Source organism: Sinohyriopsis cumingii, chromosome 8 (assembly GCF_028554795.1).
Source record: "Sinohyriopsis cumingii isolate HCF-2022 chromosome 8, ASM2855479v2, whole genome shotgun sequence".
In the NCBI taxonomy this organism is placed as follows: Eukaryota; Metazoa; Mollusca; class Bivalvia; order Unionida; family Unionidae; genus Sinohyriopsis; species Sinohyriopsis cumingii.
Window position 1 is genome coordinate 123,537,249 of NC_142968.1, and position 72,089 is coordinate 123,609,337.

General features: G+C 35.5%; 1 protein-coding gene across 1 annotated transcript; it reads left to right on the forward strand.

Moving 5' to 3' along the window:
• The first annotated feature begins 4,713 nt into the window (after nucleotides 1-4,713).
• On the forward strand, nucleotides 4,714-56,018 carry LOC149794560 (sodium/potassium-transporting ATPase subunit alpha-like). Its single transcript, XM_089968834.1, has 19 exons — nucleotides 4,714-5,045; nucleotides 15,107-15,289; nucleotides 16,023-16,226; nucleotides 17,745-17,858; nucleotides 18,241-18,375; nucleotides 19,863-19,980; nucleotides 21,485-21,753; nucleotides 23,817-24,015; nucleotides 30,328-30,439; nucleotides 32,193-32,518; nucleotides 34,479-34,654; nucleotides 35,242-35,378; nucleotides 37,506-37,723; nucleotides 38,378-38,479; nucleotides 39,855-40,104; nucleotides 41,472-41,646; nucleotides 43,470-43,600; nucleotides 49,659-49,760; nucleotides 54,302-56,018. The coding sequence occupies exons 1-19, from the start codon at nucleotides 5,013-5,015 to the stop codon at nucleotides 54,423-54,425; spliced, it is 3,108 nt and encodes a 1,035-aa protein (XP_089824960.1). The 5' UTR covers nucleotides 4,714-5,012; the 3' UTR covers nucleotides 54,426-56,018.
• Nucleotides 56,019-72,089: the final 16,071 nt, after the last annotated feature.

Genomic DNA, 72,089 nt, shown 5'->3' on the forward strand with positions numbered 1-72,089 from the left:
GTCTCTAGAAAAAGATATGTTAATCATTCTTGCCAATAGTTTGTTTTAAGTTTGTGCATGCTTGGTTTCGCTTTTTTTGTCTCTATACAGTAGAAGAAACGAAAATATGAACACCTTTATTCTATACATAATAGAAAGGGTATAAATGCATAGCAGTATGTCGATAAACACTTCCGACACGTATGTTCCAATAGGATGAATGTGTATATACAATAATATGATACGTATATAACACTATTACCATTTGCTTTGGATTGGGGTTTGGGAGTTGGGGTTGGGTAGCAATCAAAAAGCGGATGCTTGATAGTATATGCTGTGTGCTGTATTATAATAAAAACAGTGCCTGATGGATAGTGTGTGGTGCGCTGGATGGCATATGGTGTGTGTTAGATTGATAATCTTAACAGTACCATTCCCGGTTCTCCCCATAAACACTTTTGTCCCCATAAAACTGCTCACGTGTTTAGCCTATGGAAAAGTTTAAAACAGCAGGTCCCGTTTGTCTTCCTGTAACAGGAAGAAGCCTGCTTGATATTGCATTTAGCGAAGACATTGAAAGCAATTTCATGAACAATGTATGACTCCATTACCAATGGTGATCACACTATAGGATTTATACACACATATAAACAATGTATGATTCTAGTACTAATAGTTATCACTGTACGGGACTCATACACAAACATAAACAATACATATCACCGAGTCTGATCAATGTACATTTTTGACAAATATATGAAAAATGTATGTTTAGTCCACAGTTAAGATTATATATTATTGATTTTCACTGGTATAGCGATAGTGAATTATTGTTTGCACTCGTATTGTGATATTGAATAAAATCGATTAAAAAAAAAACGCAACAAGCGTATCACGTGGCTTTTAGTTGATGATCACGATGCAGTTTTGGATCCGCATCTCTCATCGAATGATCAAGGAGCCAACCCGCATGGTCTGTCCTTCCTAGTCTGTTAAATGATCCCTCTACAGCCTCCTTATTCCCAACACACCGTTGGTCGCAAAGTTTTTGGTCCCTCAATGCAAGTCAACTGTCACAGTCTTCTGAACCAACGTCTGCGATTCTATCATCTTGGTTGCACGAAACTCCACTCAGTCATATGACTTGTACCCCGTAAACCCACCCACCACCGCTAAAATACAATGACCGATCTGTGTAGTATACTGTTAAGTACCAATACAATAAAATATATTACGATGCAGACACGTAAAATGGCTTCGTTGCAAATTAAATCATTTCAATAAAAATACTGTAGCAGATTATTATGATAACCACGCTCATACACAAAAAATCCCCGTTATAAGAATCTGAATATTACTCATCTTTCAGGTATGCAACGTATAATTGATTTTGATTTTTTCTGTTCAATAATAATAATAAAAAATTGTTAACTTAAAATGGACTATAGTCTTTCTCACCCATGCGGCAGAGAAATCTACCCGTTTTACAAACTTAACTTTTTATCTCGATCTGGTTATCTCAGACCCGTCATCTCAGCCTCGGTGTCCACGTGCTAGGAAGTATTTTTAAAAAGAAACCATTGGTGTCTTCTGTTATGTCTGACGTAGTTGTTTATAAAATCCAACAAAAACAACAACAACAGATATATAGCAAACATAAATTCACTCATAAAGCATGTTAAGGTCTCCACAACTTTGATAACACCATACAAAACATTTTGAGACACTCACATGCATATCGAGCTGTTTGATAAAGCTCCAGACACAGGCAATGCACATCACTGGGCACACAAAATCAAACTCTCTTAAGTGCAAAGCCGGCAAAACCCAGAAATGTTTTATATCAAACTGGTTTCTTCTAACCTTGTCGAACACCCATAATCCACCCCAGTTGAATCAAATATAATGCATGTGAAAACTGCACTTACCAACAAGAGTGGTTCATTCATCAATCCGCATGCTATCACACACACAGATTTCGATGTAGCTTATCACTGCACTAGTGATAGAAACAATTGCCATATTTCCAGGACAGAAAATAAAAATCTCCAAGAAAGTAATGAATTAAAAATTTCCTCAGGTCATTATACGCTTCGTTAGAACTGCACCCAATAGGCATATTGTACTGCATATTATCGTACCGTTGCCTATCACAGAACGTTTTCCAAATTAAAACTGATGAAAGTTAAAACTTAACCGTATAAAAGATATTATTTATTCATTGTCAATTTCATATGACACCTATCGATTCAATGTCATAATACAGTAATAATATCAACTGATTTTATCTTGCTATTTTCTCATGCTTATAACTTGTGTACTTAGGGGGGACAGGTCACCCCCACACCCTCATTAACACATTCGTCTTCATGCACAGTACACGTATTTGGAAAAACAAAAGCACGTGGCTCGAGGCGTTCATTGCGCAATACTTCCAACACATAAGAATTAGAACTTTTTTCTTTATTTTTTTTTCCCTTTTCTAAGATCGGCATATATAGATGGATTCTAGCTAGCTAACTATTCAGATTTTCATAAAAGAGTACAAAACCTGATGACCCATATATGGAGTGAGAAGCAACATTAATGTCGGATGACTACTGAGTTTTGAATCTGCTAACTAAACTGCATGGGAACAGGGTTATTTTAATTTAGTTGGAAACAACTGGGTGAGAAAAAATAAATCGATGCAAGATTATTTTAATTTAGTTGGAAACAGTTGGGTGAGAAAAATAATATATATCTGTGTTTGAACCAAGACAACTAAATCCCAGTCGCGGGGTTACATTATTTGCCTCCCCACTCGACATAGACTCGTGGGGAGACAAATAATATAACCCATTGACTGGGAGTTCATTGTCTCGTTTGAAACCCCAACAGAGATTCTATTAATCTCGTAGCTTGGCGTTATGTGACTTTGGCCTAATTCACTAAATATTTTAATAATTATAAAGAAACCCAATATATAAAACAGTTCTATGACGTAGCATGCACGAATGCAATTCTATAACTGATATGCCTCTACAGTTACAGATTGCTCCTATAAATGTTATTTACGTGTATTTGTCAAACACAATACCTGATTTGGTTGGATATGGCACGCTGCGAGATATTTGCCTCATATGTTTTTGTTCTGTTTTTGTTTCTTGATAAAAGCGTCCGAAAAATTATTGGTATGTCTTTTTTAACACGAAATCGGTACCTGGTTTGGTTGGGCAGAGCAAGCTGTAAGACAGTTTTGCCGCACTATCTTTTTTGTTTATTCAGGAGGCCATCCTATAAGTGGACAGCCTCTATAAAACTTGTATTGTGATAAGACAACGAAAATTTACTATGCAAGTACCCTGGTTGTGGTGAAAAGCAACGACCAGAGAACTCAGGAAACCAGGTTTCTCACTACATGTACTTAGCGCGTGCAGTAATCAGTAAACCAAACTCGGTTATAGAAATAACTAAGCCTAAAGTTAAGCCACTCACAGGCAACAGTACGCGGCAAATAAGCACGTCAATTTTTGTTCATATATAATGAATAAACATTTTACTTCACACAGTTTTGAGATAACACAAGAGTCCCACCCATGTAAACCTACGGCGTTAATTCCTGTACGTCCCACTATCACCCCTTATTATTAATCACATTATTTCTAGCTGAGAAACAAAATTATAACAACAATGCACCCGCAATTTACATTTGAAAATAATACTAGTCTTCGTCACAGCACAAAATTACATCTGCGTAATAACATAGCAGTAAGCACAATGAGTACAAATTTAAAAAAAAAAAAAAAACATCCCGCGCGCACGTGCACATGAACGGGTCAAAGTTCAGGGATTTCACACTTTTTTCGGTTAAAACAAGACAATCAATTTAAACTTATACGAAATGGTTAGTTTATGAACAATTTTGTGCAGATTATTTACTGGGGTTTAGTAGGAATAATTTAAACGCGAAAGCATACAATTGCTCAATGGAACTATTACGCGTACACTCTGGGACTGGCCACTTCAGAGGAATGCTTCGAAAAGAAAATATACCAGCCCTCAGAAAAGAGAAGCTCTGATTGACTGAGAAAGAACAAATTATATCCACTATATTGGTTCCCCCCCTCAAAAAAATTATAAGGAGGTGCATAAGAAAAAGAAAAAATCCCAGCTCGAAAAGAAACAACTAGTCACCTTTCCCCGCCTGATGATTAAATGACCTGTCCCTTATGAACGAAAATATGATTTCTCCTCAGTAGTTCAATACCAAATCCGATTTTTTTAAAAAAAAAGTTGTTTCATTATCTCCACACATATGCAAAATAATACCAACCATGTCACAAGAAATTTCCAATAAATAGTGCTTTCATAAAGAAACAATGCCATGTTGTGTAACCTAATTTTATTTGACGGTAAGGTTTCATACCTCTGTAAAAACTTCTCAGTGTTAATAAAACCTGAACACTTCTGAAATCTACAACACAGCTTATCTAAAAGTAAAGGAAACATGATTCAAATGTGTTCTAGACGAGTACCTTTTGAAGCATTACACTCAACTATGAAAGCCTTTTCCCCGCGGCGCCTCTCACCTAAAGCACTTTATTGCGAAATGCTACAGAGAGCTGAGTTGTCGTTTGTTATTACGAAATAAACAACGTTCATCTGCTGCTTTAGGTATACCTATACACAGGTATATTGCGAAATGATTACAACAACGTCACTTCCTCCCAAAAGTAATTTAACCTTGCCTCGAGAGAAAACATTTCCTTTTAACACAAGGCCGGTGTATTGTGTAGACTGGCAACGAACAGATCGGTACTTATCCGCATGTTAGTCTTTACACAAGGATCATTGCAGTCGATTGGAAATATCCACGACGGGAGAAACCTTGATTATTGATTTGGGATTGCACAAGTTTGGATATTGAACCGTATTTGGAATTTGCCTTCATATTTAGGATAGTTCAAAAATAGTCCAGTGACGTCATTTAACAGGCCAGCCCTTGGTTTGATAAACATCAAAACCTTTCCAGTAATTACTGGAGTGTAACGATGGCGTCAACCAAGGTGAAGTCGCAACAACAGGTGAGAGAAAATACTAATAATTTTAAATACTTTAAAGGATGTTGAAGTTATTATTCATGAAATATATTACAAGTGGTGCAACATGCACCTACATATTGAGTCTTTGTATTTGAATTTACGATATATATTCTTCTGTATTGGCACGGAAATATAATATTCAAATCAAAATGGCCGCTGTGTTGTTCAGTGCAAGCGTACATTCGTCATTTATCAAAATTTAAAAGAACTGTTGTCAAGTAGATACTATATGCATTCAGAACTTAGACCGAAGTGATTTTTTATAATAAAAAATGTAATTATGAGAATTCATCATTTGCAGTTGGCCTTTTAGAACAGAATTTTGGGATAAGCCATCTCATGAATATTCACAACTCGGTCGACATTGAAAGGTCGAATGCAACAAAGGAGACCTGCAAAAGATATTATTAATATAATGTTCATGTACGAATAATTTTGCATAAGACAGTTTTTAAAATCGTATCTGTCGTCTTGAACGCAGCAGTCGATTTCCACGGAAGAATCTTGAATAATTATTTTCTCAACCATTATTGCTACAAATCTCTCGTCTAAATACATTTTTAACATGTTTGGCATAAAGGATACATTGTAATGGGTATGCTTTTTCAGTACAATGAGAACCCGTTTTGAATAAAGGGGCTTTTTTCGACCAAGGGACATGTTACTTTTTGGTATTTTAATGCATAGCAAGACTTGAAAGGTTACATTACAGAAATGGTAGTTGGTGCGAGGGAGAACTAACAGACATCAAAGCCTGTTAGAAAACAATGACCAGGTTGTTGGTGGCCACAAATTAAGTGCATAACCATCACTCTTCTCATTGCCTCAGGAACTTGTCAAAGTCCAGTATGTTGGAATTTCACCTGACGATAGGTTTTGGTGACCCTTTACTTGTAGATGACATGAAAGTTTTAATAGATATGAAACTTCTGAGACTGGTACAATTGTTGATCAGTAGCCAGGAGGATTTGAATTGAAGGATTATTATTGTACATTTTCTATCAAACTTGCACATTTTTGTTTTTGTTTGTTGCTTTCTTTGCAAACTGCATATGGAGATTTTATTTCAGAAACTGTTTTGGATTGCTGCACTCTGGTGTTTTTGTTTTAAACCATCACATCTGCATCAGTGGGGGTATTAAATTTATTGTTTTTGTATTCATTCTCATAGTTTTAAAATGGTCTTTCCTAATGGACCCGTAAACTTGAACTTGTGGAATTTTCTGTACAAGTTGATAGTTTTGTGCATTTACTGTGTTGCACATCCTTTATGCATTTACTGTGTTGCACATCCTTTAAGTCAAACTATTGGCGACTTGATTGAATTATAAATTTGTTGCTTCCATTGACAAATGATTGCATTTCAAACCCATGCCAGTTTAAGATGCTGTTTGCAGTAACTGCAAAGCATCTTTTCTTCATTATCAAAATCAAGCATGGTATAAAGGGGCGAGTAAATTTTGCTGAACAGTAACTGGTTGGAAAAAAGGCTCAAGTTCATTGATATCAAATCATGGGGGCTGTCATTTAAAAAAGTTGTTGCCCCAAAAATAACCAATCTCATCAATTTGATGCCAATTTTTAAAGAGTCACAGTTTTCATAATACAGTACCAGGGCTGAGCAAATCCCATATCCCGACGTCCAGGGCTAGTCATTTTTGAAGTTGGACAAGTAAAATTTTCCAAGTCGCTAGTCCGGGACAAGTGCTTTTTAAAAGTTGGGCTAGTCCTTATTTTCGTGCTTTAATCACTATATCTACCTTTATTTGGCCAATCATGCCCTCCGGGTATACTGAATACTTGATTCTACCCCTCTTCGTGTATACATTTACATCATGTTACCGCTTGGCTGCATATTGGGCTAAGCGACCAAATTATTGGCAAATCAAAACATGTCAAACAGAAGAAAGCCATTATGATCAGTTAGCAGTGTTGTAAGCGGTTTTGTTGCAATGAGTTTACTCAATCTAGATCATAACGAGTGGCTCTCTATGATTTTAATCCAGCGAGTCTGTGTAATTAAATTAATGAAAGGTACTTTACCGACATCAGTGTTGGTTTCCTTTATGAACTGATTAAATGACAGTAATGATTCTTTAATTAATTACTGATTATACAGATTATTAACTTCCACGTGCGATATTGTGTTTGAAGCGAAACAATTACGCTAATAAATGAGCTGTTTCGATACATATTTAAAAGAGAAAATTGATGTTATGATCACTTTAGAAGTAGTTGTCAAGCAAGCTGATAGTTAACTCTGTGGATAAAATGAGTTTGCTAAATTATTTTTGCAAGGAAGGTACTAACGGCGATTCGGAGAAGGTAAATTTGTTTGAAAATGGAGGGATAAAATGTAAGACGGATACTGAGTGTGCGGTAGCTATTTCGGAGTGTGAACGAGGATTTAGTTCAGTGAACTTAATCAAGAGTTCGTTAAGGAATTCCTTAAACCAAAAAGTTTACAAACGCTAATGAACATATCTGCAAATGGACCAGAGCTTGTGGACTTTAACCCAGACACAGCTATCAGCTGCTGGCTTAGTGCTGGTGCAGGTGGCAGACATGGACATATTTTCAAATCCATCAGCTAAAACATATATACATGAACCTGAAGAAGCCAAATGTATAACAACCAATGTTTTTCAAAAATTAACTTCTTTTATGAAATATTTATTTTGTATATTATTTTGTTTGTTTTTGTCTATGGATTAAGTAGTACATGCATCTCCTCAAATCTCAGCAAGTGATTACCTTTTTGGGACCAGTGAAAAGTAAGGTGGGACTACTGAAGAGTAGGTGGGACTAGTGAAGAGAAAGGTGGGACTAGTGAATTTTCTGAAGTCGCTTGTCCTGGACTAGTGGTTAAAAAAAAATTTGCTCAGCTCTGAGTACTATCCATTTATCTCAACATTTTTGGGACCAAAGTAATATTGTTGACAAAAGTTAGTGATTAGATGGTGGCAGGGGGACTAAAGATAGATTTTGCATACAAGTGAAATTTCAGAGATGGCCTGTAGTCAGTGACTGGGATTTACACAGAAAATTTATTTTGGTTAAATGAAGACAACTGGATTGAAATACACTTGTACATTGACAAATGACAATTGTGTATTACACTCCACATGTTAACACACTAACCCCTGGAGATTTTTGTCATTTTTGCCAGAAAAGAGTAGGAAACACATTTGAAAGCTATTTCTGAATAGATCTGAAAGCACCAGATCCCAGGTGATCTTTCAATAACATACTGCCTAGTTGTGTTAAAACATCATTTTTCATTGACTATTTGACTTGCATGTAAGCAGAAGGGTAAAAGTTGTTTGGTTTTGTATTTTTTTTTGCGCTAAACTAAGCCATTATTTTTGTATCGTGACCACTCTTTATTCCAAATGCCCATCTTATCCTACCTTTTGCTTTGATGAAGGTACGTGTGTTATTGAAGGCACCACAGGGAGAAGTGGACATTAAGCAAGAATGCATGTGTGTTCTCTTGTTTGAATTATGCCCTATATTTCCCAGTATTCATATTAGCATCTAACATTGGTTTTATGTTATACGTTATTTTAAGTAGAAAATGTTAGTTATTTTGGTGACGACTTTTAAAGAGATAAATAGAAGCTACATTGTAATGTTTTGAGTAACATAGGGTCATGCTAACAGGCGAAGTGGACAACTAAGTCACCTAAAAGACTATAAATTTCGCTTTAGTCTATTAGGAAAGCAAAATCTACTTCGCCCTGTAATTTTTTTTGTTTCTCCAAGATACATTGACTGACCTTACTTTAGAGATGCCCCCAGGCCTTAGCCAGGTTAGTTCTAGTGTTGTAGCAAAATTCATCAAGCCATCAGTAGCTGTGCCTAGTTTTGATGTCAGTTGTGCAAACTCGTGCACATTCACAGGCATAGCTGATTGATCCCCCCATTAACCCTTCTCCTAAGTTAGCAACTATCACCGTCCGATTTCGGCACATTATTCATTGCTGATAACAAAACATTCAGACTTGTTTTGAAACTTTAACACTATACAAGAAGCAGTTTGTTTTAAGAATAGAATCGGTGGGTCACAGGAATCAGACTATTAGATTTTATTAGCACTTGTGTTTGCCACACAGAGAATTTTATTGTTTAAAAGTTTGCTGTTCAAAATCGTGTAATTCTTAAGGGATAAAAAAAATTATTTTGAGACATAAATGCTGCATATATAAATATATATATATATATATATATATATATATATATATATATATATATATCAATATTTGGCTACGACGACTGGTAATTTAAAACATATTTTGACCAGTTTTTAATTGCTATAGTATTTTAGTGTTACAAATGTATTATGGTTAAATATTCTGAATTTTATGGGAAGTTGAGATGCAGAAAACCACTGGAGCAGGAGCAGATTTTGTGGTTTCTCATCCAGGAGTACATATTGTAATCGGTATTTTTGTAGTTTTCAAATCAGTTGACCATGAAGGTTATTGTCATGCTATTCCACGGAGGTGTAACATTTCTAGCTGAATTGACTAGTGCCTACTAAAATTCAGATATTTTGTGATAATGGGGTCATGGTTAGACAGGTAAGATATAATGTTCACTGATGCAGGATAATAGATTAGTTTACCCTCAAATATTTTTGCCATGCATTTTCCATTTTCTTAGTTGCAGCTAATCATGCAGGTACAAATAATGGTCAATTGAGAATGAATGTCAGTATTTCAAATTTACAAATTTATTTGCATGTTTGTTACGTCTCATTGACATGGTTTTTATCATAAAAGCGTTACATTGCTCAGTAGCTTAGTACTTCACAAACTAGGAAGACAAGAATGGTATTTACACAAGACAGATTGGTCATAGTAATTTACAGAATTTTTTAAATTCTAGCATTGCATGTTGTGATTCAGTCATGGTTGGCGATGATGCTAAATATTTGATGACATCACAACGAATATTCAAATACAAGTTAAATACGGGTTATCGCTGTTTGAATAGGAAACTCTATTTTAGTATTGACATTAACCATTCAGCTCACTACCATTATTACTTGGTTATTTCAGATTAGTAAACTTTAGTCATGTTAGTGTTAGTGTTTATAACTTTTAGTAAGGCTGGTAATTGGTTCCATAATGGAAGTGATTGGGATGGAGTATATGGTAGGATGGTTCGACCAGAAATAACACTAAGCTACTTATACCATTCACCAGTGTCTTCCTTCATGGTCCAGACATCTGAAAAGGGATTTTTTGTTTTACAAAGCAATTGAACAATTTTTAAACAGAAAAGCTACTTTTTGAGGCCTTGGAAAATACAGTTGGTGCGTATGAACTTGTAAGAAATGCTGTATCATAGCACAAGAGTCCTTGATGCAATTCAGTCTAAGCTAAATTTCTGCTTACATTATAAAACTGAAATGGCTTGCTTTTGTGAATGAGGTTTTGAGCACCAGATAGGTCATCAGTGAAGAAGTGAATCTGATGACATGGTATCAGGCACAAAATATTGAAACACGATACTTGGGTTTTGTGAAAAAGTTTTAAACATTAGTGAGGTTTTGAGAAGCATGGAAACAGATTTTGGGTTTTCAGTGCTGAGTATTCGTACTTGGCTTCTAGGATTGTTTTCTTAATTTGTATGCATGAGCAGAGCATGAGCCGTTGCAGGTACACAAGTATGATTGGAATTCTTGGCAAAGAATGTACACAACATAAGGTCATGGGGCAGCTGCATGGATGTGTAATTGGATCCGTTTTGAACAGCACATCATGGATGCAGTTTTTCTTGATGAGTTAGTACATTTGTTCCAAGTTTTATGGCATTGTCACGGTATTCATGGTGGATCTAAACAGGTGGTATTAGAGCAGAAAGATTTAGCCTTGCAGTGTTGGTTAGGATTGTAAACATTATCCTTGTGTTGAGAAATGCAGTATCTAAAACAATTCTTTTTTCTACTCCCAAAATGCCTGTTCTGGAAACTAGACAAATGGTTTTCGTTTTAAAGACTTTCAAAAATTAAATCAAGACTGGTCCAGATGGTGCATAAATGTATGAACCGTTGCAAAATGTAGGATGCATTGGCGATTTTAGCGATGAAACGGGTCTGGAGAAAAACTTGTATTATTTACACATCTAAGCATTTGTCTGTATGGAAGGCTGTCCGAATGAAGTAGAAAGCATGGAGTACTTCAATCGAAGTAACAGGATCCCCTCCCCCCCATATGAAGTAAAATGAAAATTTCCGATGTACAAGAGTTTCTCAAGGATGACACTTGGTGTGGATTTCCTGTGCATTTGTCAGGCATGGGCATGACTTTTTGTAACTATTCACAAGTTTTAGTGAAGGATCAAACAGATATCCAAATGTTATTTGTGTAAAAGTAAACTTAAAAAGATGCAACCAGAATCTGGTTGCCCAGTGGGATGATGGCTTTGAGGAACCTGGTTGCCCCAAACTGAAATTATGTTTCAGGTTGTTGAACTCCATATGTCTCTCTGAAACATAGCTCTCAGATAAAGTTTATGTAAAAGCTGAAATGTTTTCGATATTCTATTCAAACCAGTTGTTGTTCATGCTTGTACTTTGTTCCTAATTGGAGATTCCATTTGTACTTCACAGGTGACTGATTGCTCTATCATTTTCCCAGTAAGTGTTGACCTTGAATACATGTAGCAGTGTCTTGTTTCAAGCCATTAGAAAGAGGGAATTTTGTTAAGTTGTAAATTTTGTGTAATATAGATTGTTCATTTAAGGAATGTTCTACTTAGTGTAAGATAGCATTAAATGCCCAAAGACCATGTGAGTTCTTATGTTTAAGGCCCAGTATTGTCCATTTGTCAGGAGATATTGAGTTGCTAGTTACCCTGTTTTATATCCTTATTTTTGATCTGGTTCAAGCCAGTTTTGATTATGTTTATATCCGAAAACCGGGTTGTCATAATTCCCCCCCCCCCCCCCGCGAAAAAAGTAACATTTCCCATAAAATTCTGGGGGCAAAATAGGGAAAAAAGAATTGTGCACATTTTTTGTGAAGAATGTGCTATTTTGATATGTTGTCTTTTAATGTAAATATCCCATTTGTCACTTTCAGCGGATATGTTGTCCTTGTGTAGTTGTGAAATATGTCACTTACCTACTGTGTCATGTGATCAATTCTGATTGGTTACTAAAAAAAGTCAGTAGAGCACATGTTTGCAATAGGAACATCCTTTTCTATCATTTCGAGCAAGACGTACTTCACAACATGACAGAAATGGTTTATAGACATTTGATGCTGAGGTTAGCTTGGCAGGACAATGATAAATAGCAAAACCAGTTCAAGCAGGCTTTTTCATTATTTTTTCAGTAATACTTGTAATAATAGAGTGCAGATTTTTGTCAGTAGGCATAGCAGCAGTGAACAAAGAAATCCTCGTCTCAGATGATGCTAAGATGGCGGTGCTGAAACTGGAGTGTCCTTCCAACATCAATTTTTGTAATTTAAATTCACACTGGACAAAAAATTTGACCGGACTGGAAACAAATGAAATAAATGCGTTTGTAATTGGTGTAAAAACTGTCAAAGAAAATTCCTTCATACTTGGAATTGCTAATTTCAGTACATCAGCCCCTGACACAAATGGGTGATTCCAGATTTGAAATGAAGTGAAAATCTACATGCATGATATTTATCAAGTGACACAGTAAATGTGAGGTTTTTTTTTAGAAATAAGAATGGATAGAGGAGTGACATGATATGCAGTGTATGGTTTGATGTAATGGTCATTGTGTAGATAAAATGCTGTTCTTATTAAAGATTTTTGGTTACAGAAACAATATGCATTTAGTGTTATACTGTAATATACAGAGTACATGTATTTAACGTTATACTGTAATATTCATAACATGTATGCAATTGATACTTTTATGCGTGCTATTACTCTGTTTGACAGTGTTTTGTGTTGTTTTTTTAACATCATCATGGTAGGTCTCCCCCTTATCATTAAGTTGGCCCCCTTTTTCTCGGATTCAGTAGGGACAAGTGCCCACACTTATCAAATCCTAGATGCAACCCTGCCAAAATCTTGGGAGTCCTGCGAGGCATTCTTTTGATCAAACTTAGAATACAGCTTATATCATTAAGATCTCCAGGTTCAGCACACCTACTAAAGAGGTGATCTTGACAGTTTGTTACCACTCGGTGGTGGGGCGAGGACTGTAATTCTTACCTGATTTTGATCAAACTGACATCCAGATATTTTCTCAAGATCTTCAGTGGATTCGATAATATGCGAGATCCTTGCATCTAATTGGCTGATTAGTCTGATCAAACTTGGAATATATTCTTATAAATGTAGAGATCTTGTAATGTACAGTTTCACTCGCTATATCCTGATCAAAAAATTTCTTTTGATAGGTTATGGAATAATGTGCATATCCCCTTCTTCATAAAGGATTCATCGATTATTTTAATAAACCAAACGGGTCCAAAACAGGGCTGTAAGACTGGTAATAAACTATGCCAATCAGATGTAAAATTACCAAAAGAAGGGAAAAAGTTATTTTTGTTCCTTTTTAATCTGTCGCTGCAAAGTTTGAAGAATAAGCCAGATTAACCAAAGGAAAAATCTAGTCTGTTATTTCACAAGAAAATTTGGGTGAGCCAAAACATGATTGTCACATTACATGAACTATTATGGCTGGAGATAATGTTTGTTTGATCACATCAAATCACAATATTCGAAGTCTTTGCAATTGCCCATTTCATTACTTCTGCTACCAACTTCAATTAAAATTGCGTCTAAGGGAGCATTGTTTAAAGGTGCAAATGGGTTGTTTTTGTTTGCTGCCTGTAAGTGTTTAATAAATCAGTGACCATATAAATTGACATATATCTGGCCATCAGTGAAATGGCAGGTAACATTTACAATTTTCTACCTCTCCACTTATTAGGACTAGTTAGAATTTTTGTTTCTTTTGTTAAATTTATGGATGATTTTCACATAGCAATGTGGCATCTCCAGGAAATGCAAAAGTTAACAAGAATTGGATTTAACACTAATTATACATCACTTAAATGCACATTTTAATGAGTAGATTCAAACTATAGTGGTATGGAAATACAGATGGATCATGACCTTATCACTTTGAGAATGCTTGATTATAGTTCCATCATGTGGGCTGTCTGGATGTGGAAAAACCGGTACAGAGCTCATTCTTATTTCTTCTTAAATCAATAATTGTCTAGAATCACATAGCTGCCAGGATTGATCAATAATGTGCTGCCTACACATATGTAGATATAGTTGTCAGACTATTGAAGTACTTACTGTTCACCCGACAAAGTATATACAACCCAGTTGTCAACCTATGCATCTGTCATTAATATTCAATCATGATAGTATATATTACATTACATAAGCATTTGAGATCATTTATATACAAGACTGGTTATTTTAACACACACACACACACGCAATAAATACTGGTTGTAAAGTTAACTGAAGTAGCTCATATCCTCAACGTTTGAACCTGAATCTTGTTTCTTGTACAAAATTTATTTGTATATGATGCTGCATTTTTGCATTTTAAAAGATGCATCTATGTAATGGCTTGCTGTTAAATATCCTCTTATAGGTCTCCTTTTCTTTTTCCTTCAAGCAAATGTATTTAGTAAACTCTGCCATCTTGCAAGTTTTCCTTGCTGATGCATTCCAGCAAGTTCAGAATTAAAGATCATGTAAATTTCAAGATTTGTTTTGTGGGGTTTTGAAAGATCGTACACATTTTTCTGTAAGAATTCGCTGGCTTACACGAGAAGTGGCTTCAGAAGGGTTATGGGTGATGTTACTGCTGTTGCATTTGCTTGCAGATAGAAAATTATATATGGCCAGTTTATAAATTGGTCTGCAAAATTTGACTTTTAGTCTTATAAAGCCCATTTTAAACTGTCAACAGAAACCAGCCTGCTTTCATAAGAACTGCTTGCCTGTTGGAGGTGTATGACGAACATCTCTTTGTTTATATTATAGTTACTGTTATTTGAATTATTTTTATTTATCAGAAGGATAACCGGCAGGACAGTTATCGATATGCTGTCGCTCCAGGAGATGAGGGGGGTAAGAAGAAGTCAAAGAAGGCGGCAAAGAAGGAGCGGATGGATGAACTTAAACAAGAGTTGGAGATGGATGAACACAAAATTCCTGCCAATGAATTGTATGCAAGACTTGGAACAGATCCAAATATGGTGAGAACATGAAATTTGGAGATTTTATTCTTTAAAATACGAAGTACAAAATAAAATAACAATAGACTACAAATAGATTTTTCTTAGTGTGCACAATGGAACTTTCTGAAAAACCACGAAAACCAAAGTAAAAACAAGCACCACTAAATCAAGAATTTTTAAAAATAGAAGGGGCAGATGCCTGAAATTAGCTTAGTGAAGGAAGATACAGTATGGTTGCAGTGGAAGAATGATGGGACAGATTAATTCCTGTATCAAGGATGTTAAGAATAGCGATTTTACCCCATTGAAAATCAGATCTTAGTCGTAATTACTATGTGTAACAAGGAAAAGGTCAAGTTAGGGTCTGTGCATGTGGAAAGTCCTGTACTGTTGGTGGCCAGTAAATGTTTCAAAGTTTTAGGACAACTGCCAACTCCTTGAAATGGCATAGAACTTTAAAATTAAGTACAACTGTATACTAAACAGTAATTACTTATGATTTTGTTAAATTTAATTCATTTACTTCCAAGGCAGCATGAACATAAGCATCTTTTTGAGTGAATTTCCTTGAACATTAATAAGGTTTGAATTTCTGGTGAAATGCTTGCAAAGATCATATTATTGTAAATGAAAACTTAAATTGCCTGCAAGTAGACAAAAAATAATAACCTGAACATGATAAATTTAGAAATAATTAAATTGCCTGGTTTAACCAGAATAGATTTGACTTATCTTGTGTATTTTTTTTCAGGGTCTTAGTCCAGAGATGGCCAGAGACATTTTGCACAGAGATGGTCCAAATGAACTGACACCTCCAAAAACAACACCCGAATGGGTTAAATTTTGTAAACAGATGTTTGGAGGTTTTTCGTTACTCTTGTGGATAGGGGCCATCCTGTGTTATATTGCTTATTCAATTCAAGCAGGAGCTATGGAGAATCCACCAGGAGACAATGTAAGTTGATATACAAGTCTCTCTACATTACAGCAGGCTATTGAATGCCTTTGCTATGAACTTGATTTGGGGAGAAATCTTGACAAATAGTATAAATCTATCGAACTAGAAGGTAAGAACTACTATTGATGAATTCTCAGATAGAAATAAATTCTTAACAATTTACCAGTATGTATAGCAATTTGTAGAAATGGTCCAAACTTAAGAACTTTTTTGTATCCAATGTCAGACACGCATACAGAACTGTATCCTATGACTGAACTTCAGTGTCTACGGATTATTGAAAACAAGATGGACTGGGGTTAAGATATTGATGTTGTGGACGAATTCTGTTAATTTATTAGGAACTTCAGCTCTTCAAGGAAAGGAGTCAAGCATGTGATTAAGAGAGAAAGGAGGGGGTTGTGTGTAAATTCAGTTTGGTGTTCTTATAAGCTGTTGATAGAGTACAGTAATACCTCGTGCATTCACGTTTCTGGATTCACGGATTCGCGAAATTTTCATTGGCACCCTCTACGTACATGTTTTCTTTATTGTATTGAATTGTACCTTCATTATATGACTTCTGTGACATATGAAGTTTACCTAGTTTACCTTCCTGACAATGACAAAGAAAACGTCAGTCATTACATTTACAGTCCCATTCGTTACTTGGTTTTGCCTTACTGTGAGTGCAAAAGAAAACGGCAGCCAATGAAATAGTATGGGGTAATATTAGTACATGTATACATGTACCGTACTGTAAATGCGCTAGAGTGGCAAATACCCATTAGGCGATACTGTACTCTATTTTTACGTCAACCATTTATTTATCTTTTTAAGGGTAATGTATTAAGCTAACTTTTAAATGAAATTAAAGTGCTTTGGGAGCATGATTTGGGTCATATTTAGGGTTTAAACCCTAGAAATAAGCATTTATTAGCATTTTTAGTGACTCGTACCAAACATTTGTGATTCCTCCTGATCCGCGACTGGTTCTGGAACCAAACCTCGCGAATGTTCGAGGTATTACTGTAATGGGATTAATGATTACACACACCATATTTAACAAACGAAGTTGAATGTATACACAAAGAATTGATTCAGTGATAGCCTGAAATTCTTTTAGTTATCTTCAGTCAGTCTTAGAACTGCCCATTTTCATCCAGATGCATTTATCATTCATTTGAAATCATTCAGCATTTCATTTGCCTAATTGCATGTCATTTGCATTTATTTTGCTTTCAGTTTTAATTTATTTGGTAAAATAAACATGATCCATAATATACAGACAAAAATGTATTGATATGTAAATGGGAGGTATTAAACCTAGCCATTGAATGTATACTGGTGGTCTTCACATAAGGGTAGTAATTGTAGCATGTCATTCATTATTCTTGGCAAATTTGTTTTATTGATATACATGTACTGGGAAGAATTATACATTGGAAAGCTTCCTTATGAATGACTTTAAATGTTGAGAATTTCATCCAAATCTAGAATATTGATATGGGTGTTTTTATTCTTTCTTCATTTCAGTTGTATCTAGGTATTGTATTAACAGCAGTAGTGGTTGTTACTGGTTGTTTCTCCTATTATCAAGATGCCAAAAGCTCAAGGATTATGGACTCGTTCAAAAATTTGATTCCTCAGGTGAGTACATCAAACTTTTTTCATAAATATTATACAGGTTGTCCCTGTCATGCCCATTTAAAAGTAGGGATTAACATTTCTTTAACATGTCTTTCAAAGTTTTTGTTCAGATTAGGCGTGCATATGCATATAGGTTGTGACGTGCACAAAGTAAGTCCTATTTTGCTGGAAAGTTCCATACCTACTACACATATTGTTGCATTGAACTGAATCTTTGGAATGTTGTTACTAAATTCGTGAACTTTGTACCGTGATGTTCTAGTACATGTCTCACATTAGTAAGCATAAAGATATGTCATTTATAATACTGTTTATTTGTGATACATGTTCCACGATACTTTTATTCATCATGTGAAACTTTCAAATGTTATATCTATTTCAGTATGCACTTGCTGTACGAAATGGTGAAAAGCTGAATATAAGAGCTGAGGAATTAGTAGTAGGTGACATAGTTGAAGTCAAATTTGGAGATAGAGTGCCTGCCGATATCAGGGTTATAACTGCTCATGGATTTAAGGTAATCTTGTTTCACGTCTTAAATCAACATGCTACTTTAAAAACAAATTTAATATAGATTGATACATTACATAATTTTAATGATACTCCAGGGGTATACCACCATATAGTACTGCTCCAGTGGCCTAGTGGTTAGTGTCCACCTCGGATGCCAGAGGTCGTGGGTTCAATTCCTGCTGAGTCATACCAAAGACTTACAAAAATGGTACTAAGAGCTTCCTTGCTTGGCGCTCAGCATTATGAGGTTAGTGTTAGTACTGGTTGGCCTGGTGTCATGATAATGTGACTGGGTGGGACATCACGCTACATGTCTGCAGCATGATGACCCAGTGCTATACATCACTATAAACTGGCACATTGCAGACATCATAGTGATGACTGAAAATTTTTTAAAGCTACGTTAAAAATCCAAATCACACACACACACCACCATACAGTGAGAAGTCCTTGAAGGAAAGTTCATTATTTACTAATTAATTATTATAATATAAATGGAGGTCATCAAATACACAAATATATATCTTGTAGTCTTAAAATAAGCTTTTATAATGCTGTCCATGGAAGTGATGGAATATACCATGTAGTGAGACAGCCATCTAATGAAGCACACGATACAGTACTCCCTTTTTGTAGTTCTGTCCTCAAGAGTCCTGGAGTGTTTCACCATGTGGCGGGATAGCATGGTAGTGAAGTAAATGATACTGCACTCACTGGGATGCTGTCCATTGGAGTGTTGAGTGTATCACCTTGTAAGATAATATTGTAATGAAGTATCATGAAATTGCACTTGTGATACTTTTGCCTATAGGAGTCTTGGAGTATCGCACCTTATTGTGAGACAGCTGTATAATGAATCACATGGTACAGTACCAGTTGCATTTGGTTGTTGTTAAAGTATTTTGATAGGTTGTTCATTGCATTGATAGCCCAATATGGAGTTCATTGGTATCAGAGTGCATACACATCCAAGTTATCAGTGACCATTTATTAGTAGGCATGATATGCTGTGGAGTGTGATTGAATAAATGGAAAGATTCAAGCGTTTACATTTGCATGACACGACTGGATGTATAATTTAAATAAAGTATGAAAATTAGCATTTGCCTGAAGAGAAAAAAATGTCCTGGAAATCACCAGTAATGCATCTTGTACTTGTATAGCTTTACTCTCTAAACTATAGAAAACCCTTATCCATGAGAGATGTACCATCCTCATATTCTTAAACATTTCGGAATATGTACATGAACCTATACTTTTCCAGACAAAATCTTAATATGTGGAATATCGATAAAGCAAATATTTCTGTTATTGGTCTTCAGGACCTGATATTAAGTATTCCACTTAGTGACATTATCCCTCGGTACATATTTTAAATTTTTTTATAACAAGTTGGTCCTGATTGGGGACAGTTTTAAATTCATGAAAATGTATTGGTGCTGGTCAGTTAAAATATTCAGTATGTTCTACACCACCTTTTTATTTGCTTAGGTTGACAACTCCTCACTTACAGGAGAATCTGAGCCCCAATCCAGGACTGCTGAATTCACCAATGAAAACCCCCTAGAAACCAGAAACTTGGCTTTCTTTTCTACAAATGCTGTGGAAGGTGAGTCCAGATACATTATGCCAAGTTTTCATTTGTGTTTTATTTAGTTGACATGCTTGTCTACTGAAGTATATTTTATTACAGTGGTTGCAGTGTATTGAACTAGGATGGAAATAAGAGCTAACACATGGCACAAGTTCTTGAAGACTTGGAGGATATTATCTGGTTCTTTGTAACCAGAAGCTTGTGAGCTTTGTGCCGTGATGTCAAGTACTTGAGCCATATACATGTAGTTGGCAAGTGTAAAATAGTTTAATACCAGAATTTTAATAATACGTGTAACAGGATCAATATTATTCAAGTTCTAATTTGCTTTTACTTGTGCGCCTGTCTGTGATTTGGTTATTTAATGTAGCCTTTAAAAAAATTCAGTCATATTGCCACAATGTCTGCAGCTTGGCGGTTATAGTGATGTCTAGCACTGGTGCATCGTGCTGCAGACATGTAGCATCATGTCCCACCCAGACCTGACACCAGGCTGACCAGATCAGACATGACCTGAGCGCCAAGTGAGGCAGCTGCTGTTACAATTTTTATGCCTATGGTATGACAGCTGGGGTTCAAACCTGTGATCTGCCGCATCAGAGGTAGATGATGTAACCACTTAGACCACCCGAGTTTGCTGTTTAGTTTGCTCCAGAGCTTTTTCTTTTGGTCATTGTTAAGAGTGCACATTTTAGAAAACCTCATCAGGTGTCAAATTTTAGTTTTATAGTACTATTGATCCATTTGGAATTAAAACTATTGACTAATGATTCTACCCCATCACACCTACACCTCTTCCATATTGGCGAATAACCTTGTTTGGATGCCATTTTCCATGATTTATCAGTACAGTGGACATTAATTTGGTGGTGAGGTCTCTTTGTTTTTAACTGAGATCACAAAATGATTCAAAACAACCAATAGTATTCCATAGTTCTCAGCAATAGTGAGTTTGCTAAGAACAAAAATTAAAATTAAAAGACAAAAAGGAAGCTAAAAGTAAGAAATTTGTTAACAAAACTTATTAATAATTTTGACTCTGGGGGCATATTACCAGTGGTGGGGTGGGGGTGGCTGAGTGGTCTAAAGCACTGTTACAGATCACTGCCATCTCATCTGTCTGCGTGGGTTCGAGTCTTAGGTTCAATCTATGTGGGTATGAGAGAAAGCTTGCCAGTTGCTTCTCGTGGGTCACTGGTATTTTCCTGGGTACTTCCTCCACCATTAATACTGGCTGCCATGTATAGTCTATCTTGTGCTGAAAAATGGCATTAAACCCAACAACCAGTGGTATCATTATGTGCCAGGGTTTGCTAGTACCTGCCAATATTCAGTAAATCAATACATGTGCAGTCAGAAAGTAAAAAAAAAAAAAAAAAATGTAAAACCCTTCTATTTTTGTGGAAAACCTTGTACTTTGTAAAATTAATTAACATACTGATTAATGGTTATACATCTTCATAAAGCTTGGCAAACACATTCATTGATTAAAGTAATGCCATTGTTATATTTTCTGTAGGTACTTGCCGTGGTGTTGTCGTCAAGACGGGTGACCGAACTGTAATGGGTCGAATTGCCAACTTGGCCTCGGGTCTTGAAGTTGGAGAAACACCCATTGCTAAGGAAATTGCCCATTTCATTCATATAATTACTGGTGTGGCTGTTTTTCTGGGAGTCACCTTCTTCATCATTGCTTTCATCCTCGGATACTTCTGGCTCGATGCAGTCATCTTCTTGATTGGTATTATTGTTGCCAATGTGCCGGAGGGACTTTTGGCCACTGTAACTGTAAGTAGCACATTTACCTGTTGCATGGAATTTTCAAAATATTTGATATTATTGCATACTAGGATAATCAAATTAAAATTTACTTACAATAAATTCCTAGTAGATTTGATGGGAACCAATATATGGTTATGCTAAAGTTGCAGCATTCAAATTTTGTAAAGTGATAAGCATCACATGGAAGATATCATTGCTAACCATAGCTTGCCCCAGCACTGGTCGAACTTTTATCTTGTAGATTGATAAAAAAAATTAAATTGGACCATAGGATTCCCCCAGAGGTAACAAAAAACTTATAAAATGTCCAGAATTTATTTGTGCATGTAATTGTTCTAGTTTAGGCCAGTGCCTTAAGTGCTTAGTCAGGGTTCATATGGTCTTTGAAGGTCTTTGACAGTTTGGAAAAAATGCAGTAGCATTTTCAAGGCCTTGAGAGTTTGGGAATATCGAGCAGATTACACAGAGGTCTTTAAAAGTCTTTGAAAATTGAAATAAACCCAAACATTTTAATTTCTTTACATAATCACAAATAAAATTGTCCAAGGTTTAGATTCGTATGTAGTAGACTTTTCCTGGTTTCTTTCTTTTGATGATGCATTGTTTCATTTAATCATTAAACAGTATTGTAGTGTTTTGCATTTGTTTTCTCATAAAATACAACTTGTATAAAAAATGTTAGCGAAAATAGGTCTTGGAAATCTATTTGGTCTTGAAGTTTGCGAAAAGTCTTTGAATTTATCATTCAGAATTTTGTATGAACCCTGTTTGTGCATTATATATACCAATCATTGTTTGAAAATAAACGTAAAATTTCCCTAATTGACTTGTACATTTAATTGACCTGGCTTAGTCTAGTACCTGAAGTGTTTAGTACATTATATATATACTAGTCATTATATATGCTGGTCATTTTTTTATAAAAAAAGCCTCCAGAACTACCTGCCTGCCCTAATTTGAAATACAGCAGTGCAGTAGGAAACAAACGTGTGGATGGGGTGGGGGCAAAAATGGTTACATAAAGGAGAGCGAACAAATCGTTGCCAAGGCTGTCAAAAACACAAGATTAGTACATCAGTATGAACAGGATGTTTCCACTGAGGGAAAAGACAATTTTGTGAATATTTCTAAATAGTTCATGCATATTGTTGAAAACTTTTACCCTCAAGAAGAAAACAGATTTGTTATGAAAATGAGACAAGTGTGTTGTACATGTACTATGATGCAAAACTAAAGAGATTATTGTGCTTGAAAGATTGTGTGAATACATATGAAATAACCACTAAAAGTTTTGGAGAAAAAATTAATGTGACAATGAACATTGCAAAATTTGTTTTATAGATGGGTAAGTTATTTTTATATTTTTATTACAAGTATTTTATTTTTTTTACTTCATAACAACTTTGCAAAAATATGGTTATTTTAATGACTGCCAGGGGTAGTTTTGTGTGTTTCACGACTAAAATACTTGTCATGGGGGCTTCAACCCCACAGAATCCCCATTTCCCACCCATTACATGTTGCACCCCTTGAGCCCTGCATGGGTAGGGCCCCAAGACCACCTTTCATATTTTCAGTTTTTATTTTAAGAATCAAAATCATGTCTGCATACCAAGATAGGGTTTTCACCAATAGACTTCTTATGATACCTAGCTCACAGTATTTGAAAATCGTGCCAATAGTACATCCAGTTTAGCCACCAGTTTCTTATCTTGAAAATCTTGTCACTACTCCTTCTGAATGGATAGTCATGTTGACATTTGTTTTTCACCAAAAGACTACTTGGTCCTAAATGAAAATACCATTGAGATCTAATATGTCCACTACAGCAGCTAATTTGAAACTCTTAAGAATACCACAGATGGTACTTCACCACTTAAGAATACCACAGATGGTACTTCACCACTTAAGAATACCAGAGATGGTACTTTACCACCACTTAGCAGCTGAAAGGAAAAAATGGTCTGGTCTTGTCATTCCTGGAAATTATTTTTGGCCAGTAGAGCACTGGTTACTTTGAAGGATTCTTTTTTTAACCATCAAATGTACAGAATTGTTTCCCCTACTAGGTGTGCCTGACTCTGACTGCCAAACGTATGGCCAGCAAGAACTGTCTGGTGAAGAATCTAGAAGCAGTAGAGACACTTGGCTCCACTTCAACAATATGCTCTGACAAGACTGGCACCCTAACTCAGAACAGAATGACTGTCGCTCACATGTGGTTCGATGGAAGAATTGTAGAGGCAGACACTAGTGATGATCAGTCCAGTGAGTACCTTTTTATTAGCATTATGGTTAGTGTTATTAAAGCCTTTTCCTGTATATAAGCTGTGATGTGTGCAAAATACCTTTTGAGACAATGACGTTGTACAAAGATGTCATTGTAGAAATCTACAGTACTTTAGATTGCTGCATCAATCTGAATATTTATAATAACCTTTAAAAAAAATTGCATTATGTTAAGAAACGACATTTCCTTCCAAAATATAGTTTGTCAGATTATCACATTTCTGACCTTAAGGGATGTTTTTTTGTTTTTGCAATGTGTTGTATATCTTAGCATGTGTAATGACTTTCATTTAATGCCATTGATAGGAGAAATAAATAATTGAATTATTGATTTTAAAAACAATATGAATATCTTTATCCAGCAGAATAGTTGCTTTTGAGAGGCAGAGCTAGAGAAAAATACGCATCATTTTGAAAAGAATGGGATAGATAATCGTTAACAGCTTTTAACCCCATCATTATTAATAGATGCGCTATGCATTACAGCTCAGAATTGCATGTAGTGGGAGATACTAATTGCCAATAACTAGTTTTCATCATTCACAGCATTGTGACATGTACTTTGTAAACAGCTGCCATAAGGTAGAGTATATGGAATAGTTTGTAATCACTTTTTATGTCTGCCATAAAGTGGAACATTGTGTTGTCTGTCTGTTTCCTCACAGTAACTGCTTTAGTCTGCCATCTAGCTGCCAACTTTTGTGGATGGCTTACACTTGGAAGTAAGGAACAATGCTGTCAGTTTGGGTGATCAAGGGTCAAGATCACTTACAGAAAGAAGGAAAATGGTTTCTTCACAATAACTTGTTTCCTGCCATTTTCAGACATTCTTCTGGCTTGAACTTTGAATAATAAAGATATGAAGCTTTGGCATCAGAAGGTCAGGAGGTCCGTCATGGGACGTCGGATAAGAAAATAATGGTTTCTGTACTTTTAAAGTCTGCACATCTTAGCCAAATGTTGAGGTTTTTACAACCCATTGGTCAACAATCTCCAGATGACTCTATTAGTCCCTGCATGGAGGATGGATGTATAATGTACTATTCGTGGTACTAGTGTTAAATATGGGTACCTTAAGATGAGCACCTATTGCTTGATCCATTTAGCACAACACTTGATACTGACTCACAATTGGGCTGTCAGGTGCTTATTAAGCAATCACTCTTTGATATTGAAACAATAGCCCAGTCACCTTGCTCTTCTGACATTTTTCCTGGAATAACCACAGTTTAGCATTCTGGAGAAAATTCTTATTGTGTATTTTATATGCCGATTTACTTTCTGGTTTGATGGGGATTGAATTTTTACCCCTTGCAGTTAAAAGTTGTGAAAGTGGATACAGTTGTACTGATGGAATTCATTATATGTGAATGTATTCTCTCAATGTGTCATTTTGTTATGGTCTTATATGAATCAGTAAAATATAGTACAATTGGATATCATGTGCTAGCCATTATGTAGAATGTTTAAGAGGAAATATAAATGTTTGATTAGTTTGTGGGAATGAAGTGATTATGAATGATTAGTAATACAAGTTCTAGTTCATAAAGTTCTGTAGGCCCTACCACATCAGAACAATGGTAGTCGTATATTGTTACCCTGGCCCTTCTGTCTTCCTGTCACATCTTCATGTTTTTTGGTTTCGGTCATTTCAGCAATTTGGCAGTACATCCACATTCCCAGCTTTGAAATTTGTAATGGATATTGTGTACTGTTATGAAAATGTTATATATATTCTCTTTTATTCATTTTTACTAATGTCTTCTTTAAATGTTTAAAAATGACTGAAGGATTTGGTAAGACTTTAATTATGAACCTAATTTCAGTGACAGGTACTGAGTGGTATGCCTACATAGTCTTATTTAAAAGACAAGTAACTTGGCATGTTGTGTTGATCCTAAATGGAAACTATGCCATTCTGATATGGGCATTATGGCAGCCATCTTGAAAAACTTATCCTTATTTGTTCAAAATTGATACTTAATATAGGGACACTTGTTTAAAATTCTTTTGTTCGAACTTGTCTTAATTTTCATCTTTGTCTTAAATAAACATTTTCTTTAAACTGTAGGTTGAAATACAAAGATCGGGGTATACCATTCAGTACTTTTGCACTTGCATGAATATTAAGTAGGCACATGGCAGACCGATATGAAAAAGCACAGCTAGCAAAAAGCATATAGATATTGGGAAAACATCCCCAGCAGAAGTCCTGCAGGTTACCAATGCTAAAGCATTTTGTGAATTTTCCTGTTGAATGTAGCCTCTTTCTCAGTTGGAGATAAACAAGTGACATTGTAACGGTATTTCATGTTGTGAGGAAAAATGACAACTTTAGTACCGCCCTAGATGATGAAAATTTTAGTCACCAACATCAACCTCCAGGCAAGAAGCCGGAAGTGTTTTAAAAACAAATTTACCATAGACCATTTGAGGAAGTTAAAGTCCGCCACAGCATCATATAATGACAAATAGCATGAAGTTTGTGTATATCAGTAAATTTGGCTGCAGATAAATTTGTGCATGCAATCAGTGTAAATGTTTGTTTATTTTGAGGTTTTCATATAATGCAGTACTGACCATCAAAGTGGATGGAGCTAGTTTCACGGTATATTGTTTCACAAATTCTTCCAAATCCCTAATTTGTATCCCTCTTTTCACTAATTGAGTTGAGAGAGTTGGCAGCTGTGAATTAAATCCAACTTTACCAGACGGGGAAAATTTATACAAAAGATGCTGATCAACCAACATATATGGCTACTGTTACTAAAATTAGCAAAAATTGAATTCACTTGTCAGAAGCCAACAATTGTCAGATTTGATAAGCATGGTGACACAAGTACTTTTAAAGCTGGTGCTTGATGCTGATGCACCAACATATATGGAGACCATTATTGAAAATGGTAAAATCTTTAAATAGCTACACAAAAACAACTGATTCAGACATTAAATTTGGTACCAAATGCTTTCTTGCATGACATTCTCAATTTTGAAATTAAAATTTATGCCAGTCATGTCATCAGATATTGGCCACCATGACTAAAAGTAGAAAAAAAACTTCCAATGACTGAAAGCATCCTGGTACAAGGACTTTCAGGGTTGGAGATGAGATGCAAATTGGCCATCCGGAATGTCATGAAAACCATATTTCTCTGCCAATGGCCCATGCACTTCATTTTTAGGTAGACATCTGACGAGTCAAAGATTTGTAAACCCCCCCCCAAAAAAAAATAAGGCAATAATCTAATGGTATATATGAATTAATGTATGTAATTAAGTACAAATAAAAAATATAATTTCCATTTAAACGATGTCCACATCTGAAAATTGTAGTATTTTTTTATACTGATTTTCCATGAAAATGCCTTTTGAAAATTTGTATAGACCCTTTGTTCTAAAAATTGGTTCATTTTAATTTTGAAAAAGAACTCGTAATTATTTTAGATAATATTGGTTGAGAAATAAAGTGAACAATTTATTTTCGATGGGTTTGCATTACAAATTGAATATACTGTCTGAAATTGAACGAAAGATTTACAAGGCTTCCTCACTGAAGTTGTTTTCTTTGTTTTGCAAATTTAAGGGATAGAGTTCACAAAACCAAAAGAATGCACTATTATTACACGTCAGCAGTATCTTGGCATTTTGCACGGTTTGCACACACCATGAAAGTCTAAAATTTCAGCTGGCTATTTGATCATGAAAAGATTTTTGCTGAAAGGTTTGTGAAAGTTTGGAATATAATGGAAATGGGTGTGGGTAAGTTTTATTTCCAATACTAGTTTCTCAATTGGTATAATGGTGTCTACCATTTATAGAAGACTCAATCAATTCTGTAAAAGCCAAATGAACACGAGGATTTACTAAAACAGTTGCAGCCAGCAGTGCCACATTCAAGCTTCTTTTGTAAAATTTTTCCTTATTCAGACCTGGAGATTAGTACTTCATCTGTTAAGGCAATTTTTGTCAGAAAGTTAAGCAGTTCATACACAAAAGTGAAGTTAACAAACCAAAATCATATGGACTTTTTAACATTGAGGAATCATTAGTTGCAAGTCATGCATTGAAAATGATTTTTGTTGTTCCCTGGCAGTCACATAGCAACACAGTATTCCATTGGGGAATTGCACCACACTTTAATTGACAAATTATCAGTAACAGAGCAGTGCATATGTTTTTTTTATATCTTTGAATGAGGAAACTTCGAACAATGATTGTGACATTTTTTTTAATGACTCTGCTAAGCTACAATTATTTCCCCAAAGACTTAAATTTTGTTTGAGGGTATTTTTTTTACCTATGCTAATTTCCATACTTATTGTCTTGTAATGTACAGAAGTCACAAGTTTTGCATGTGGATAGGTTATCAAGTTTGTAAAAATGATCAGTGAAAATTCTTGAAAATTTCATGAATTTTATTTAGCAAAGTATGTATGAACTGTTTTAGTTAAATCAACTTGGCAGAGGCTTGAAATTACTTTGCCATCTGTGTCTCTGTATGCTTGTCCACACCCCAGGTTGAATTTAGTTTTAAATGTCTTGATTGAGCTCATTGTTATTTTTTTAAAACTTTTTTGCAAACTAAAAGGCATGCTAGTTAAAAAGCAACACACAATACATTAGAATTTTTACCTACAGTTTATTTGCATGATTTTATTTAATTGTGCATTTGATTTTATTTTTTTAATGCTATTTTTTGTGACATCATTTCATGAAACTATTGACATGTTTTGCTGAAAAATAGTGGAAACCTTCCAAGTTATATTTATTTTATTTGCAGTCTTTCCTGTATGGTTCAGTGTTAAAAGCAGCATTTTCGTTATTAAAGCCATGATAAAAAAAACTGCAGATCATCTGACTCATTTCAGGAAAGTTGAGACCAGAATAATTTGTCATTTATAAGCTTTACCCAAAAATGTTATAGATTTTATTATACGAGAAAACGTGCAAGATTACATTACATAATGAAAAAAGTACTGATTTAATTAATGACACTCGGTAAAATATAGTGAAATGAAATTGAATTGTGTTCAACGTTGGACAGTAGCCCTGACTTCCTTGATACCATTAAATCCTTTGTAATGTTATGAGGTTTGTTTAATGTGCTGTCAAAGAAATGTATGGGTTGATTATGCTTCCCTTTAGTCACATGATGAAAATAGAATGCAGGAGTCAAGCAGAATTTAATTTGTAGTGAGAAAGTGACTTCTTCTTTTGGACAGAACAGGGAGATGTGAGACCTGCACAGGAAGTAGTGGGAGCAAAGCGAGACGTGCAATATATATATATATATATATATATATATATATATATATATATATATATATATATATATATATATATATATATATATACACGTGTGTGTTGTTTTCATTCTTTTATGAATTATGCCATCTGCTTCCCAGTATGCATATTTGCATTTAACATTGGTTTTTAGCAAAGTAGAAATCTATATTATAAACACTTTTGGTGCTTGTTATTTATATTTAGTATATTTTGGCAATATGACTTAAACAAAACATATGCTATACATTGTAATTTAACTGATTGATTACATTATTGTAATTGCAAATTAGTATAAATGCTTAATCAACTACCCTTAATAAAGTTTTTTTTTCTTTTCCTTTCTGAAAGTTCATTAAAAATGGCAATTGAGAAGATTTCTAAACGTGTTTGAAACATGACAGAAATGCACACGTCTTTCAGATCGCTGTTCATCCTAATTTCTTGTTGCCAATAAAACATTACTGTAACTGTTCATAAACAACTCTAAATAATATGAATGAATGAACTAAACCCTCTTTCTTTTCAACCGAATCAACACAACCAACATGAAAGTACATCTGCTTTTGGAAAGAGGGGTTTTCTTAATGTAACCACTCACTTTATAGGTTCGTTAGAACCCAGCATCAACTCATTTTATCACTTTTTAGAGGAAGGTGATTATGGATTATTGATTTATAATTATTGATTTAAAAATATTCTCACTTGTAAAGGACAAATTCTATGTGTGCAGTTGTAATTGCCTCTGGAAATTCTACTAGACAATGGTCTTTTATTTCACATTATTTTTCAGTCATATTCATAAGCTGGGTGAGGTATGATAAAAATGTTGATAAAAATTGTTCTACAAAAACCCATTTGAATGTAAACCAATATGATTAAAAAATGTGTCAAAGTATTAGGGCATAAGTGTAAACAAGTCTGATTAAAATCAAATGTAGCACTACATATAAACATGCTGCTTTTATAATCCAACTTGTTGGCAGTGAACATTGTTTAATTTTTCAGATGCCTCATATAGCCGAAATGATCCCACTTGGATTGCCCTGGCTCGCATCTCTATGCTGTGTAACAGAGCTGAATTCAAAACTGGTCAGGAAGATGTACCTGTCCTTAAGAGGTAAACTGAGATATCTTTGTGGGGGGGTAATTAATTTTTATATGTGCAGAGTAGGCAGGGCTTAAGATCACTTTTCTGATGGCATTGTCATTTTTGGTGAAGGTGTCAGTTGAATTTTTATGTTTAGCTTGTATCGTCTGACGCTGTTAAATGTAATCATGAAACTTAGTTTTGTTCATCTTCAAGGTACTGCTGCTCATCACAAGCCAAAGGAGGTCACATTAACATACTTTTTCATGTTCTGCATGGGCTTTTTCATGCTCCATTGACTCTGAAGGGGATCGCTTCGACAGATTGCTGACATTTCACCTCAGTCTGCTTGTGTTCAAGTTCCAGCCTATGCCAATGTGAGCATATGAGAAAACTTGTCATTAGCTTCCTGTGGGTTAGTGGTTCTTCCGATGGTTTTCCTAGGTTCGTCCTCATAACTGGCCACCATGTATAGCCTCTCATGTGCTGAAAAATGGTGTTATTCTCATAACAATGAACCATTGACTCTGCTTTGTACTTGTAATATACAAGCGAGACATAGCATTCTGTTCTTATACATACCAGCCCTTGCGCAGAATTAGTTTTTTGCAATAATTACATTTTACACTATGGATTATGCATTTTTAGTACATTACAAAATAAAAAACAGTGCAATGAAAAGTCATTTTTGTTATCATCTCTTATACAAATTTGAGAATATTCTTGAAAAGGTGACTGCTGCATACAAATAGTGTACGACTACTTACTTATTTGAGATTTATAGCAACTGGATATGACCTGACCATCTCCAAGTAAACATAACGGGTGTCATCAATTGTGAATCAGTCTATTTTAAAGAAATTGGTGTTAAGTGAAACGCTTTATGATGCAAGATACAGACATTATTTGATGGAAAATGGTAGAGCAATTGGAGTGTTTCAAACTTATGATCTTGCCAGATCGTAAAAAAGGAATGTATCAACACTGCTTTACAAACTTTAAAAGAGAATATGAGGGTAATGTAATACAGGACTCTGAGTACCTGACCTTGATCATTGCAGAATTACTGTTCACGGTCATACAGTGAAAGTTAAAATGTAGGCTGTTTGATGTGAGTGTTGAATATAAATAATTTTTGTTTATATTCTGGTTCAAATCCATATTGATTTTGCCCTTTGTGACAAGAATTTTAAGCAGCTGCAATACCAGATTAGTAGCAAAAATCATTTTCATATGTGCTATAATTCTGGAAGGTAATATAAAGATTACACTTTTTATGTCCAAATTACCCTTTTTTGCCATTTAATAATTGTGCTTAAACCTGCATGGCCAGGTGGGGGCTTGGTATGTACGAAATTATTGTGGATGACTCCATATGCTAATTTGAGAAGGTTATGCTAGATGATTGTTCTGAACTTGTGTGAAACACAATATGTCATCATTCTCAAGGATTAGTATGTGTGCTATATTTCAAGGGCTAAAATAAATGAAAGCAGATTTCACTATTGTTAAAGATGGATAGCATTTATTGCTAATACTGTCCTATAAGAACACTTAAAAATCCGTTTTTTGGACTTGTAATTGCTATTAATTTGGAACATAATTTAGAATTAAGATATTTCATCCATGTGGTCAGAATTTATATTTTTAAATGAGGATGGAATCTCCTCAATTTTGGTGGGATGGATAAATAATTCTGACTGAGGGACAAGATTTTTAATGTTAATTGTAAAGAATATATGAAACTCTACAAGTTCCAATGCCATTGTCTAAACCATTTCAGAGAATGCAATGGAGATGCATCTGAGTCTGCTCTACTGAAGTGCGTAGAGTTGTCCATTGGAAACGTCACTAACTTCCGTCAAAGGAACAAGAAGATTGTAGAGATTCCCTTCAACTCCTCTAATAAGTATCAAGTATCCATTCATGAAACAGAGGATCCTAATGATCCCCGTTACCTCTTGGTGATGAAAGGTGCTCCTGAAAGAATCTTGGACAGGTGCTCCAGCTACCTGAGGGATGGGAAAGAATATGCAGTAGATGAACCTTTCAGAATGGCCTTCAATTCTGCTTACCTAGAGTTGGGAGGTCTAGGAGAGAGAGTACTGGGTGAGTAAAGTTATTCTTTAAAGGATCTTAATTGGAATGTTCATTAAATATTGTCATATTAACTCATTAACCCCCAAGCATACTTGCAAAGAGATCAACTAGAGCAGTGTTAGCCTTACTAGTGCCTGTATCCCTGAAACATGCTGACAGCACTTGGCTTGCATTTTTTTTTACAGAGGGGCTACTTGAAATAAATGTTACTTTAATTAAGCTGAAATTTGACCCAATGATGCTCAATACAATTACATTCATAATGGTGTAAATTTCATGCTACATGCAGAAATAAAACTCGTGCATAAAGATCAAAATAAATTTTCTTACCAATTTTTTTCTCTTCCATGATCAATCCATAAAATCCATTATGAATTCTGAATAATTAACACCATCAACACACATGAAATTCTATTTTATGTACACAGAAATTCCATTTGTCATCTCTTGCAAACTTAACCTTGTGTGAATAACTCCGTCTGTGAAGTAAAAGTAAACTCCCAGTGTATGATTTTCTTAATTTTCATCATTTTCAGTTATAAATATTTCCACTATTTTTTGCTGCTATTGAAATCAATTTGTTTTTCCTTTGTTCAGCAATGTTCTCTCTATGTAAGCTAAAAATGTTTAGGTTAAACTGACTGCATAATTAGGAAATCGACCATTGGTTTGTGCAGAATTAACTCTTATTGTGGGATACAGGCGTATACTAATAGTGCCAGACTCTGCGTTCTGGAAATAAGCAAGGTATACTGTGCCATGTTATTGTGGCACTCAGCAGAGGAGGAAGGTAAAGTGCAACGAGTTGTAGAGGCAGCAGGGGTTAATGAGTTGAGCTTACAAATTGATTGCAAGGTACTGCCGAGTAAGATGGTCATTAGGATGAGCACACATGTCATATGGTACTGCAGAGCCCAATTGTCAATTTTTAGCCCACAAATTTATAACAAGGTACTACAAAACAAAATGGGCCATGAGGGAATAGAAACTAACAACCAAGATGTTTGATTCAGTGATTGATGGTTCAGAGACCATAAATTTTGCACCAACATGAAAAATGATTTTAAGTTGAAAATGTAGACTGATTCTACTTGCTCAGCATTTAATGACCACTGAGGCAGAGCATACTATGTTATGTCTATTCAGCTTTGCCAGTTTTATTTGGGTACCGTTCTCCTGTACTAGAAATTCTTAGAACATGTACATCGATCCAGTCTGTCTTGCTTACTTCAGCCTATGTGCAGTAGTGCATCACTGTTCTATTTTGGATGACATTGCGATTGAAAAAATGCTCACTTGAAGGAAAAATACAATGATGCTTATGTCGTATTTTGATCTGATATTTCTTCAGTCCTTAATTAGCATAGTTTGTTTTGCAGTCCGGTAGATTTTTCAGTGCTTTATGCATGACGAATCATGCCTCCCTACACATCTTTGGTTGTTTGGAATATGTATAAATTTCTGCTGAGTTGTTAAAATTGATTCCACTTTTAGTGCTTTACAACTTGTAAGGTGGTTTATATTTTAATGCAGTGTTCATTATTAACATCTAATTAATCTATGGACTTTATAGATCGCAAGTCCTCCCTCACCCCAGGACCTAGATAGAGGACTATTAAATATAGTGTGGACAGATAATCAATCATTCATAGTAGTTTTAAAAAAAATTTGAGAACATGTTTGTTTAAATCTGGATTTCATTTTGAACTGTTGTTACCATAAACTTTTAGCTTTCATGTAGAAAATCAAAAATTTAATCTAAATTTCTTTGTTGCCAGAAGGACTAGTAGATAGTAGATTTAGTAATGCTAATCTTTGCTAGGCTTTCATTAGCTAACTGGTGACAACTGAAACTTTATTAGCCAATGGACTATCAAAATTTAATAAAACTACTCTGGGGAAAATTAGTATTTGCATACCTTAATAGGTGATAATTATTTGAGGTAATTGAGATAAACACCTTTTTCAGGATTCTGTGATTATTTCCTTCCCACGGATCAGTTCCCACCAGGCTATGAGTTTGACCCAGATGAGGAAAACTTCCCCCTGACTGGACTTAGATTTGTTGGCCTGATGTCCATGATTGACCCGCCAAGAGCAGCTGTACCTGATGCTGTTGGCAAATGCAGGAGTGCTGGTATCAAGGTATGGACATGAATTATTATCGTGCTTCATTACTATTCAAACAATCTATACGTATAATGATTTAGCAAGACTTTCTGCATGTTTGATGGTGTTAGCTGTAAACTTAAATTTTTCTGGTTAAGCTTCCTCAATTATCTTGATCAAAGAGAACTTAAATCCACATTTATATTTATCAGATAATCAAAAAATACAGATGCCAGATTAAATGTAGCTGGATTAACAAAGTTGGACATTTGCCATTAAGGCCCAAAGTACAGGTAGAGATAAACACTTAGAATTTTCTTTAATTTTCTTTAATATTACAAAGCCCTGTTCAGCCTTTAACATACCTTGAAAATGTCAAATTAGAAGTCTGAAATAGAAATGGAACCACTGGTACATGGTATTTCAGCAGAACAGCCTTAACTGCCACTGGTACATTGAGTCTTAACAGAACAGGCTTGAATTTTCATGCACATGCTGAAGAGTTAGATTCATGTTGAGCATTTCAAGGATACATGTTGCATTACTCGACACCAAATTGAAATCGTCTTTAAAATAATGACAATATCAGAACCTGACTATACCTTCCTTTTATGCACGAGTAGGTCATCATGGTAACTGGTGACCATCCTATTACGGCTAAGGCCATTGCTAAGGGAGTAGGAATCATCTCTGAGGGTAGCATGACTGTTGAGGACATCGCTGCTGAACGTGGTATTCCACCAGAGGAAGTAGACCCAAGGTAACTTAATCTAATGAATAATCTACAACTTAAAAGATTTCTTGTCCATAAACTCCAGGCTGTACATAATAAACATTTCATTTTGTATAGTCATGCTAGTGTTTTGAATGTGCTGTTGTCACTATACTTTAGTACCATTTATTTTCATAGCATATTAATTCTCTAGAGACCTAAAAGTATTTTGAAGACAATATAATATTTATTCTTAACCAAAATTTTATTATACCTCCATTAAAGTGGTTAAAGTATTTGTAAATTATCAAAATTGTTGCAATGAGACCAGCAACACATTTTTACTATTTTAGTTTGCATATTTTTTAACCCAAAAAGTCTATGCAATGCCCATTTGTCTGCCTGGTCCTTTAGCACAAATTTTTTATTGCTATCAACATGGGAGTTTTCACAGAAAAGAATAATCATGATATCAGTTGATTCTACATTTAAATGGTCCCAAAGACTTCCAATATGATCGCCACAGCAGCCATCTTGACGCTACATCTAAGCCATATCAACACTACATATTCACCAAAGTCTATGAAGTGTTTTGTTACTCCTGAATGAAGAAAACGATGCCAGTCTAACATCCAATAAAGCCATCATTATGGATGTCTTGCAAATCTTGTTTATGCTGTTCCTTTTGAATAGATGGTTATATCAGCATGGGTTTTAGACAGTAGACTTCATATAATCTAAATGAAAATGGTACCAATCTTGCACTCGGATAGTTTCACTGGTTGTCACTTTTCGGACGTGATTTTTCTCCATTTTAAAGTGGAAATCTGCTTTTCTCCTGACTTGAATCAGATTTTTTTATCATCTCCAATCCGGTTTTAAAAAATGGTTGGTCCGGTTTCATTCTGCAACAAGCCTTCTAAATTATTCGTTCCATATATTAAGCACACAGCTCTTGCAACAAGTATTTTCATTGGTTTACATTTATCCAGAGAATTTTCATGTAATGGAAACTGATGGCAATGGAAAGAACATGCTTGCAAAACATGGCATCCCGAATTTGAGAGAGACCATAACATAAAAAGTTGATAAAGGTTTAAAAAACGTATGGAAATGGGCATGGCTGGAGCGAAAAGTAGACAGAAATTTAGTTGGGCAGTTTTTAAGAAAACTGAATGCTAGAGGACCCGCATTTTGTGACCTCTGCAAGAAAGATCTGAATTAAGGTAATCGCAGTTGGACGAGTTTGGAACAGCACCTACAAAAGAAGCTGCATACGAAAAAATTGAAACTCATGGAAAAATTGCAATTAACATAAGAAAGATTTCTTGCATGAGAGAACAGATGTAGCCCTGTTGGAATGTGTACTGCATGTCACCAATACAAGCACCAGCTTGAAAGGAAAAAGGCTCTTATTGGGAAGGAAAAGAAATGATTGCACATTGAGCTAAACAAGTCAGTGGTTACAAAAAGGAAGATTAAAGAAATCTTTGCCAAAGCTGCAAAATGAGCTCTACTGGCATGTCAGCAGGTTGTCCAGTGGAGAAAAAGACCAGTGAATGTATGGGATTATTTGTAATGTACTAATGTTGATGTACTTTGGTTTTTTTTTTTTACAGATTTGTTATGAAAAGAGAGAAGTATAATAAATTTGCTGCAAAAATGGACAAATTATTGTGACTTAATTCTGATGTGAACTCAACATGCACATGAAATAACTTAAGCATCAATAGTATTGGAGAACAAATTTGTGACAATAAATATTGGGACATTATTGGACTCAAGTTGAATATTTTTAGTAAGTTTGTTAGTTTTCAGTGATTATTTTGGTTTACTTTGTGATCATAAGTTGCACCAGGAGCATTTTTTATGAGTGTAAAATGCCTTTTTGGTTGAGGGCATTTGGCCCCCTGCACCACTGAAAAAGGGTCAAGATGCCACTCAAGACCATTCAGGGAGGCCCCCCCCCCCTTTTTAAAAAATTTTCAGCTCTATTTATGGAAGACCAAAATCATGTATGAATTCTAAGAAAGAACTGGTCTTGTCTAATTTTTTTCTAACAGTGGATCATCACTACATTTGGGGACTCTGTACAGTTTACGTATGTTCATTTTGCGATTCATCATGGCTTATGATACCCAGCACTATTTGTAATAAATTAAATTGAAATTTCAGAGATGCTAAAGCTGCTGTACTCCATGGAAGTGACTTGAGAGACATGACCCCAGCTCAGATTGATGAATTCTTGAGAAACCACTCAGAAATTGTGTTTGCCAGAACTTCACCTCAGCAGAAATTGATCATTGTGGAGGGTTGCCAGCGACAGGGGGCAATTGTGGCTGTAACTGGAGATGGTGTTAATGACTCACCTGCCCTAAAGAAGGCTGATATTGGTGAGACATTTTCCAAGAAAGATAAAGATGCAATAGAATCCATTGATGTGTAACACTGATAGTTTTATTTCTTTTTATGCAGGAACAATTGTTTGTCATATCTAAGACACATACCAGAACCTTTTATTGTTTTTAATATATAAGAAAGGAATTGTTAAACAAACTTGCTTTTGAAGATTTGATTATTAAAATTATAACATTTTTGATTTATAAACTCCGTCTTTCACAAAGTTAAAATGTGGTCAGGTGGAATTTTGTATTTAATTTGTGCTTGATACAGTTTTAAGGTGTAGTTTATTCATCATTGAACATTTTCGGCATTGACGGATGTATATTTGATCAGATTACAAATAAAGAGCAATTAACTTTCCATCTCATTATCAACTAGCCCCTGACTAAAATACTATCCCTTTTTCTTGCCGAGCCATAAACTTTTTCAAAACATTCAAAACACTTTTACTTAACCTTGTACTTCTGTATTGGGCTGTCTACTTGAGAAGATAAGGAGTAAGACGAATGTTCTATATGGCAACACACTTTGTCATTAAAAGTGAACTCTTTAAATTTTTGATTTTGTAAAGCTACGAAGATGTAGATGCAGTGTCTAAATTCATGCAGTCATGATTATCTTGATTGTATTTCTCTAATTTATAGGTGTTGCTATGGGTATTGCTGGCAGTGATGTGAGCAAGCAGGCAGCTGATATGATTCTCTTGGATGACAACTTTGCTTCCATTGTGACTGGTGTTGAAGAAGGTGTGTACCAGACACAATTATCTGCTTTCATGCATTTACCATCAAAGACGGGATTTTTTTCTTATAGTAACAAGTCTGTTGCAAAAGTGATTGTATACTGTAAATGTACCATTTTTGTGCAGTTATTTCAGACTGAATTTCAAAATCAGTGAAATGAGCTCCCATTCCTAGATCATTTTTAACAGTGCAATGAAAAACCATCTGAATTATACCTAGGTAAACAAAACAAATCAATTACAATTTCAGAATTGCAGTGAACATACAATAGGAGTAAATGATTGTGGTTGGGAATTACCAATGTTTCAATTTTACTTGGTCCATCACAAAGTAAATTAAATTATTGCTGATTTTTGATAAACCTATATTTGAGGCTACAGTTGTTTTTTTTTAAAAAACCAGTAAGGCAGTACCAGAGGTGTTAATTTTTTTCAGAAACTGATATTTTATTTTAATCATTTGACATTAGCAAACTGGAAAAATGGCATTTTCAAGTGACTATTTTGAATTTGGTCCATCAATATCTCCGTTTTTGCAAACTTGGCCAAATTCTAGTTAGAGAGGGGTAATTTGGATGCTGACTTCTGATTAATACATTTAAAAAACAATCTTGAATGGAATGCGATGCAGGTTTTGGCAGGTGAGATTTACAAATATTTGATTGGGATATTCAAAATTGATGTAGCAAAATCATCACTGTACTTAGAAATGTACGGACTACAGGGACAATTTTCAACACAGAATCCCATGCCCTTATGTCCTTGACAGTGACCATCACATATAAAATCGGTAGTTTGGTCTCATTTAAAGTGGATGTTAGGGCACCAACTAGACACAAGTGAAATTAAGAAAAATAAAATTCTGTATCTTTTATTCCAGGTTCCATAATTTTTATGGGCTTTTTGTCCAAATTTGACTCTTTGCATAAAACTCTTTTTACTAACATAGCAGTTATACAGAGTTAAGTTTTTTTTTACCATTTTGTTATATGGTCACATGATTAAATATGGATGTTTTAGAAGTCCAAAGGAAAGAAACAGCATTTTATTTAAAAATGCACTTTTTCTAAACCAATCTTCATTAAGAATAATGTGTGATCCTTGAAAAAATATCTTGTTCCCCTTGTTTTAAAAAAAAATAACTATGGGAATCCTGTAAGGTCTGTTTTGCTTTGTTCTGTTGATGAAAATGAAATGAAAAGACCCAGATCTGCTGGCATATTATGCAGTTGTAGATCCGTGTCTATGCAGTTTGCAGTTGGACTTATCTTTTAAAGAAGTATGTTTCATATACAAACATATTTTTTTTAAGGCCATGCTTTTGTAAAGAAATTATACTTGGGATGATTTTTCATTGTTCAGATTTTATTTTTTCCCAGGCCGTTTGATCTTTGACAACTTGAAGAAATCTATTGCCTACACCCTGACTTCCAACATTCCTGAGATCAGTCCTTTCTTGGCTTTCATCCTCTTCGATATGCCACTGCCTTTGGGAACCATCACCATTTTGTGCATTGACTTGGGAACTGACATGGTACCTGCTATCTCCCTGGCTTATGAGAGTGCGGAGACTGACATCATGAAGAGAATGCCTCGTGATCCCATCAAGGACAAGCTTGTGAATGAGAGGTCATTGTGACTTGATACATTTCTATGTACATGTCTGATATCTGATATGCTTTTATTTCATTTGAGTTGATCAAATGTTCATACTTCACATGAGGAAATTTGTTCTTTTTTAAATTAATTCTGCATCTTTTAGTTCTTGTTTGTTATCACTTTATAAACTAGAGAATTTCCACCAATCTTTACAAATATATTTGTGCATAGATCTGGTTGGTCTCGAATGAAAATGGTGCCCAGTGGACATCCAATATAGCCAGCATGTTAGCCGTTTCGAAAATCTTGTTAATGCTAATAATTCTTAATGGATAATATATTGATTTGGGGTTTCGCCAACAGACTTCATAATCTAATGTGGTTTAAATGGAAAATATTTTCACTATTCATAAACAGATGGTTGTATTGATGTGGGGTTTTCAGTAAAAGACTTAAGTGTTTCAGGCAGGATGCCCAGTTGTAGGATTTGCACAGCATAGACACCCAGGTCCCACAAATGAGATTGAATATGCCATTGAACAGACTAGGTTTTACCTTTCATCTGAGAGATGTGTCATTGACTAAATACCAGAATTGTTCAATGAACTATAAAAATGAACTAAATCCATTAAGTGGTACTTTCCAGTTGTACAGTTTATTTATAGCCTGTATGGTGTTCCTCCATCCAGTCTTTCACCCAGATTATTTGGAAATAGTTTATATCCCATAATTACTTATTTTAGAGAATAAACTTTGCATGCTGCCTAATCATAAGTCAGTGAAAATGACAAATGTTAGTGATTGTAATTTCCATCCATGTTTTATTAATATTTTTTCTGAAAGATCATTTGCATTCCTGACAATTTTCACAGGTCGTCATGTCCTTCCAGTAGTAGATATGATCCTGATCTATCACCATTTACATTTCAAAGGCAGCAGAGTTTTGCTCTGAGATGGATATGAAAACAGTGGATAACTATTTGTTGAACATCATGCTTACATCTTGAAGGTAATAAAAACAACCGATTTAAAAATGAGCCACAACAGTCATATGCAGCTTGAAACTTTACATGTCCTACACAATGCCTTCAGGACAGAAACCAGTTTCCAATGGGAGAAATGCAACAGGTCAAAGAACATTCTTACAGTTGTGCTCCTCTGTCCTGGTCTTTTCTCGTGCAAGTGCTTAATGTTATTTCATAATACTTTTATCAGTTTGAATAGTGCTCAAAAGGTCCTTATATTTTGGTCTTCCAAAGAAGTAAGAACCATACATCTGTTTACTAATTTTGGTCTTGATACAAGTTTATACAAGTTTTGTTTTCCCGTCTCTTATTGTTGGGCTTAAGAATTTTATACATGTAAAACATTTCATTACCACTTTGGTTTATTTACAGGTTGATCAGTATGGCCTATGGACAGATTGGTATGATCCAGGCCTCAGCTGGCTTCTTTGTGTACTTTGTCATCCTCGGTGAAAGCGGTTTCTGGCTAAACCGTATTTTTGGTATCCGTGAACAGTGGGATTCCCTGGCGGTTCAGGATCTACAGGACTCCTATGGACAAGAATGGGTAACAATGCTTTACTTGTGCCAGATGAATTCAAGTGTTTTGTATATATAGTCACATCTACTAAAGCAGGGGAAAACCAGTTGGGACTTCAGATTGTTTTTGGAATTGTGGTGTGGGGTCTATGGACTGCACATGCATGGGAGGTCAACACCACATTGTATTTTTATTTTCTATTTTTAATATTTTCCCTCTTCCCCCAACCCTTCCCGCCACCTATTGAAAAAAAAGAATGGAAATGGGGGAAAATGTGCCCTCAGATTTGGAAACCAGCACGGTAAAGAAGTTTTATGAACTGAAAATTTACAATACAAAACTTGTCAAAATAGAATTGCCAATGTAAATATGGACACAATGTTACTTTAGAAACTTCTGATTGGAAAGATGTGAATATGACACTGTTAGGGATTCCCTGGTGAAACAATTCGGTTTGGAATTATAAGTGAATGAATATTACAAAGTTTTGTATCCTTCAGGCTTTTCATTTTTAAAATCATACAAAGGGTACAGACTGCCAGGGGGAAGTTGCCAAATACTACAGTATAGCACAAGTACAACTACACTGCAGCATTGTGGTATAAAGACCTGATTAGGACTTTTAATCCTGGCTTATCATTTATTTTTGATTTATAATTTCACTACAGTGTTTATTGCATTTAAAAAATTTAAGATGGATTTATAATTTTTCAAGATGTGTCCTTGCAGCCATGAGGCAGACACTTTAACTTGATTATTGGTCAGGTTTAAATTACAAATCTGTGCTAGGTGTTTATAAAAAAAGTTTTATGAATTACATAAAACATTTTATCCATCTACCACACATTAGATTTAAGTACCCCTGTAAAGGTGTCCCCATCTATCCAAGATGGCATCTCACAAATAACATGGCTCTGATTTTATTATTTCAAGATCTTGTACATTTCACTTCTGTGGCCTTGAATGTTGTTTTCACAATGAACACCAGTCCATTTGTCTGCAGGTCTTAATATTTAGACCAGGCATATCCTAGCATCAGTTCAACAGAATATAAATACTGTAAACTTGGATGCAGAAGGGTCACATTATGAATTTTAGTGTCACAAGAATGATTTGTTGCATACAACAGGAAATGTGAAATTTCTTTATGAATCTGCCATATTTGACAGGTAATTGTGTACAGTGTTCAAGACATTTTAAGATCAGTACTGTATTATATTTTAAGCTGTACACCTATGTAAATTCAAAATATTGCATATGAGAAAATATCCCTCTTACCCATGGTATCTTGTAGAAAATTGCCACAGGACTTTTAAAGATGGCTGCAACCTGTATTGGAATTTCTGTTGTATAGGCTGCTGCCTGCTGCAAAATCCTACTCTAGAAATTGAAATTCATTTACCTCCTCAGAAATATAAACTAATGTTTCAAGGTTTGCAATTGTCATTTTTAATTTGAAATCTTTTTTTCTCTGAAAACTGGGATGATATACCCAGTTGACCACAGCAACTTTAGTATCCTTTCATGGTGATGATTTTGGTGATGCTTTACAATGCCTTGTGGTATTTGTGCCTGTATTTCAAATCACCTGTTTCAATTTCAGACCATTTTGAAAGGCTCGGAAATTATCTTTCTCAAGTTTAATGCTTCTTAAACTCGGACCTTTGTGACAGGAAAGGCACAGTGGAAACATTGGTTTTGAGGAAACCTTCTGTCTTCACAGATTGTAAATTTTTATCGGACGTAGGTTTCTTTTTCCCTGTCTTTTGGTTAATTTGTGATTGCTATCTGCAAGAGTTTAAAAATGTTGCAATATATTGTTTTAAATAGATCATTTTGTCTTCATGTAGACTTTTGCCCAGAGGAAGAGGCTGGAATACACTTGCCATACAGCTTTCTTTGTTTCCATTGTGGTTGTGCAGTGGACTGATCTGCTCATCTGTAAAACCAGGAGATTGTCACTATTCCAACAAGGAATGAAGTAAGTATATATCACATCCATTTCCAGGACTTGAAAGGGTGCATATTTTGTGCTAAGACTTTGTGTTGACCAATTAGTGGAGTGTAAACTTAAATCAGATTTGAGCTCAGTTTTGTATTGCTCTATATTCCAGAAGATTGCTGTTCATCAATCTCGTTCTGTTCATTAATCTAGTACCTTGAAGGGGGAAAAAGAAACCCTTGTTTGCTCAGTGCTGCAAATTAGAGGGAACCTGTTGTACTATTCCAGCACTCATCACACACAAATAAACATAGATATTTACAAACTTACCGAATGTCCAATCTTAATTCTCAAGTAATAGGGAGCAGTTGGAATGGGTTTCATATCACCTGCATTCAGGGGAAGGGGTTTGAGGGGCTAAATTGACAGTAGTTGCTCATTCTTGGGCAGTGTTTTGTATTGAGCTGAGCTGTTCTTTTTGCATACTAGATAAATACTTTTTATACCTGTAATCATGATGAGATGCATATTCATGAGTATTACACCTCACATATGACATCACTGAACTGTATTTGATGCTTTACTGACTTGGCAAAATTTAGGGGTTAAAGTTTGTTTCTCAAGTTCTGTTGATAAAATCATCAGACTACATGATTGTATGTATCTCTGATAGTACCACACAAACTACATGATTGTATGTATCTGATAGTACCACACAAACTACATGATTGTATGTATCTAATAGTACCACACAAACTAACAAACTACATGATTGTATGTACCTCTAATAGTACCACACAAACTACATGATTGCACGTATCTCTCTAATAGTACCACACAAACTACATGATTGTATTATCTAATAGTACCACACAAACTACATGATTGTATGTATTTCTAATAGTACCACACAAACTACATGATTGCATGTATCTAATAGTACCACACAAACATGATTGTATGTATCTCTAATAGTACCACACAAACTACATGATTGTATGTATCTCTAATAGTACCACACAAACTACATGATTGTATGTATCTCTAATAGTACCACACAAACTACATGATTGCATGTATCTAATAGTACCATACAAACTACATGATTGTATGTATCTCTAATAGTACCACACAAACTACATGATTGTATGTATCTCTAATAGTACCACACAAACTACATGATTGCATGTATCTCTAATAGTACCACACAAACTACATGATTGCATGTATCTCTAATAGTACCATACAAACTACATGATTGTATGTATCTCTAATAGTACCATACAAACTACATGATTGTATGTATCTCTAATAGTACCACACAAACTACATGATTGCATGTATCTCTAATAGTACCACACAAACTACATGATTGTATCTCTAATAGTACTACACCTTTCATCACATTTTACTGGCTTCTCGAACTTTTGTGCTTTGTTCATGACCAACTAGATTTTTTTGTACCATGTGTGGAAATAAGTTTGTTACTATTACATCAGTAAAACCAAAGGTTATTCTGAGCTACATTTTATGCTTTACTAACATGGTTTAAGTGTATTTAAGTTTGTATTGATCCATCCATGCTAGGGCTCGGTTAGTGCACTGGACTCCTCACTGCAAGGGTGCCAGTTCAGATCCCACCATTAGATCAGCCTGGGTCAGCTGTGGTGTGTCCTTGCAATGCAGTTCACTTCAGTTGTCTTGGCACTTTGTGATGCTGTTCTGTAAAACATACAATCAAAATTGCCATGCTAGTCAATTCTAGTTTATTCATAAGGCCCTTTCTGACCAGTACAGTTGTAAATGGTAAACATTGCATATTAAAGATTATATATTGCATATCATGTTACCCTCTGCAGGTTAACTGTATTAGACAAGTGAACGAATATCGGAATTAAGCATGTGGAATTAATGTTGCACGCTTTTTAGGTGAGACCTTATGTATATGTTAATATAATTGACATAAACTATGTACTGTGAAACAAAGGGTACTCAGCTTGTGACCTTCACCCAGTAAAATCTGGCTTCTTGGGAAGGACAGTAATTTCTCCATCAGATTTTAAAATCTGAAGTAGAAAGTTTGATGTAAAGCAACCTGTACTTGTTTTGATCAACTTATTACTTCTGCTGCGATGTGATTGAAAATGTTCTTGTATATCATATTGTGGTAGGTGGTTTCACAATGTCAGCACAGTATTGATTTTGATAGTACCAATTATAAGATCAATATCCAAATTTTAAAGATAATAGATTGCAAAACAAATCTTACGTTACAAAGGGGTCAAATTCAGTAATCTGAACTTGTTTTCTGCATGATAATGTTTAGTGGCTGTAGGCAACTAGTGAACGTCTTGAGCTGTGTAATCATTTATTACACTCTGGTTATACAGGGAGTCACAGTGGCTCGATGGATAGTATTCAGGACTGATTAAAGGGTGCAGATTTGAATCCTGCCATTGAATCAGTCCATGTGGTGTATCCATTGTGCATTGCATTCTACTCCAGTTTCCTCTGCACTAAATAGCCTACTTGTGATGTGTCATGAAACACCAAACCAGACCAGATGTTTTATACTAAGTACAAGATTTACAAGTTTACTACATGTGACAATAAGTTTTGAGATCTCGAGAGGAAATTTTGTTATCTAAGGGATCATGAAGATAATATCTACAGCTTAGTAATGCAGGCTGTTTTTCCAACACTACAAAGTGCGTGAGATTCATGTTGGTCGTGGCATACCTCTGACATCAGTCACTTTTATCTCATTGCTTGGAAGTCTGGAACTTTCTCCAGTGGACACCTTTGGAGATTACTTCCAAAATCCGAATTACAGAAATAGGTGACTGCCTGTCCAGAGAGGAACATTAGTCCTCAGAATGTTCAATGCACCAATTGGTAGCAGCAAGTCTTTGACCTTTGTATGGGTGTGTGTGGTCTGGTTAAACTTTAAAAAATTGCAGAGAATGAATGTGCAGTTATATCATACAAGTATTTTAGATGGCAGTTTCACCTCAGCGACATAACAATTTCATATAAGCATTAAATCTTTGCAGACTATTGTCTTGCATGTTCGTTCATATGTTATAACTTTCACATTTTTATTTCTGTACTTAATTTACAACCGATCAGTTTGGTCAGCAAGTGAAACGGTCATTTATCTGATACTGTGTGCTGGCATGTGAACTGGAGCAGTATAAAACCCATTATAATCCTTAAAATATGTGTACCCTTTTAAGTCTCGATTTCTATACCGCCTTCCAGATGTAGATCAAATACGGCCTCTTTCAAACTGTCTTGAAGAATAAAAATTTGGTTCAGATTTGTAATTGTGTAAGTTGGGATTTTACAGCATGCTTAGGAAGATTTGGTAAATTAAGGTTTTGGTTAGAGGCAGGCTAGTAAAGATGTGCTCCTCGGAAAAGTTTTCCAACAAGAATATTAAGTACCCTCCCACTTCTGACTGTCCATGTCTCCTGCTAAAGTCTTAAAACCAGTTTTAAAATTTATATATGCCAGCCATTGCATTTTTGGCATAATCATTGCACTATTTACAATTACATTGTATGATCACCTGTACATGGATTACACTATTCTAGTACATGGTCTCAATAACCCCTGGAGATTTGTCATTTTTGCCTGAAATGCAAGTAGTAAACATTTTGAGTGCAACTTCTGAGTACATCCAAATAAATCGGCTTCCAAGAGATTTTCATTTAACCTGATGCATTGTTAGAAACTTGGTTTTTTATTGGCAGTTATGCTTGTAGAAGGGCAAAAGTTTTTCAGTTCCTTTACTTATTGTACCCACCATTTTCTTTTCCTGGCCACTTTTTACTCCAAGTCTCCAACTTGTCCTACTTTTTGCAAAGGTTGACCTGTATGTGTATAGTTAGAATGGTCTGCCTTATTTTTGAGATCACAAAGTCTAAAACCCGGACACAAAATCAAATTTCGACAATGGTTGAATTTTTGCTGTTAAAAAAAATATCTGGTCTCAAAAGGTTTTTCCCTCTGTTTTGTAATGCAAGTAGAAAGTCAAGATTATTTGGTATCATTGTAGAGATATATGTCTACTTTTCTGTAATACCACCCACTTGGGTGCATCTTAAATGACCTTGAGGCTACAGAGCTCAGAAGTAAGGCACTACTTCCAGAAGCATTAATGAGTTAAAAAGTAAGAAAAAATAATGCAATAAAAGTTTGTCATTTTTATTATCATCTCTTTAAACCTACCCATAATATAACTTTGAGAATATTCCAATAAGCAAGACTACTGCACAAGAATAGTGTACCAGTTAATTTTTCCATCATAGACCTACATGTACTTAATTAATTTGCTGTTTGTGGCAATTGTGTGTCACCCACTTCCTAGAAAACTGAAGGGTTTATACAAGTTTGATCCATGATATGCAAGTTTGTCCCATAGATTTACTTGATAGACAAGTTTGGTTAGGTAGCAAACCAGTCTGTACTTGTAAAGAAAATGGTGCCATATGTTAAGCAAAACGGGCTTTCATAGTGTGGCTTGTGGATGAAAGTTATTAGAGCAGATGGATCTTTATAAACTTAAAAACTTGTCTGATAAAAATAGGACAAATCAACATTGCTTTAAAAATTTGAAAAGAATACGAGGCTGATTAATACAGCACTCAGATTGAGTGTAAAAGAATTTGTGACTTGGTGATTATTCAGTGAATGTTAGACCAAAATAGTGATTAAAGTGAGTGTTGAATATAATTTGTCAGTATGTTTACATTCTGGTTCTGAGCCACATGGATTCTGCCCATTTTTGTCAAATTCTCAGGACAAGATCAAAATCAGTTCATGCAAGCTCAAATTTGCAAGGCACTTGCCCATGGGCAAGTCTGAAAAATTGAGGGATACCCGATGCAAGAAATTTTATTTAACATCAGTGGTCTGGGTAAAATTAAGTACCTCTGTGTGAGCAAATTTACAGCAAAGGGTCGCGTTCAGTTCCTAGTGGTTTATGTTCTGCAAGTATTAAACTCGGCGATCTTGCAACATTACATACAATCATTTGCATATTGCTCCTTTCTTCCCTCGGATTGGGGGAGGTCGTGGGTTCGATCCCTGGCCTAATCATACCAGAGACTTGCAAAAATGATTTTTACAGCTGCCTCGCTTGGCGCTCAGCATTAAGAGGTTATTGTTAGGACTGGTCGGCCAGGTGTAAGGATAATGTGACGGAGTGGGATATCACGTTATGTATCTGTTGATAATGTGAATATTTAATATCGACAAATGAGGAATAAATATTTATATTTGAACTTAATACCTCCATTGCAATCATATCTGTATGTGTCAGGGATTCATTGACTTTCCAGTTGTAAATTGGCCTCAGGCAGTTTGTTAGATTGCCAGCTGTGTACAGTGGCTTTCCAAAGATTGTGTCAGTGCATGTCTGCAGTTCTATAGCGAGTAGGTGTCACTTCCTAAAATAAAATTCAACCTGTGAAAGCTCTTTTAAAGGTATGTGATTGGAAATAAAAAGCACTTGTCTCCAAGAATTAACTAGCAGGAAGATTTTGTTCACAGCTTAATTTTAGGAAAATGTAGGACCCACAAGTGGCATTTATGATTAAAAATTTCATGATAATTACAGGTGACTATATATTCTGCTTGGCAAACAACGAAATGGACAAAAATAAGTGTTATCAGATCATTATTTAAAGTTGAATTCTCAAATATTTTTGATGCACATCCCCAATTTGAAGACTACATAACAATTAACTAAATGGATAAAGTAAGCATTCACAAATCTTTAGTATAATTAAATTAGAAATCTTTAATTCTTTTTTTCTCACTTAAAAATCCGACTATTCCAAAATGTTCTAAATATTGTTTATCAGGCTCTATATATATATACACACACACACACACACATATATACAGACACACACACACATATTATTTATCTGGCTATATATCTACACATGTATGTGTGTGTATATTTGGGATATTTCATTTGGAACAAGCTCAGATTTTCGAAGGGCAAGTTAATATTCCATTCAGCTTGCCCTGAATTTCCAAATCCCTGGTATGTTATTGTAAGAGCTCATTTTGTTTTTCTTCGCAGGAATCATCATTTGACATTTGGATTATTCTTCGAGACCGCACTGGCTGCATTCTTGACTTACTGCCCAGGTCTGGATCAGGGACTTAGAATGCAGAACCTTCGGTAAGGACAGATGGCTTGTGATCCTAAACTTTCTAACCAAAACCTTTATCATCACTTCACTGGAACTGTTCTAGCACGATAAAAAAAAGCTTGGTATGTGGAGCTCAGAAGGCACTGATTCTTATGGTTTTTGGGGTGCAGTTGGTAATAAAAGTAATATAATTGTACTTTGCTGACCAGTCTAGTTGAACTTTGCTGGGTGGTTGACTCCTTGTAAAGGTGCCTTCCTACTCCTCACTTCCCTGATGTATATTTATAAGTCATACTAACATGACTCGATAGTTGTCACTTTTTGAACGCTTGCTCAAAAAGTGCATTGTCAGTTCAGAAACATCTGGACCATAAACAAGTAATTGATTTCATTAAAATTGTGTTGTATTCATCAGGATTACACAATGTGTTCCATAAAATAGGCATGTCTCGTACATCAATTTCAAAGGTACTGCAAGGGAAAATATATTTCTGTGACTTGTGTTGTTGAGAGTACAACATCTGAACGACTGAAGATACTTTAATGAAATTTCAGGACTAGATTGTCATTTATCCTTGCAACCCCACTGAGTGGTCAAAGGAAAATGAATATTGATGACCTGTGTATAGGTACAGTTTTTGAATCACTATTTTAATGTAACTTAATCTGTTACATATCTCGACAGTTTCTTATATGCATACCGATGCTCTCAGGTTCAAGGTCACAAAACTGGATAATGCAAGTTAGTCTGTCTGTTTGAGGCCATTACTTTTTAACCCCTATGAATATGTGATGCAACTTCACCCAGGTCCATGCCGTATCATTCAGTAGTCCTGTCCGGAAAGATCAATTAGTAGGGAAAAGACTTGAAAAGGGGTGTGTGCAGTTTGGGGTACTCTTGTTTTATTAGCTTACCTGAACATAATCCCAAATGAGTTTATTGTATGACCTTTTATCTGTTGTGCATCCATCATCAGTTGCTATTATCATCTTCCATCCCCGTTCAGCTCATGAATGCAGCAGAGATGTTCCCAGGATGCATGATTGCATGATTTCCACAAATTATTTTTAAGTCTTAGTGTGATTCAACTTTAGATGAATTTGTTGGCAAATACTGGCTGATCATAGTAATGAAGGCAATTTTTTTTTAAAGTTAGGAAGTATATCAGATTAAAGGAGTTTGGAAAGTGTTAATCGAGATGCCGTTGACTGATTTTGAACCAAAAATGGCATTAAATACAAGTGTAATGTACATGTTGAATGGACGAACATGACGGTCATCCCCTCATATTAGAGGTAAAAAATGTAGAAATGCAATTTTAAAATTGATTGCACATTTCCTTTCTTTATTGCCACAATTTAGCCCTGCAGGGTGACATGCTACAAAACCATATAGCCCTAGCAGAAAGGTTATAATATATCTAATAACAATTTAAGAATAAAATTAAGTAAAGCTAGCTATTTGATCAAAGTACCCCTGTGTGAGCAAGTATACTATGGTATTAATGGTCTTAAAATACTAATGCAGCTATTTGTGTGAGCAAGTAGACTATGGCATTAATGGACGTAAAATGCTAATGCAGCATTATGGAAATGTAAATCTGGCATAGTTGTCACTAATTCAAGAAAGGTAAACTTTGGCTAAATTTATTTTAGTGAAAATTTTGGAGCAGAAACAGAAAAGACAATATCCTGTGGGTTGTGGAAAAATGTACCCAACAATCATAAAGTTTTCAAACTTGTTCCAGCTGGCTAAGCTTACTATGTACATGTCCCATAATACCACACACTGAGAGGGGGTTATCAGGTACAGAACAATATTCATACACATAAGGAACAGATGAACTCATTTGGCCCCGGAGGCTTGTCATTTTTGCCTGAAATAGGGATAGGAAATACATTTTAGAGGTTAATTCTGAACACATCCAAATGCATTTGCCTTTAATAGGTTTTCGCTTAGACTGATGCTTAGAAGTACTAGAAACATTGGCTATTTGGCTGGCACATGTGCATAAGGGTAAAAGTTGTTTTTTTTTTGCTCATAGGACCTGTCATTTTCAACTCCTGGCCACACAACACTCTTACTCCCAATTCCAAAGATATTCCACTTTTTGCAAAGGTTCACCTCTATGCATGCAGTACAGACTGGTCTGCATTAGATAACAGGCCGGAAAGTCTAAATCCGATTCTGACAATGGGTGGATAGATGGTGTTAAAAAATTTGTGAGTAGAAAGTCCATATTATTTGGTATGATTGTAGAGCTACATCTGTCTGCTTTATTGTAATACCACCCACTTTGTTGCATCTTAAATGACCTTGATGCTGCAGAGCTCAAGAGTAGGGTACAGCCTCATCACTCCTACAGGCAGGATTGGGGCTGAATGACTTAAGCTCAGAAACCATCGGCAAATTAATCCTTCTAAAACTAGAAGCAACATCTTTTAAAAGATTTTTATCTCAATAGGGGTCTTAAAGAGTGAAGCAAGAAGAAAAAGAGAAGGGTATTAAAGTGTAAAATTTTTGTTCTACCTCCTCTTTTTTTGACAAGGGAGGAAATCCCCCTGTTTGATAAAATCCTGGGAACATCTCAGAAGCAGAATAGGTTCAGTGTGCTCTTCTGCACATCATTAGGGGTAACAAATGGTGGCTCAGTGGCTAGCATGATTAAATTGTGACCATAAGGATTCAGGTTTGAATCCTGCCTTTTGATCAACCCAGGTCTGCTAACATCATGTCCCTGGGCAATGCACATGGCTAGTTGCCTCAGCACTATATAATAAACATTTTGCCATGCTGTGAAGTACAAAACCAGACCAGTCAACCAATCTTGGTGAGGTGAGGCTGATCCACCAAGAAATAAGGTCACCATATGTACTATTCAGAGTACACAGTATAGAACTGGATCTACTGGCACTTATGAAATGGCACATCTGGGTTAGAGGTGTTCCAGGATAAACAGCCTAGACCCAGATCTGCTGGCCAGGTATGCTACATACAAAAGAGCAGGGTCTATGCTGTTGACAGTAAACATGTATGGTACATAATATATGGGTCTGTGTACTGGCCCTGTATGCAACAATGTACAAGGGTTTGTAGTTCACAATAATGAACATAGACCCTGATCTGCTAGCCCAGAATGTGTACAGCAGAACTAGGTTTGTGCTGTTGACAATAAAGAGTATTGACCTTGATCAACTGACCTGGGATGCTGCAGCACATCTGGGTTGTACTATTCTCAGAAAATGGCATAAGCACTGATCTCCTGTGCTACAGAAAGCTGGGTTTGTGCTGTTCACATTAAACAGCATGACTCCGATTTAGAAGAGAAGAATATGACAGCATAGCTTGGTATGACTGCTCTTCAGAGTTAGGTATATACCAATAAATGTTATTCTAGTCATTCCTTGTTTAGTTCACAAAGATAATCTTATAAACAGATGTACCATTACCAGAGCATCGGTTGATTTAGCTGCCGGCCATGGGGTTTTGAGAATAGCCAGTAAATTCTGACAGCTGCAGGCTAGGTAAATTATCCAAAGTTTTTATTAAATTTGATTGGGAGGGCCAGTCAAGTTTTTGTATGGCTAGTTGATCTCCATGTGAGTTGACCCTTTAGACAGTGGAAAATTCTGCATTAAGTTTATATGTCTAGATCTTTAGGCATAGGTAGTTAATGGGCTAAATGTGTATTTCACGAGGAACTGATATGCAAACACCTGGTCAGTGTACCTGTTTAAAATCAAAAATGGGCTTGTTGGGTCTTTTTATGTACTTTACTTTACCTTTATTTGAGGGCACAACTGTGAACTCTAGTTTCATGTATTATTACTGGATTTTTCAGCAAGACGGTATTGAGCATAATGCTTTAATGCATTATGACTTGATTTGTAGGCTGGGCTATACTAAGCATAATACTTGTTTAATGCATCATGACTTGATTTGTAGACAGGACTATACTAAGCATAATGCATGTTTATTGCATCAGGACTTGATTTGTAGACAGGACTACACTAAGCATAATGCTTGTTTATTGCATCAGGACTTGATTTGTAGACAGGACTATACTAAGCATAATGCATGTTTATTGCATCATGACTTGATTTGCAGGCAGGACTATACTAAGCATAAGGCATGTCTATTGCATTATGACTTGATTTGTAGACAGGACTATACTAAGCATAATGCTTGTTAATTGCATCATGTTGATTTGTAGACAGGACTATACTAAGCATAATGCTTGTTTGCAATACCATTTTGTAGATTGCAAAAAAATAGGTTGCTGTTGTGGGGTTTAATGCCATTTTTCAGCACATGATAGGCTATATATGGCGGCCAGTATAAATGGTGGAGGATTAATCTGGGAAGAACCACCGACCCACGAGAAGCTACTGGCAAGCTTTCTTACATACCCACATTGGCCGAATCCTAGACTCGAACCCACGCAGACAGAGGTGAGATGGCAGCGATCCATAATGGTGAGCGCTTTAGACCACTCGGCCACTCAGGGGCCCCCAAGTAAACAGGTAAAAGAAAAGTCAAAGTTTAACATCATATTCATTTGTCTTTCAGGGCAACTTGGTGGTTCCCAGCTTTCCCCTTCAGTTTGCTGATCCTTGTCTATGACGAGGTGCGAAAACTTATCTTGCGTCACTCACCACCAGGAGGATTTGTAGAGAGAGAAACATACTATTAAAAGGAGCTATGCTTTTAGACTTGGCATGGTTTGATAGATTCCTTTATTCATACAGTAAAAATATTTGGACGTCTGGAAGATTTAAATTTATTTTATGAATATGTGATAGTTAGCAAAAAAGTGAAGTATTGATAATGTTAATCATTTTTAAAGTAAATTCCAAATGCTGGTAATATTGAAACAATTAAATGTTTTATGAAATTTTGAAATTTTAGTAAGGTTTGTGATGTTTTTATATCTAAAACGTTGTTATAATCTGCAATAGCTGAAATATATATTGAGGTAAGAGTTATTTACCATCGTTGATCACAAAACAAGGAAGCATGAAAGCAAATTCTTCAGAGAAACTATAATCTTAACATTTTGCACACACATGTAATAAAGTTTCCATGTAAATCGGGATATCATATTAACCTGAACCTTGAGCCAGCATTTTAAGCAATTTGGTCTTGACGACTTTGTGTAGCTTTTCACTGCAAGTTCTTGTATACTCAATTGTTTTTTTTAGACTTTTGAGAAGTGCCATCAGTAAATTTGATCTGCACAGAATATTGTCAGTGTCATTAGAGGAGACCCTGCCCTAAAGTCCAAAAGTAGGGACCAAGTTGACCAATAAGTTGGCTATATTGTTTCTTTGATATCCAATTTCTTTATGTCCAGGTTTTGTGTCATGTACAGATTGTTCACATTAGTACATAATACTTGAAGCATTCATCTATGATAAAATTTGTGTGGTTTATTGACCATCAGAATTGGAGCGATATCTTATCTCAGGAGAGCATGTTTGTCATTGCTTGATGGCAGTGTTCGGGATTCCAATGTATGACTGTTTTATCTTTATTTTCCTTTTAACCATATCATAAGTATCAGTATCAGTTTTCCTTCTCATGATTCAAGATTTTTAAGTTTCTACTTCATATATTCTTAGTGTATGTGTAAATAAGCAATGTAGATTGTATAGAGATCTGAAGGTAATAGGATCACATTAGTTTTCATTTTTCAGTGTATTAATCAAGACGTTTGTAAAATATCGAGGAAACCATGCATCTGAAGACACTGCGTGTAGGTGGAAACAAATATTTTGTAGTTAGGTCACCACTTTTTCTAAGCATGATGCCTTAAGAAGAATAGGGACATAAAGAAAAGAAACTGAGCATTTTTCCATAGGAAAGTTTGAAATGTTGGAACAAATTTTGACCTAACTTTTAAATGCAAATGAACGAAGCAAATCGTCATTACTTGTAGAGATCTAATGCTGGACAAGGCAGGGGGGTAAGAAAAAAGGTGGAGATGGGGAATATTGTCAGGCTGTATGATACAAGTAAATTGTATGCATGATGCAATACAACTGGTGTACATTTTTCTTGAGGATGTCATCATTATGCATCATGTGATTCAGCGTAGGTAGTGTGTGAATAAATCTTGGGTCATTGTGTGGCTGGTTGTTTGTCCACAATTCCTTTTCCCTATATTTACATTTCTTTTTTCAGCAATTTTTACATTTGAATGCATTTACTATCTACTATGTACAGATTGTAAAAGCTGATTTTAAAATGTCATAACTAGAAATAAAGTAATATTGATCACAAATTACATGAAGTTAGTGTTATTTATTTCTGTTAACTTATTGTCATACTGAAAAGGTTGGATACAATTCTGTACTTGACAACACATTTCAGAGAGGACTTGAGGTTATCTTGTGTTTAAAGCATGGCATTTTAGTATACAATTCTTTTGAATATCTTGATTTCTCTTGTAGGACATAGCTCTGGAGTAAAGTTCAGAATTTGGTATTTATTTGGATAAAATGAGGTAGACAATTAGTTTCATTTTTTGGAAAACGGGCATAGGATTAATCTTGGACATTGGCCCAGGATAGGAGACCATGTCTTAAATTCAGGTCTTAGTGTAAGTAAGATTACTGGAAACTAGACTTGTGTCCAGGATAATGTCAAAAAAATGTAAAACATTGAATAATTTCATCTCATTTGTAATGGGTAAGGAATACCAATCTTGAGGGTACTTTTTTGGGTGTCTGTGTGATCCTGTCTAGCACAGTTAGATAGTAGGTAGATTTTGCATTCAAATATGTTTGCTTTTAGTCTGGATGTTATGGTTGTCAAATTGTGTGCTCTTACGAGTCATATTTTTAATTTTTATTCATGTAAAGGGAAGCTGTTTTGCTATACTGGGCATCAATGCATTGTCAACATATAGGCATCAGACCACTAATTATTTTACAGGCAGGGAAGTGGTCTGATGGTTGGAATGAAAAAATAGAGCACAAAATCTTGAGATGCACCTATTGGCTTGTAAGTGGATTTAATTGTTTCAATTATACATTTCAAGAAACTTCAATCTATGCTCTATAATTTACAACAAAATATTTACTTTTATTTTGATATCCTGTATTTAATTTCCTACCAACAAGATAGCATATAGAATTTAGAGCAGGTTCAATCAATAGTGAATATAATTATGGAAAATGAACCACAAAGCTTCAGTTGAATGGTAGTTAGTCTTTTTTTTTATATTATTGATGCGAGATTGAAGTTTTTCTGTTGACCAGGATTTTTCATCAGCAATATCTGTTTGAACCACAGGCAAAGTTTGCAACTAATTGACATGGATGAAATTGATTGTAGGGTCCGTTTGGATTTGGTCAATACATTAATTGCCATATTTTTAGTTGTTTTGTTCTTAAATGCAACCAGACTGAGTTGCAGGGTGGAACATCATTTTCTCAACACCTAAATTCAGTGTTGTAGCAAATGTCACTAGCAAATTAAAATTACTAATTTATATATTGTCACAAATACTCGTGTTCATCTAGACCATTGCCACATATTTCCTGTGTGTTGTCACTCCACCCCATATGAAATCTGTGAATGTATTGCCTTTTGTTGCTTCAAATCTAACGTTCATATATTGATTGGTGCATTTTAAATGGTTTAATTTACTATTTAATTTGCAATTCACTAGGCCTTGGTAATAGGAGTTTATAGGTTATCTCCCCTCGACCATAAGTTTAAAATACAGCATGTTTTTTGCAATTTTTAGTTTACCATTAGGAACCATGTGAAGAGCCCTGGAAGCATGTGTGGTTTTATGCCAGTTTAATAAAGAAATTGTATATATAAATTACCATCAAGTTCCATGAAAAGTGAATTAGTGGTCTGATCCCTGTATGTTTGTCTGTACATGTTTACAGCCTCTCTTTGATCAAGGCCATTCTTTGTTACAAGTCCCAGGCAACTACTTGGTTGACTAAGGAGATAGTTTTGTACCCACACCTTGTCAAAAATCGTCGAGACAACAAAGGTGGTCAGTCCCCCTTGGTACACTGAGACCCTTAATATCATCTTTGAGCTGTAAAGCTCATTCATCTGAATGAACAGCAACCCCATTGCACTACAGACACCTTCGATGCTGCATCTTCACAGGTGGACATTAGAGCTGGTCCCTTTGTTGTCCTCTCGAGTTCTAGATTAGTTGAGTCCTTCAAATCAAATGCAGATGTAGATTTTTTATAAAAATTTTTTTTTAAGAACATAACAAATGTGAGCTGGGCCAACACCATGTACCATTATTCAGCTAAATGTTTTGTCAAATGCAGAAATAGGTTGCAGGTGAGCCTTAGGTATCCTGAAATTGGGTTTACGTGCCACTTGACATGGGTAACAAGATATGTACATAATTTTTAACATCACTTTTAATTTTAGCCAATAAAGTTGATTCAAGATCTTGTGACAAGTCTTGTTGAACCTTATATGACCAAAGGAATTTCATGGGCTAGGTAAGAATTTCCTGTCTATACGAATTAGTAAAAACAATTTGGTAGCTCGCTGACAACTCATCATTAGAGGGTGCAGGTACGTGTGACTTTTCGCTAATAGCCCAATGAAATGGAGGAAATCTCGGGATCTTGTTCCCGAGATTGTCTTGTCACATTGATTAAAGAGAATCAGTAGTAAAAATAGGATCACTGTGATCACTAATTTTCAATCCATTCTAAGAGTAAAAGTGACCTCATCAAAAGCCTAACTAATAAATGTGGCAGTTAAAGGAGTAGTTTCCTGATCAGCACCATTCTTGTGAGCTTTTTGTCTCGGTTCTAGTAACTTCAAACGCAGTGTAAGCAGGGATTTAGTTTACAATAGGATCGACTTTTCTGATCCAAACAAGGCTTGTCAGTTGCAAGTGGAATAACCACAACATTATCTCCAGATAGTTCATTCCCTAGTAATAAATGAATACCCTCGAGCGGTAAAGACGATGTTTTTCCGACTGTCACGGTACTAAGGCTAAGTATCGTGATAAATTTTACATAACGGAGAGGAGCATTAACGAAGCTGCATTATACTCTGAAGAAGAAAACTTTCATTAGAAGAACTATCAAACAAAAGCAGAGTACCTGTATCCCTTCAAATTTTAAGAGATAGACTTGGCAGAATCACCAATGAGTGATATAAAACTTTTCAACTTGAATGGTTCATAATTCTACATAATAAAATCAGACGGTGGTTTCTTTGACCCAACAAATGCATTGCAGCAATACATGACCGTGACCTGGACTTGTTAGAAATGCGCATTTGGTAAAGCTCTTCTCTTGATTCTGTTGCTTATTTGCAATCTGTAACAATCCAAATTAACGTGCCCGCCCATCTTGAAATAGCACTACTTAGGAAGAGATAAAATATTTGATTAGTCTTATATGAAACTTTATTCATAAATGTTATGCCAGCTTGAGATTCGGAAGTGCTGGTATGAAACAGACATTTTTTATATTTTTTTTGTTTTTAAATAAAAAATCTGCCGAGTGGTAGACTGAAATATGAAACTTTGTGACAGTCAAGGATAATCGTAAGCTTTACGAGCAGCATTTTTTTATATAAAGTTTTGACCTTTTGGTCATCAATGCATGTTTTGCCGTCATTGTACGCAATTCTTGAACTCTAAAATAATTTCGGGTTACCCTAGGTTATCGTAGTCCTGACCTACCTTTTGGCTGAGCACCACCCTATCAAACAGTTCGTATTCTCTTGCAAATTCAAAACGAGTTATTCCAGTTTCTTGTTACAGTTCCTAAACATTTGTCGACATGCCTCAGTTACCAAATCGCAACTGTTGACAATACATTACTTAACCTCGTCGTAATCGGCGTTTTGTTGTCCTGATAGTGAAGTGCAGGCTTAACGTGGTTTGCCATTAAGTACACTTAGTAATAATAGGGTCCAATGCTCTCTTCGCCATTTCTACTTTTTCTTTAGAAGGGGGTACTTACCTAATATTTCAGGTTATCAAAATCTGAACTTGTATATAAGGTGGGAGGGGTCCTTTTAATTGCCATTTCTAATAATAATTATAAATTGCATTTCTTTCTTTTTCGCTTTCTCTGCATCTGTATTTCCATCACTTCCATCATTTGCCTTCTGAACTCGGTCTGCTGTTTTGATTTGAATTATATTACATTAATTTTATGGCCAGATATAAACCTACTAAGCAAGCCCCAAACACTTTTGACCAAAGAATTTTTTTCCACCAAATATTGGACCAAAGTATTTATTTCTTGTTTCGTTAAAAAAAAACTTTCGCCTCAGAAAGATCATATTGTCTAGGAAGCTGGAGCAATTCATCCCCATTTAAGGGCTCTAACCTTCCCTGGGTAGGATTTAAAGTTCTCCACTTTAGATGACATTGTGAAAGCAATGTCCACAACAAACTTGAGAGATGCAGTATTAAAAATATCGTTCTGATCATTTAAACAGTTATTTAGGAGAAATATTCGTAACTTGTCGCAAATAGAATAGTTAAGATTATGACTATTGCTCTCCAGTGTCCATAAAAATAGCACAGAAAAGCACGATGAGGCCAACGGCTATTGCATATCTACCGGATACCCTCCATTTTACAAGTTGGTCAAAACACTAATTCGAGGAAAAATGCAACTGAAGGTTTTGGTAGAAAACCAGTACCTCAGTCAGTAAGCCAAGACGACGAAGTAGTCTTATTTCCGCTAGCTAAACGGACTGTCACACAGCAGATGCTTTGCAAATTTCCGTTTAATTTTTTTGATACAATGTTTTTGGATGTATGCTAGCGATACGGGTCATCTATATGTTTCCCTCCAACAAAGCGCATGCATGTGACTTGACATAACACATCTTCTGTAGCTGATAATAAGAATGCAATAAATATACTTTTATGCATTTTGAATTTCTTCAAAATGTGTTTTCTTAGTTCTGCAGATCTGAATTACATGACCCATGTCATGGGTTCCAATACTTGATACACACCGCAAAATCGTACTGTAATTTCGATTACACTGGTCAACAGTGAAATCATTACTGACTTGAAAAGGCCCTAATCTGTAGTATTTTGGTGTGCCGAACACGAATATAACCGTGAAAAATTTGTATTGGCTCTCGTTTTGAAGATATTCATATACCTCATTTTCTATGTTTCACTGTGTAAATTTCTCCAGTAGGACTGCAGCAACATCCGGAATAATGATGTAACATTGCATAATACCATCATGCTCACATCATCCACAGTTGATTGCATCATTTTCTGATGCAATGCAATACTAATGCCATGCGGCTGCTGAAGTAAGTTGACGTCAGCAGTGTACTATACATGTGTAGGCCTATTATACTAATGCCAGGCGGCTGCTGAAGCTGACGTAAGCAGTGTACTATATAAAGCCCAATCAGATAGGTTCAGCATTTAAAATATTTTAGACGTTGTGCGAGACAGTTCAAGCTACTGTTACATAAAACTTATTATTTTATCCATTTACGTACAATAAAGAACAGTAATGCCTCGAAAGTGTGTTAATACCGCGGACAATTTTTGCTATATTTGTGGGGAAGTGACATTTGCCAACCAGAAGAAAAGTATCAATTCTCAAGTGAAGAAGGCATATCATCTTTACTTCGGATGCAAGGTTGGTGACCAAGACAAGCCTTGGGCTCCGCATATATGCTGTGCTACATGTACAACACAGCTTTCACAGTGGTTGAATTGCAAAAGGTCATCAATGCCGTTTGCAGTCCCAATGGTGTGGAGAGAGCCAAGCAACCACCTAAATGACTGTTACTTCTGCTTGGTTCCTCCTCTTTCCGGCGGAATAACGAAGCGAAAGAAGTCGAGAATAGTCTACCCAAACATTCCGTCTGCATTGAGACCAGTTCCACATGGTGAGGGACTTCCTATTCCAGAACCTCCAGCAGAATATTCTCTTGATTCATCTGACGAAGACAAAGGTGAGTCGACCTGTTCTTCTCCTGGTCCATCAGCATGCAGTGATCCAGATTTTCACTGTGGTGCATCATCAACCCCACACAGAATAACACAGGAAGAACTAAATGACCTGATTCGTGATTTGGACTTATCAAAGAACAAGGCAGAATTGCTAGGATCAAGACTCCAACAATGGAATCTTCTAGAAGAAGATGTCACAATTACTGCATATCGAAAGCGCCACCAGCAATTGGAGCCTTTCTTCAGAAAGGAAAGTAATCTGATATTCTGTTCCGATATTGAGGGCCTCATGAATGCTTTAAAAATCACTCATGACCCACAAGAATGGAGACTATTTGTGGACTCTTCGAAACTGAGTCTCAAGGCTGTGCTTTTGCACAATGGAAACATTCTTCCATCTATTCCAGTAGCGTATGCTGTCCACATGAAAGAGACATACGATAACTTAAGGCAGCTACTGAATTCCATTGAGTATAACAAGTACAGCTGGCACCTCTGTGGTGATTTGAAGGTAGTTGCCCTTTTAATGGGACTGCAGCAAGGATATACAAAATACATGTGTTTCTTATGCGAGTGGGATAGCCGAGCAAGGGAAATGCACTACATGAGGAAGGAATGGACTCACAGGCAGAATGTAGCCATTGGAGAGAAGAATATCCAACACCCAGCTCTGGTTGAGGCTCAGAAAATCTTGCTACCACCCCTTCACATCAAACTAGGTTTGATGAAGAACTTCGTGAAAGCCATTGACCGGACTTTGCCAGCATTCCGATACCTGCATGAAAAATTCCCTCGACTCAGCGAAGCAAAGATTAAAGAGGGAGTTTTTGTGGGTCCTCAGATTCGAGAGCTTTTCAAAGATGACCGGTTCAACAACTTGCTGGAAGGTGACGCGAAACAAGCATGGAATGCTTTTCGCCTAGTTTCTACAAACTTCCTCGGAAATGTTAGGGCAGAAAACTATAAGGAACTAGTAGAAGACATGTTGATGAAGTATAAGAAACTTGGCTGCAATATGTCTCTAAAGATTCACTTCCTTCATTCCCATTTGGATTTCTTTCCTAGCAACTGTGGTATTGTTAGTGATGAACACGGCGAACGTTTTCATCAAGATATCGCAACAATGGAACAAAGATACCAGGGAAAATGGTCCACTACAATGCTGGCTGACTACTGCTGGACACTCCTCAGAGATGCTCCCGAACAGCTGTACAAGAGACAGGCGAAGAAATCTAAGATGTAGTCAATGACTTGATTTTTTATAGGTAGGCTATTACAGTTGACCTTTTACTATTGGAATGCATTTCGTTATGTAAACATTAATTTCTTGCAGATTACAAAAAACTAGAGCCAATTTTGCAATTTGACTGTCATATTCGTGTTCAGCACATAAAAATTGATAAGAATTGACTAATTTTATTTCAGTAACATGACTTTTGTAAAAATTTGTTGTCCAGTGTTACATTTCCAACTAGAATTGATTTGTATCGACATACCAATAAAATCCACCCACTGAAGACAAACTGGAAAAGTTATTTCAATGCGCATTCATTCACAGTACAACTCTAAATTTAAATTTTAGGGAGACCAAAAGGGCTATATTGTAAAACTATTGTCGAGTGTGCGACGAAGTTCAATTGTCGCTGGGCTTTGCTATGTGCGCATTAATACTGTGATATTGATGAATATATGGTTGAATGTATTTTGGAATACAGCATAAATTCAACTACTTTGTTTCTTGGGTGTATTCTTATTAAATCTTTAGTAGAAAAACAAAATGAGTATTTAATAACAACGTTACTACATTAGTATAGGAAAATATGAACTAGTTTTTTCCGACTAATACTGGACTCCCAAGGTCTTGCAGTATTTCTCAGAACAAACTCGTTCATATTTTCCCATACGAATGCAGAAACCTATAATTATATATATAATTAAATAGAGAAACTCTGAATAGGTCAACATCCAAAGACTTAAAATTGCAAAAACAAAAAATACAGAGACAGACAGTACGTCATACTAACTTTAGACAATATATCAATCAGAAGATTCACGAGCATGTTCTGTTTCACGTACACGGCACAACTTGATCCACTATGAATAATAGTTTTCTGGAGCAGTTTTACTCGGTCCATTGCAAACTCACTCCCCACCAGGTCGCCTCCGCTTGGTCAAGTCGCCCCCACTTGGTCAAGTCGCCCCCACTTCAGAGTTTTTTTGTGTGCATTTGTATACTGTGAATTAATATCCAACCAGATAAAAATACAACTCGCCCCCACTTTATGCCAACTCGTCCCCCGCTTCAGAATTAACTCGCCTCCAACATTAATAACTTTAACAATAATATAATAACGTACAACGCAATCACGATTTACAGGTTTAATTTCTCTCTCAAAGACCTTTAATGGGTCATGGACAATTCATATAAGACAATTCTGCCCAACGTAGCCTAATAATTGTTCAATTATAAATTACAGAAATAAAACGGAGAAAATCACAAAATGGAATGCAATGGTGCTCTCAAATCAAATCCATTCATGCGTTTTCCATTACAATGATTATTATTGTTGGGGGGTGGGGGGTAACGCCATTTTTCAGCACACGATATGCTATATATGACGGCCAGTATTAATGGTGGAGGAAGAAGCTTTCTAACATATCCACACTGGCCGAATCCGAGACTCGAACCCATGCAGGCAGAGGTGAGATGGCAGTGATCCGTAACGGAGAGCGCTTTAGACCACTCGGCCACTCGGGGCCCCCATTACAATGATTAAGCATGATTTTAGTAATACATGTATATTATATATAGAGGACAGGTTGTGCGAATTCTATATTATAAAATAAGATGTTTTCATCAAATTTAGTAGAAAAAATAACTTATATCACGCGAAGAAATTGGAAGTATAAATTCGCCTTTATAATAATAATAATAATAATGAGGACTTTGTATAGCGCCTAATCTTAAGAAGCTCTAAGCGCTTTACAACATTAGACAACACCTGTAACATAAAAAACATATAATGATATTATTAAAGAAAACAAACACCATGAAATTAAACATAAAAACATGCTGTAAATATTTAAGGTAGGGAACATTATTAGGTCTTTAAGTTTGTTCTTGCAGTCGAAATAAGTGAGTTTTAAGAGCACTCTTGAAAGGGATCATTGTGTCTTTGTATCTAAGTTCAGTGGACAATTCATTCCACGTTGCTGGGCCCTGGTATGCAAAAGAACGTTGTCCATATGACTTCGTTTTCATAGTAGGAATAATGAGTATGCGATTGTCAGAAGAGGAGCGTAAGTATCTTGCTGGTGTGTACACATGGGTGAGGTCGGATATGTATGTTTGACTGGAGTCCGTCAGCGAAACGTAGCACAGAGAAAATTTTTTTTGTTTGATTCTGGACCGAATGGATAGCCCGTGTAGGGTACAGAGCAGCGGGAAGGTGTGCTCTGATCGTGGTACTCCAAATATGATCCGAGCAGCTGTTTTTTGAACTTTCTGAAGTTTTGAAGTAGATATTGAGATGAACCAGACATAACTGAGTTACAATAGTACAGTCTTGAAAGTACTAATGAACATACAAGTGATTATTAAGCATCAGCTGAAAGATATTTGCGAATGGATCTGTTGCGTCTCAGCTCAAGATATGCAGCCTTGCATATATTCATGACATACTGGTGCAACGTGGGAGTACTGTCCAGAGTGACACCTAGGTTTCGTACTGACTGTGAATTTAATGTTGGTGTTACTGACATTTATTGTTTGTGGTAAAGGATGTGACTGAGAAAGTTCTTGTGTTGTGATCAGAATGGCCTCAGTTTTATCATCATTCATCTGTAGCTTGTTACATGTCATCCATGATTTCACATCAGAAATGCACCTTTCTACACCTTGAATAGTAGCATCAACTTAAGTTGGGTGGCGAGATTTTTATAATTGGGTGTCGTCAGTGTACAATTGGTGAGACACTGGATGATTATCTATGACACTTGAGAGCTACTGAGTGTATAGAATGAAGAGAACAGACCCCTGTGCAACACCACAACATAGATTAACTGGGCTGGAGTGTATTCCATTTGCAGACACAATTTGTATCATGTTGACCAAGTAGGACTTTAACCACAGTAAGGCTGTATCATGAATGCCAAATACATGCTGGAGACGGTGAATTAATATATCATGGTCTACTGTGTCAGATGCTGCAGACAAATCAACGAGGGTGAGGACTGTAATCTTTCCGCTATCCCAAGCAGAGAGAATGCGAATAACTACTTTTAGAAGAGTAGTTTCAGTACTGTGGCAAGGGCGATATGCAGATTGTACATTACTAAAAAGACAGTTTGAATTCAGATGAGATACAAGTTAGGATTGAACAACCTTTTCTAAGATTTTTGATATGAATGGGAGATTACAAACTTGGCGGTAGCTCTTTAAATCGTAATGGTCGAGTGTTGGTTTCTTTAGTAGAGGCATTACAGTGGCAGTTTTGAAAAATGATTGGAATTCCCCGGATGAGAGAGAGAGAGAGGTATTAATAACACTAGTTAATGAAGGCAATACTGGATCGAAGCACTCAAGCAGCAGTGATGTTGGAATTGGATCAAGTTCACATGGCTTTGGTGCACTCTTCATCAGGATTGTACGTACTACTAAATCCATAGAGACCGGTTCAAATACTGCTAATTGTTGCCGCTGAAATTCTGTATCCCAACTGTATGGTGACGACGAGTCAATTTAAATTGTGTTATCAAGCTTATCTCTAATGGTTTGTACTTTGTCACGGAAGAAATTTGCAAACAGGTCCAGAAGGTCGACTAGACAGAAGGTAGTTGGAAGTGGAGTACATTTGTTCCTTGGCATTAGCTTGTTAGTAATCTCGAAGAGCTCTTTGCAGCTGGAACTTTCCATGATCTTATTACTGTAGTGGGCTGATTTTGCTGCATGGACTATGTTTGTGACGTTCAATAACAGGATGCAAAATAAAGTACACATATTATTCCAAATGTAAGGTGACCTTTTTGATATATATATATATATATATATATATATATATATATATATATATATATATATATATATATATATATATATATATATATAAAATATGTGTGTGTGTGTAAGTGTGTGCGTGCGTGCGGCGTGTGTGTGTGTGTGTGTGTGTGTGTGTGTGTACATAAACATATAAACCATACATGCATGAAAAGGTCTTAGAATATTGTTCGCGCTAAGAAGAGAACGAGATTATGTACAATTTCCGTGACCTGGTTTTCTAAATTTCGAAATTTTTAATTAAGCTCTTTTTAGAATACAAATTCTTAATCAAAACAAAACATTTACTGCTCTATGACAATACCATATATATCAGTACATATTAGCCTTAATCGCAATAACTAAATAAGGAGTCGCTTTCTATATCAGGAACAACAACTCTCCCACATTGGTTTAGTAGTCTGGTTTTGCTGCTTGCGCCTGATGTTAAAGATTATTGCCTGGTTGCTTTCTTGATGAGTTTCCAATGCTACCCATCTACGGCATTGGTTGTCCACGTTGGCATACCAAAGACACTCCAAGATACTCTTGACAAACATCATTATTTAACCACATCATTATTTTATTCCCCCCCCCCCTCCGCATAGTCCCCTCCCCCAATCGGGTTTATCAAAAGGTATTTGAAAACGAATTTTGTTGGAAAATCATCATCGTCAAACAAAAATAGGGTTGGCTCAGAAACAATCCCCTTATAATAAGACTACTGCTGTTTTTCAAGATAGATACCTAAAAGTTTACTGGATCAATTTTTGACATTCACACTATTTACTGTAATAACCAATCTACAATCAACTATATCAAACCTTTTATAACCCAACGCGAATGTGTTAACGCCATCAGAAGAATATTGGTTATCATAAAAATTACACAGATCAGATTTTATGATACCAGTAGTCTCAGTTTTATGACAATTAAAGTTTATTGTCATCATTTCAACATAACCAGAAAATCCGTCTAGCTCAGCCTTATAATTATCCAATCCGAGTACGTTACCTACTACATTTCTTTTGATGCCATTTGCTCATTTGTTAACTTTATTACCTGACAGTTTTAAACAGTACATTTTAGTTTGTAATACGATAAACTCAACGATAGGAACAAAATTTGTCTCGTCCTTAAACTTTCCTACAACTGTTTTTTATTGTCACGGTGAAACCTACTGTCTTTATGGATAATTTGAAAGATCGAAAAAATTTCGGCTATCGTACAACTGTTGATAAATATCATCACATTCTATCTTGGACATTAGTGTCAGTAAAATTTCAATTCTCCATCAAGGCCACTTAACCTCGACGAAATCATAGTGGAACTAGAACATTAATTTCTTTGATATCTCATGTACTGCCATACCGACACAAACCGGCTTGTTTAATTTCAAGTTTGTCTTTCTTTTATGAACGGCTAAATATTTTCATACTAACAAAATTATCAGATCCAACAAGTTTATTACGACGTTGCACCTTATTAGCGATCACAATAGTGACTCGCTTTCTGATATTTTCCATAGTCTATCTGAAGACGCTAGTGTTCATGAGCTTGAAATTTTTTTTTCTTTACTTTTCGAATTCTGTTTTTGCAACTGTTCTTTGGATAGTATTAATGTCGATATAATCTTTCATAAAACATGACTGATTACATTTTAAAACTCGATGAACTTTTCTTGATACAATACCATGATCGAATGCTTGTTTCATATTTTTGTAATGTAAAAAGTATCTCCGTTTGTCAAGCAGACTAGGAACTAGGTTGTGTGTGATAGATTGACACTGTGAATAAGTTTATTGTTTTTCTGATAATAAGCTGTAATCGATTGGTATTGATTCTGGACAAAATGGATAATCATTGTGCTTATCATGAAGCCTAACAGGATAGTCAAGATCAATTTCAACAAAATAACTAATATCGTCTGTTACGATTTTATCAGTTTCATCATAAAACTGTTTTTCACTGATCCATCTGAACCCACTATACGACATAAACTCAGACATTGCATATCCATAAAGATTATTAGCAAAAAGATAAGTTCTAGAACTTGGACGGCGCTGTATTATCATAGTTGTGTAAATATTTGTTGTTGGCGCTAGCATAGTTTTTGTTATGACACTTATTCCGCCTCTGATTTCCCGCTAGATGAAATAGAAAATATCTGGATCTGTTAACAACTCCAATTTTATTTTGCTATGTTTTAGTATTGCAGTCCAGCTTAGTTCCGGTGCTGAATAATACCAAGCTGGGTCACGACCGTAGTTATTAGCGCTGTCGTCTCTGAAATTTTCAAATATATCTGCGAGCAACAACACACCTGTGATCAGATACAAGTCATGATTATCACCGAAGGTTTTACAGTCGAACCAGTCCAAGATCGATTTAGCATAAGCATAATCTTCATCACTAACATGATCAAGATTTAACTTCGAGTAAAATAATGTCTTGTCAGGTAAACTTGTCTCATCAAATCCATCCCAATTGTCAAGACATTCGTATGGAAAGATACCTTTTCGTGTCAGTAAATTTGATTTCTTACCGAAAAGTTCAGTCAAATTATCAAACTTACGGCAGGCTTTTTACAAGCTCGTCCAACGATGCTGCCATAAACTGCAAATCCATAAATCTTAACCTGCCGAGTGTCACTGACATATACTGTTCAGTGTTTTATGGAATACATTTTATGTTATCGTTGTTTTTAATTTTAAGTTGGTTTATTGCATCCATATTGCCAAATGCCTCAACGATAATATGAGAATCATAACCACGAAAATTGTCAAAGAAAACAGGAGTAAAATCTGGTGCGGTATATTTTAAAATTAATTTGTCATGTGCTGGACCGCGATACTTACCAGTAATATGACAGTGAACTTTTACACTATCTTGAGGCCTAGCGCCTCCTCACAAATGATATATTTCTGCTGCAGCAAAAGCACCTGCTTGTTTTATTGTTAGCGGTTTCATCGTTCTTGTCTTAATATTCAACATCATGCTGACATCAACCTCGCTGATAAGATATTTCAGAAACCAAACAGCAGGATCCGTTCCACGATAAACATTTATTGATTTTGATCAACTTTAATCAACAGCATACACAACTTTATATGCTACTCCACAAACAATATGTTCTTGAAAGTTTCTTGTCGAAGATGTATCAGGGTCATTTTCTGCTCCTAACATTGGAAATATAATACTCTCGAAATCAGCATATATTATAGCATATATTATAAAATGAACTTTTTATCTTGTGCCTGTAGTTTGTACATTGTAATATCTTTTCATCTTCGCCAGGCATAGATATCCGCTGTACGGCAGAGCAATAATGGAGATGACAATCAAGTACTTGCTCAGACTTGCAGCCGTACAAGCATCTGACACAGAAATATTATTTTCTTTGTGCTTGTTGTACTGACCTCCGACTAACCCTTTAAAGCAGTTTATCCACGTGTAATGATTTTTTTGGGTAAAATAGTAAGTTCATTGTTGTTTGTGATGTTCGATCAATGATGTATCTGGGATATATCTTTTGTGATTCATCATCAAGTCCAAATACATTAACACCTCCTGTTAACAGAAGGTTGTTTTGTTTCTCAAAGTTTGGAATTTGATTCTCAGCAACAGGAAAATCAATCTTAATACACTTTAAATTGTTAACATGACAAATAGAATTCGGTACTCGCTAAAAATGATCTCATGCTGGAAATAATGCTGATAATATAGCCACTCTGAAATCCGTTGTTTTCGCTATTTATTAACATTCAGACAACATTTTGATGTTTCTCAGTTTAGTTGGCAGCTCAACATTTGAGCTACCTCGCAATGTAATATATTTCATAGTGTGGAATAAAATTGCTGTTATTTTATCAAATCTCCAGTCCGAACCACATGTTGTGTACTCGTCAATTTGCTTCCATATTTCCTGAAATATTTCATCTAGCAAAGATATCAAATCTGTCCCAGTTAAAATTCGACGAGATCTTGATGTGATAAAAGGATCAGCAAGTTCTTTTAGTTGCTGTTGATCAGCAGGCTGCTCTTCAGAGATATTTAGCTTAGGTAACTGAACATACAACTGAACTATAATCTTTAGACCCGTATGTTTGACAAGCTCAGATTTAATTGTTGGCAGAAGTAGATTATATAGGTTTGTGACAGAAATTTACTAGTAAAAGTTGATTATCAAATTTAAAACTGTTGTACAACCCTGCAAATGCAGTTGCAATTTTTTTAGATTGATATATGTTTGTCGAGAATAAACTTCTCTTTGCGATATCACTCAACTTCAACATCGCGCTGCTTATAGTTTTACATTTGATATGAAAATTTGTCAGTTAGAAATTAGAAAAACACAACATAATAATGACACACAATTTATACCAGATGCCACTTATCTTGAACGACCTCGCAAAGTGCCAGTATATATCCTGGGTTCATCCGAGATATAATCATTTTGCTGGCAACGAGCTAAGAGTTATGATAAAACTTCAGAAAAAAAACGATTGGAGTTTAACGCCGGCTGATGATACAATTCTAGTGAAATTTGAAGACGATGCAGATCATAAGGAATTTATTTTGCATGAGTGTATCTGGACGCTGTTTAACGATGATATTCCAGATGGAATGCAAGTTTTTCATGTGAATGATCAGGTCACCGACAACACTATTTTAACTCTGTCTTCGCGGGATAAATTTCAACCGCATACTGCCTATGATTCGTACAAGGCCAGTAGCAGATAAATCATCAGACATATTAAAACAAAAAATATTTTTGGAAATAATCCCATAAATTCGGTTATTTACAAGTAACAGTACTGGGAACTAATACTAATCAAATTTGTATTTGGGGTTTTTCATAGCATCATTTGAGATAATTTAGTTGCAGATCACAGGAACAGCATAAAGACATATTATAAACTTGAAAAGTTAGATCTTGTGTCACAGAAAGAGAATGATAAACGAGGAAAGGAAAGTTTAATCTTAAACAATCTACTAAGCTTATAATAGCAACAAACTTTATCACAGGTGAAGAAATAACACTTCCCTCAATCTATGCAGCATTGAAACACTTTAATATTTGTCCAACATCAATAAAATGCGTTTCAGATGGAGTCTATAAATCCGTCGTCTCAAAAACAAGCGGAAATAGAATTATATTTGGTTATCAATCACGTTTAATATTTGTGCGACGTCGTTGTTTGTCAAGCAGAAATGAATATATTTGTTTAAAGTTTCCTTATTGTATTCGACAAAGATCATGCCGTATTTTATCATGTGATCGATTTCGACGTTGTTGAGCAAGATGTGATTATTTTTTTTTCTAGTTCTACTTCAAAGTGAGCCAAAACATTGTTGTCGCCGCA

Coding starts and splice junctions, on each gene's coding strand:
- LOC149794560 (XM_089968834.1), top strand. CDS start 5,013: ATGGCGTCAACCAAGGTGAAGTCGCAACAACAG. Junction 21,754..23,816: donor GACTTTTGGCCACTGTAACT/GTAAGTAGCACA, acceptor TTCCCCTACTAG/GTGTGCCTGACTCTGACTGC. Junction 41,647..43,469: donor ACTCCTATGGACAAGAATGG/GTAACAATGCTT, acceptor GTCTTCATGTAG/ACTTTTGCCCAGAGGAAGAG.